At 37.6% G+C, this 70,290-nt stretch overlaps 8 protein-coding genes and 2 non-coding genes across 11 annotated transcripts; 3 read left to right on the plus strand and 7 right to left on the minus strand.

The window, feature by feature from the left end:
* Positions 1-13,598: 13,598 nt before the first annotated feature.
* LOC137732646 (DNA replication complex GINS protein SLD5-like) lies at positions 13,599-16,520 on the plus strand. Its single transcript, XM_068471946.1, has 6 exons — positions 13,599-14,132; positions 14,728-14,850; positions 15,037-15,079; positions 15,172-15,300; positions 15,905-15,998; positions 16,082-16,520. The coding sequence occupies exons 1-6, from the start codon at positions 13,962-13,964 to the stop codon at positions 16,194-16,196; spliced, it is 675 nt and encodes a 224-aa protein (XP_068328047.1). The 5' UTR covers positions 13,599-13,961; the 3' UTR covers positions 16,197-16,520.
* Positions 16,521-18,323: 1,803 nt separating this feature from the next.
* LOC137732284 (calcium-binding protein CP1-like) lies at positions 18,324-19,239 on the minus strand. The gene has a single exon (XM_068471590.1). It carries the CDS (start codon positions 19,100-19,102, stop codon positions 18,611-18,613), a length of 492 nt encoding a protein of 163 aa, XP_068327691.1. The 5' UTR covers positions 19,103-19,239; the 3' UTR covers positions 18,324-18,610.
* A 2,916-nt stretch (positions 19,240-22,155) lies between these two features.
* On the plus strand, positions 22,156-22,227 carry LOC137733064 (small nucleolar RNA R66). The gene has a single exon (XR_011068382.1). It is a non-coding gene; the product is annotated as a small nucleolar RNA R66 (small nucleolar RNA).
* Positions 22,228-22,280: 53 nt separating this feature from the next.
* LOC137733084 (small nucleolar RNA snoR118) lies at positions 22,281-22,358 on the plus strand. Its single transcript, XR_011068402.1, has one exon. It is a non-coding gene; the product is annotated as a small nucleolar RNA snoR118 (small nucleolar RNA).
* A 1,055-nt stretch (positions 22,359-23,413) lies between these two features.
* On the minus strand, positions 23,414-29,357 carry LOC137730924 (uncharacterized). Its single transcript, XM_068469932.1, has 16 exons — positions 28,999-29,357; positions 28,605-28,799; positions 28,349-28,423; positions 28,085-28,252; positions 27,730-27,893; positions 26,867-27,085; positions 26,532-26,658; positions 26,137-26,325; positions 25,860-25,946; positions 25,563-25,717; positions 25,047-25,166; positions 24,697-24,922; positions 24,472-24,531; positions 24,224-24,397; positions 24,031-24,140; positions 23,414-23,907 (listed from the first exon to the last, which is right to left on the minus strand). The coding sequence occupies exons 1-16, from the start codon at positions 29,194-29,196 to the stop codon at positions 23,742-23,744; spliced, it is 2,433 nt and encodes an 810-aa protein (XP_068326033.1). The 5' UTR covers positions 29,197-29,357; the 3' UTR covers positions 23,414-23,741.
* A 1,637-nt stretch (positions 29,358-30,994) lies between these two features.
* On the minus strand, positions 30,995-35,035 carry LOC137731339 (probable protein phosphatase 2C 42). 2 transcript variants are annotated; one of them, XM_068470443.1, is made up of 4 exons: positions 34,141-34,519; positions 33,336-33,706; positions 32,266-32,502; positions 30,995-31,640 (listed from the first exon to the last, which is right to left on the minus strand). In XM_068470443.1, the coding sequence occupies exons 1-4, from the start codon at positions 34,475-34,477 to the stop codon at positions 31,425-31,427; spliced, it is 1,161 nt and encodes a 386-aa protein (XP_068326544.1). In that variant the 5' UTR covers positions 34,478-34,519; the 3' UTR covers positions 30,995-31,424. The 2 variants fall into 2 exon arrangements, with proteins under 2 accessions (XP_068326544.1, XP_068326543.1); XM_068470442.1 differs by having other exon boundaries at positions 31,560-31,688; positions 34,141-35,035.
* A 7,321-nt stretch (positions 35,036-42,356) lies between these two features.
* LOC137732647 (putative ubiquitin-conjugating enzyme E2 38) lies at positions 42,357-43,341 on the minus strand. Its single transcript, XM_068471947.1, has 2 exons — positions 42,923-43,341; positions 42,357-42,873 (listed from the first exon to the last, which is right to left on the minus strand). Exons 1-2 carry the CDS (start codon positions 43,339-43,341, stop codon positions 42,357-42,359), a joined length of 936 nt encoding a protein of 311 aa, XP_068328048.1.
* Positions 43,342-47,730: 4,389 nt separating this feature from the next.
* On the minus strand, positions 47,731-49,161 carry LOC137732139 (putative ubiquitin-conjugating enzyme E2 38). The gene has a single exon (XM_068471439.1). It carries the CDS (start codon positions 48,979-48,981, stop codon positions 47,860-47,862), a length of 1,122 nt encoding a protein of 373 aa, XP_068327540.1. The 5' UTR covers positions 48,982-49,161; the 3' UTR covers positions 47,731-47,859.
* A 775-nt stretch (positions 49,162-49,936) lies between these two features.
* LOC137732140 (probable enoyl-CoA hydratase 1, peroxisomal) lies at positions 49,937-51,434 on the minus strand. The gene is made up of 3 exons (XM_068471440.1): positions 50,893-51,434; positions 50,505-50,787; positions 49,937-50,258 (listed from the first exon to the last, which is right to left on the minus strand). The coding sequence occupies exons 1-3, from the start codon at positions 51,306-51,308 to the stop codon at positions 50,154-50,156; spliced, it is 804 nt and encodes a 267-aa protein (XP_068327541.1). The 5' UTR covers positions 51,309-51,434; the 3' UTR covers positions 49,937-50,153.
* A 1,223-nt stretch (positions 51,435-52,657) lies between these two features.
* LOC137730559 (GDSL esterase/lipase At4g16230-like) lies at positions 52,658-54,501 on the minus strand. The gene is made up of 5 exons (XM_068469541.1): positions 54,034-54,501; positions 53,829-53,959; positions 53,485-53,730; positions 53,144-53,399; positions 52,658-53,040 (listed from the first exon to the last, which is right to left on the minus strand). Exons 1-5 carry the CDS (start codon positions 54,287-54,289, stop codon positions 52,817-52,819), a joined length of 1,113 nt encoding a protein of 370 aa, XP_068325642.1. The 5' UTR covers positions 54,290-54,501; the 3' UTR covers positions 52,658-52,816.
* Positions 54,502-70,290: the final 15,789 nt, after the last annotated feature.

Here is a 70,290-nt window from a genome sequence, read left to right on the forward strand (position 1 = left end):
ACACTAACTTTGGTAGGCCAAAGTCACCTATAAAAATGACACCTTTGATTGCCACTTCAGACATTAATCTCTTATAACAAAACGTGTTGGGTATCTTCCACAAACCCTAATTATTATTCTGTTTGTTTGTTATTTTTCTCAGGATTTTGTTTGTTTGTTATTCATGTCTTGTTAATTAATAACACTTTGATTAATTAGTAGCTAGTTAATTACTTAATTACTTGCAGTACTTACACGCACCTGTTTGTAATTTTACTTTCAGGGTTGAATTAGTTTAATCTCCATGAGGACCTTACTCGTAGCATGTGTTGCCTTTGCCTTGATCTTGCCATCTCTGGAAGCTGATGCTGACAGGCTCACTCTAAATGAACGTCACCCGCTGGCTTCACAAAAAAATGATCAACATCATGGTCGGGGGGGCTGTCGATGAGGGAGGTATGAATCCGAATAAACCTCAGTCTCAGGCCACAAACAACAGCAAGGCTAAACTTGACGAGGATGACGGTGATGCCAACGAGAGTCATGGTCCGTTCGGACATGGTTCTTCCGGAAGTGATTCCCACCGTTATTTTACCGGCGACCAATTTCACCCCCATTAAGTGTAGTTTGGGTTTGATCTAAAAGCTGGCCATAAGATTTTGAAATGAAGGTTCAATCCTTCACCAGCAATCAAGGTTGTGTAACGTAAAATATGTGTTTGGCTTTTAATTTGCTAATAAAGTGGAGTTCAATAAGACATGTCGCCATATATCTAAAAGATTCGTCTATGGTCGCAAGGCGCATGTTTGATTTCACCAGTCTAGACTCTGGTTAATCATGTCATGTGTTGTAATATTTTCGACTCATATAATAAAATGCCATGAATGTATGTGTGGTTAGTGTGGGGTTTTTGTTTATTTCAATACAAAAATGTCATTTTACACTCGCACAATCTGACTAAATAAATTTATGTTTACCCCATTAGTTTTGTGATTATTTGTAACCTCGCGCAACATTTTTAAAACAATAACATTAGGATGCTCATCTAAATTTTGTCGTTGTGCTGCTGCACTTGGAATTTCTTATTATATTTTCTTGGAAGTTCTAGTCTATTGTGAAGTGATTGGGCACCAAAAATTATGGAATATGTTTACTTCAATATATTTTCCCAATCTTTGGTGTGGTGGTACCAGATTTTAGTGGAAGTCCAAGCCAAAGAGAAATTCGATGCAAAGACGAGAAGACGAGAAGACGAGAAGGAGAAGAGAGGTAGGAGTAGTGCTGGAGTCGGTAGAGACCCACTTCATGAAAGGAAGATTGAAAGGAGGAAGGGGAAGTAGCTGTTGTCATCTTCAACCTAGAACCCAGCTGCAGTTCCCAGTCTCTGTTTCAGATTTTTTTTTTTTTTTTTTTTTTTTTTCAACAAATTTTTTCTTAAATTATTTTTAATCGCATGGCGCAAATTTGGTTTCCTAATCAGGAAAATGTGGGCTTTGCACTTGCCACATCTTCATTTAACCGCTAATTTTAACGGAATGATTAATGGTTGTACAAAATTAAAATGAAATTATAAGTAATATATGATATTGAAATGTTTTAAAGATATTATATGAGGTTGAAAATAACACAAATATGAGGATGCAAAATGTATTTTACCGCTAAAGTTTTTATCCCAAGAGCTTTATTTCGGTATATCAGATGGGCTTTGTTTTGGGCCATAAGTATACGCATGAAAGTAAATTGATCAACAACTAGGCTTTCTCTAGTACGCATGGTTAAATACGCATATGAGTTGCACACTTCTTTTCAACCATTGGATCAATCTCAAAGGTTAGTAGTACAACTTTACTTCACGCTACAATCAGGGTTTGTTTGTTTTTTTATTTTTTATTTATTTTTTATTTTTTATTTTTATTTGGTGAATAACGGAGAGTACAACCCAAAAAGAAAACTACAAAACAACAGCAAAACGAGTCTGAGGAACTCTAACAACATCATCAATGAAAGCTGGTCTAATTCAAATGGGAAACTCATTAAATACAAGAACGCCAATATCCATATTAAAACTCCAATTAACCAACTCATGTGCCACATTATTATTCTCTCTGTAAACGTGTTTCAACTCACACCTCCTTAATTGTCTCATCATTAATCTGCAGCTATGCATAATTGTGTCCAGAGGATGGAAATTATCAACTTGGGTTTGCTTCAACAACATAACAATAGCCTTAGAATCTTTCTCAATATGAAGATCAATAGCACCCTTATCAAAAGCAAGCTGTAAACCAAAGTATAACCTCCATAATTCAGCATCACAAACCTGCCCTTATTTCTGAATATTTCTCTTGACGAAGAAGAGGAAAACCCCCAAAATATTGCCCTTGACGAGGACCTATGCTGCAATTGTAGGCTTGCAGTGGTGCTTTCAGGCGTCCTGGAGAGGGAGAAAGAAAAAGCAATCAGTGAATTAGAGGAGAGAGGAATATGATTCTCTCCCCTCTTACTTTCATCCTCTTCATTTTCCTCCTGTCACATTTTGTTTTTTTTGTCATTTTATCTCTATAAAAAAATTAATATAAAATATTGATGCTGGAAATAATTCAAAGTAAATGTTCCAACATGGCCGGGTTTGTAATTTGGGTCTCTTTCACCCGATTGTAACTTAAAGAAAAGTCTTCACCTCCTTCATTTATTTTAAGGAAAACTAATAAAAAAGTCTTCAAAACTTTGAGTTTTAACCAAAAGTCATCATATAACTTTATTTAATGATAAGGACAAGATAATGAAAAGGAAAAAAAAAAAACTTAAGTAAAGTGTGTGCAATACTTCATCATCGCCTCATTATTCTTCATCTCCTTCTCCTCCAACAACTACTCTCCCTGACAACAACGCCTCTCCTCTTTCTCTCTAACAATTTTATATTTTCTAATATTTTCTTCACATATGTATTAGACTACTGCTAGTGCACGAATTTAGTCAAATCCGTCCCTTGTTGATTGTATACACAAAAGAAGGATTAAGAATTTTCTATTGTTTTACATATATATATATTATTATATAACTACATATATAATTAATCTTCATCTAGTATTAAGTTTCATAAATAGTGTAGTACTATTAAGTTTCATAAACAGTGTAGTGCCGTTAAGTTTTATAAACAGTGTAGTAAGTTTCATTAACAGTGTAGTACTATTAACTTTCATAAATAGTGTAGTACCGTTAAGTTTCATAAATAGTTTGTGTGAGGATGCGCGAGTCTGCGTGTCAGTTTGTTTTTTTTTTTTTTTTAAATATTAAAATTATGTCTTTTTCATTAAAGTTAAGTTCATTTGTCCTTTATATTAAAATTTAAAATTTTTTCAATAAAATTTAAATATTTTTCATTAAATAAATTTATAGCATGATTTTTTTTATTAAAATAAACTTAGTCTAAGTAATTTTCATAAAAGTTATCTTTATTTTAATCTCACGGTTACTATTCAAACGTAGTTGGCCGAAAAGTTTGCATTTTCGTGTAATGCATGTGCATTTTTGCATACTGCATTTCTCATTTGTCTTATGTTGGAGTGTGATTACTCTTTGAGTTAAAAGTTCGGACAAAATTCTTGTTCTCCAGTCATTCGTTCATGCTTGTTTGATCGATACCATATTTTTTGTCAAAGTATCAAAAGATATGTGTAGGGATTAGTTACATAATAGAACCTTAAATATCACAACATGGGTTATAAATCAGTTGATCATGACAATATGTTCACTTTCGTAAACCTAAGTTTGACTTTGCCTCTCCATAGATTAGAGTAGTTTGAAGTGTTGTACAAGACAAACACATATACATATAGCTAGTAAAAATAGTGTAGAACTTGCTATGGGTAATTTCCAAATGTTTCGGGTAAACCATTATCAGATACAAATTGTTGACAGTCCATGGATAAAACTACTCCAAAAAACCAAGAAAGGAAAAGGTACCAAGAGTTCTTAAACCACTCTTTTGCTATTTTTCTAATGCGAGACAATTGAGTCATTCACAGAGTTTCAACCAGAACATATGTCGCTTATTTATATCTCATTTAGATTATAGAAGATAACAACATTGCGACACCATATGATGGGTTTCACAAATTTGTGCAAAATCTAGCTAGAGGACTGTGACTGAGTTTTAAAAATTTTAGTTTATATTCACTTCCCTAAGTAATAACTTACAGAAAACTCAGTTTGAGCTTGTTGTGTGCTTAGTAGTCTCTCTCTTTAAGAGAGTTTTAGTTTTAGCCTTTTTTTTTTTTTTTTTTTGGTTAAATACGGATACGGCCACTTCATGATGTTATGAAGTCGAACTCTAAAAAGTCTGCACGTGCTCTAAAAGTGAGAAATATTAACTTGATTATCTCTTTATATTTTAACATGTAAAACCGATTATATATCATGTAACATTCAAGAACCACATAATAGTTTTTCATAGAAAATTACATCAGACACCATAATTCAGTTTTGAATGATAGAGTCAACAGTGCAGTTAATTAATTAAACGCCTTAATTATCATTCATCGTAATAATTGCTTCTTTGGTGGCCATTGGCTCTCGACAAATATGGTGCCACAGCAATATAATCCCCCACTGCGTAGTGCTAAGAGATTTTATTATCTTAATCACCCTTCAATTATCTAATTATCTACAACTGGAGAAAATACACTAACTTTGGTAGGCCAAAATAGCCTATATAAATGACACCTTTGAGCATCGATACTGTCATTGCCACTTCAAAGGTTAATCTCTTGTAGCAAAACTTGCTGGGTATCTTCCACAAACCCTAATTATTATTATGTTTGTTATTTTTCTCAGGATTTTGTTTGCTTGTTTGTTGATTCATGTCTTTTTAAGTAATAACACTTTCATTAAGTAGCTAGTTAATTACTTAATTACACGCACCTCTTTGTAATTTTAATTTCAGGGTTAAATTAGTTTATTCTCCATGAGGACCTTACCCGTAACATGTGTTGCCTTTGCCTTGATCTTGGCATCTCTTCAAGCTGATGCTAAAAGGCTCACTTTGAATGAACGTTACCTGCTGGCTTCACTTAAAAATGATCAAAATCAGGGTCGGAGCACGGCGTTTGTTGCTAACGGCGGTGCGAAGTATCAACCTCAGTCTCAGACCACAAACAACAACGAGGCTAAACTTGACCAGGATGACGGTGATGCCAACGAGAGTTATGGTCAGTTCGGACATGGTCCTTCCGGAAGTGATTCCCACCGTTATTTTACCGGCGATCAATTTCAACCCCATTAGCTAGGGTTTCTTCCAAGAGCTGCCCATGAACTTTTAAAAGGAAGGTTCAAGTTCGCCTTCATCAGCAATCAAGGTTGTGTAATATAAAATATGTGTTTAGCTTGTAATTGCTAATTAATAAAGTGGAATTCAATAACAAGTCGCCATATATCTAAAAGATATGTCTAATGTCGCAAGGCGCATGTTTGATTTCACCAGTCTAGGGCTAGTCATGTCGTATGCTGTAATATTTTCGACTCATATAATAAATTTGTCATGAATGTATGCATGGCTAGTGTGGGTTTTTTTTGTGTGTAATTTCAGTCCAAAAATGCTATCTTACACTCACACAATCAGATGAAATAAATTTTATGTTTCCATTAAATATGTGTCATTTTATCCCATGGCATGGCTAGTGTGGGTTTTTTCAGTTATTTTAGTTCAAAATGTCCTCTTACATTTCCTTCTTATACTCACATAATCTGACTAAATAAATTTTATGTTTCCATCTAAGGTTACTCGCACAATCTGACTAAATAAATTTTATGTTTCCATTAAACATCTATCATCTAAAGTTTTTATCCTATGAAAAATAGTATCAAACTATCAGGAATCTGAAACCCTAACAAACTTCAAGTATTGTTCTTACTGATTCATTATTGTCGAATGTGCATTGTTTTGGGCCATAAGTGTATGCATGAAAGTAAAATCGATCAACAACTGGGCTTTCTCCGGTAGCTAAATACATTGCACACTTTCCTGAGAATTTTAGGAATCTCGTGATCGTGACAGTTCATTGTACATTCAGAAATCATTTTCAAATTTAAAATTAAATATAAATAGTACCTAATGAAAACTGACTGCACGATGTACGATGAACGGTCATGATCACGGGATCTCTAGAAAAATGATCCGGCGAGGATCCTTTTCCTTCTTTTTTAACCTTTGGATCAATCTCAACTGTTACTTTTAGAATTTCAACAAGCAAATGAGTTTGCGAGCGATGCTACGGATTTTAAACAATGTTAAACGTGTAGAATATACTAAAATTTACTTACATTCATATTAAAATTTATTTGTATCTTTTTGTTGAAAAAGGAACAAAAATACGTGTTTGTACAATATATTACAAAGCAAAAGTTGAGAAGTGGTTCACATAGTTATAGAACAAATAGAAAATACTTTGTTTTTCCATGTCTTAACTTTTTTTATTGTTGTTAGTTCTTCACTCTTTGTTTTCTTTATTGCCAAAAAGATGTTCCTCTTGTACCATCTCGTTTAATCAACTATTCCTAACAACAGAATGAAAGCTGGGAAGAAAGAAAAGCGCATGCATGAATATAATTTTAAATTTTCAACCACCCTTAATATTGAACTTTTGACTTTCACTTGCTTATTGGTCAAGCATCTAGCTCAGAAAAAAATATTCTATGAGCTGAAAAAAGTTGTTCTAAATCATTCTACTGAAAGCATTAAAATAGTCATGTTTGTAATATGTTATTGTGTAAGTAATGTGATCCCCGTAGAAATTTAGCATCGGAAATCTAATGTGCAAATCTTCCAGATTGGATTACGTAGAGTTATTGACCCTACGTGATGTAGGCACTACAATAAGTATGGTCCCTATATTAAATATAGATGTTGGTGGCTTCTCATCTATCAAAGCCATGCTTTTATCTATTTTAGTTAGGTTGCATTGTAACTATAATATGTTATTAATTGTCTATCTTAACAATGTAAGGTACCCTCCTATTTAAAGGGCTCCATATGTAAGATTAAGGAGCCAATTAGTAAATTAAAATTAATCTAGAGAGTGATTTTTCTCCTTCTTAAACAAGTTTTTGTCTTGGTTGTGTGACTGAATCCAGGATTAGCAACGTCAAGTGATTCTATTGACCCTAGTTGAGTGATTTCCAGGTTCCTATCCCTCGTCTTCTCGAAACTCCCTTGGCTTTACTGCATCAAGTCGGATCAGAGCAGGTTTTCTGTTGCGGTTGAAGATCATGGCTATGATTATCAACCCATTTCAAGATCACATCATTGACGATTGAAATTTATCACCAATTTACGACAAGTATGATGATGAAGACGAGTATAGGCTCATCAAGAAGTTTATCTGTTGCTAGGAGATAAAGGCTTTGTGGATTGGGGTTATCCGCATAATGTAAGTACAATGGTGGAAATGTTTTATGTACAGCTTCAAAAAGAGGTAAAAACTTTGCATGAGCATAGTAATTGCGTTTGGAAAGATTTCATTACTCACAATCTTAAGAGGAATTTTTGAAGAAAAGAATCGGTGAAGATGATTGTGGTTCCTTAATATCTTTCCAACCTTACTCAACTCAAGAGACATTTTGGATTTATGATGTCAATTTCAATCAAGAAGAAGGAACTAGGGCCTACAACGCTTGGAATGTTAGGGAAGTGGAATTTGCATCTATTTTGCCTTGGAACAATTTGACCGCCTTGAACTTCATTTTGCTAGTGTGGTTGTTGTGGAAGAATTTGCAAAGTCATCCAAATGATTGAGGAAAACGAAATGAAACTCGAGGACGAGCTTTTTTTTGGAGAAGAGGAGTATGATGTAGGCACTACAACAAGTATAGCCCCTATATCAAATATGGATGTTGATGACTTCTTATCTATCAAAGCCATGGATTTATCTATTTTAATTAGGTTGCATTGTAACTATAATATGTTATTAATTGTCTATCCTACCAATGTAAGGCACCCTCCTATTTAAAGGGCTCCATATGTAAGATTAAGGAGCCAATTAGTAAATTAAAGTTAATCTAAGAAGAGAGTGAGTTTTCTCCTTCTTAAAATCAAGTGTGAGACTTGGTGGTGTCAAGTGAATCCTCGATTAGCGACTTCGAGTGAATCTGTTGCCCTTTATACATCTGTGTGACTAGATATTCGAAGTCATTGCAATACAAGTTGTTTTCTTGAGCTTAATAAAGTGATGAGCTACGATTAGCTTGATCTCTTTACATGATATGTAAACAGTCTAACTCGAAAGTTAAATACAACCATAAGTTTAATGAAAATTAAATGTGGTATTCATGTCTCAGAGTTCGGGACATGACTTATTGTGTTTCGGTCAAGGTACAGATTTTACTAGAATGACAAGAACAATGCTCCTTAAGGGAAGCAAGCTAGAGGTGTGAGGGGACTTTTATTACGAAAATGTCTTTTAAACAGGCTTAGCAAATTTGATTTCAGTTACGTTATGGGGAAAATCAAGTTTTATGAATTTTTATCAGACCTTCAATGTATAAACGTATGATTCCTTTTACACTAGCTATGGCTAGTGTATAATAATGACATTCAGCTTACACGTGTATGATATGTATTCAGTTTGTTCACATTATGAATATTACATTCAGCTTTCACACGTGTATGGTATATATTCAGCTTATCTATACTACGGACATGCCATTTAGCCTACACATGTATGATATATACTTAACTTGTCATTACATCAAAAGTACTACGTAATGACATGATCATATAGTTATACTCAGCTTGCCATTATTTCGAGATTATTCAGTAATGATATGATTATACAATCATGCCCTAAGTTTACCATTACTTTGAGACTACTCAGTAATAACATGATTATATTATCTAGCTTACACTGGCTACGACTAGTGTATGATATATTGATATTGTATGATATGTCATCGAAACTATGACACATTATTACCCTGGTAGTTTACCTATTCAGCTTTAAAAACAGAACTTGTATTTTGGCAAATGTGCTCTGAACATATTATTAGGCATGTAATAGAGGATCACAGACCTATTAGGTGTGGCCCTTCGGGGAAGTGGTACTTACAGGTGTTGCAATTTGGGCCAATCTTTATTTTAGAGGGAGTTTTGTCAAATTTTTAGTAGATTTATATAGATGACAACTTTAGTTATGTTTTCATGCATGTCATGATTTCGTCACATATTCGAATGATGGCCAACATATCTTTGTTTTAGTGATATTTGGGTCGGAGTGTTCAGTGCGTTTAGTAGTCTCTCTTTTAAGAGAGTTTTAGTTTTGTTTTTCATTAGGGAATTGTTATTGGCATTCCAAATTTCTCATTTTACACTCCAAACTTTCTATATTTAAAAAGAAAAATACACTTGTGAGAAGTGTAGAATAAGATTTTTGGAGTGCTAATAACACTTCCCCTTCAATATGGATATGTCTACTTTATGATATTATGAGGTCAAACCCTAAAAATTCCTCATGTGCTTTAAAAGTGAGAAATATCAAACCTCATTATCTATCATATTTTAACATATAAAACGGATTATACCACGTAACATTTAATTACCACATAATAATTTTTCCAAAGAAATTAGATCGCAGCCAATAATTCATTTTTGAACAATAAAAAGTCGGCAATGCAGTTAATTAATTAAACACCTTAATTATCATTCATCATCATAATTGCTTCTTTGGTGGCCATAGCCTGTCGACAAATATTGTGCCACAGTAATATTACCCCCCACTGCTTAGTGCTAAGAGATTTTATTATCTTAATTACCCTCCAATTATCTAATTATCTACAACAGGAGAAAATACACTAACTTTGGTAGGCCAAAATCGCCTATAAAAATGACAACTTGGAGCATCGATACTGTCATTGCCCACTTCAGAAATTACTCTCTTATAGCAAAACTTGCTGGGTATCTTCCACAAACCCTAATTATTCATATGTTTGTTTGTTATTTTTCTCAGGATTTTGTTTGCTTGGTTGTTGATTCATGTCTTGTTAATTAATAACACTTTGATTAAGTAGCTAGTCAATTACTTAATTACTTGCACTACTTACATGTACCTGTTTGTAATTTTAATTTCAGAGTTGAATTAGTTTAATCTCCATGAGGACCTTGCTCGTAACATGTGTTGCCTTTGCCTTGATCTTGGCATTTCTTCAAGCTGATGCTAAAAGGCTCACTCCAAATGCACGTCACCTGTTGGCTTCACTTAAAAATGATCAAAATCAGGGCCGGAGCACTGCCATTGTCGCTGATGGCAATGCGAAGAATCAACCTCAGTCTCAGACCACAAACAACAACGAGGCTAAACTTGACGAGGATGACGATGATGCCAATGAGAGTTATGGTCAGTATGGAAATGCTCCTACCGGAAATGATTCCCACCGTTATTTTCCCGACGATAAATTTCACCACCAATAAGTGTAGCTAGGGTTCGATCCAAGGGCTAGCCATAAGCTTTTAAAATTAAGCATTCATCAGGAATCAAGGTTGTGTAATGTAAATTATGTGTTTGGCTCGTAATTTGCCAATAAAGTGGAACTCAATAATAACATGTCGCCATATATCTAAAAGATGCGTCCAAGGTCGCAAGGCGCATGTTTGATTTCACCCGTCTAGGGCTGGTCATGTCGTGTGTTGTAATATTTTCAACTCATATATATAATAAAATGTCATGAATGTATGCATGGCTAGTGTGGCGTTTTTATGCAATTCAATCAGAAAATGTCATCTTACACTTTTTTCTTACAATCGCACAATTTAACTAAATAAATTTTATGTTTCTATTAAACATGTATCATCTAAAGGAAGTATGAAAATGACATTTTATAATTGTCCACGTAGAGCCACAATGCCACGTGGACACATAGTAATCATCCAATCAATGAGCCACGTCATCAGTTAACTAATCTCTTGAGTCTTGATGAAATAGCTAATGGAAGTATGAACGTGTCACACAATCCTAACTTTATGTGTGAAACTAGGATGACGAAAAGTGTATGAAAGTTTGAAAATCACAATACTTGAGAGTAGTATAGGAAAAATTATCCAAAATAGTATCGAACTATCGAGAATCCGAAACCGTTACAAACTTAAGGTGTTGTTTTCACTGTTTCGATGTTATCAGCTTTAGAGTTGGGCAAACGGGTCCTGGACCCGCGGGTTGGGGCGGGTAATGCCAATTCGGGGCGGGTACATATATTGTAAATTCAAAACGGGGCAGGTTCATTTAATTAGTGGGGCGGGACGAGTACAAATTTTAGAGCAAACGGGCCCTAGACCCGAACCTTTTCCACTATTCATTATAGGGAGATTAAATCTCCACCATTTATTTCTAACACTTAGGTTATGTCGAATTCTCCAGAGTCCTCTGACTCCTCTTAACCTCAATCTCGAACTCTCCCAGCTTCGTCCGTTCATTAACTGGCAGGCGTTCTTCTTCATTTCATCAACCATTTCCAACCTTTAGATCTGGTCAGTCGGTCTCCAAAATCTTCCTGAGTTGGTACTACACAACACAAGTACTACCTACCTTGGTACTACACATCACAAGTACTATGGATTAGGTTTCTCGCCGGATCCATTACATCTGGATCCTCTGGATCACCCATATCCTCATTCCCCTCTCCTCTGTAGCAATCACCATCACTGTTGCAAACAAACCTAAACGCGCCGCTGCAAACTGCAGTGGAGGTGAATGTGCAGCACGAGAACTACACGAAGGATGCAAGGGCTTTTGTCGCGTTGGTTGCAGTTGTTGATCTGAGGATTGACGCTTGCATGATTTTCTCGCAGCGGCTAAGGAAAGAGCTTGGATGGGGTGATGTCGATGTGCTTTGGTAATTGCAGAGGAGAGTGGGATACTAAAAATTGATCGATTTCATCACTCCAATTCTCTTATTTGTCTTCGATGACACCCTCTTTCTGTCCAAAAATTCGATTTTGAACTCGAATCTAAACTTGGTCGAGTGGAAATTTGTTTGGGAATCTAGGATACTGAAAATTAGAGAAAAGAAAATTGTACCCGTAGGAATCGGCCTGTTTTATACTGACCGGGTTAGGTCCAGCTTTCAGTTTTAAAATTGTAAAATCCGCCGTCCTGTTGTATTTTCAAGCGGGTCTTGTCCAGTCCCTCTTTGGGCCCGGCCCGTGCCCCACCCCAAATCAGCTTTGTTTTTTTTTTTTTTTTTTTTTTTTGAACACAAATCAGCTTTGTTTTGGGCCATAAGTGTATGCACGAAAGTGGATCGATCAACAACGTGGCATTGGCATTCTTTCCTAACCATCGGATCAATCTCAACGGTTAGTATTGAAACTTTAATTTATGCTAAAACTGGATTAATCTCAACGACCTATGCTGCAATTGCAGGCTTGCGGTGGTGCTTTCAGGCGTCCTGGGGAAGGAAGGCGAAAGAAAAGCAATCAGTGAAATAGATGAGAGAACCGGAGTGATTCGAAGTAAATGTTCTACCATGGGCGGGTTTCCAATTCGGGTCTTTTTTGACCCGGTTGTAACTTGAAGAAAAGCCTCATCTCCGATTATTTTAATCCAACGGTTGCTGTTTAAACGTATAAATTAGATGCAGATTTATTGATGTACACTAGAGCATAATTGCAACAACCATGTGCCTTGGGCTTGGCGGATTGTATACAAACATATTTATTATTTTCCTTTAAAAGGATCAGTTAAGGTTTCGACACTACAATTATTAGTCTACCACCGCTTTGTTTAAGAAACTATTGGCAGGCGGTTGTAAACAGACAGATTATGTGGAGCCGAAAAGTATACTTTTTTGTGTAACCAATGTCCATTTTTGCATACCTTGGCTTACCCAAATCGGCAATGTGCTCTCTTTTATGCATTTAAATTGAAATCGTCTTGCAAATTAAATAGATTTAATAAAGATTATACCATTGATTAAAGAAATATATATAATTTTTGGCATACTGTATAAATATAAGTGGACTCATTTTTTAAATTTCAAAGTAGAGTATGTTACAACAAAATAAAAGTCTTCCAATATAAAAGATATGAAAAAGATTTTAACGATTCGGTATCAATTTGTTCGTGGAGTCCACATCCCTAGTGGCTATTTAGGCACTTTCATGGTGATTAAGAACAAGGTTGAAAGAGAAAGCAAGTATAGTAGAGATGAGTGTTATTCTTGTACCACGATGTGGATGATGTGGGTTCAAACTTTGTCGACTCTCTATTCTAATATCTAATTTAATAAATTTATCGTTTCACAAAACAAATAAAAAATAAGGTTGAAAGAGAAATGCCAGAAAGATGATTTTAAAAGTAAGATTCTCCATTAACTCTCCACAACCTCATATTTTTAGCACGTGCCAACGAAAAACTTAAAACAAAATTTAATTTCTTCTGGACTCCAACACACGATATTTTTTCATATTTTTAAACATTTGATATTCCTTTTTTTTTTTTGGGTACACGTAAACATACAAGTGGTCTGTCCAAATCTGGAGGTGCGTGACGGTCGATCTCCTTCTCCCAACCCTCCTTCTATAAATGGCAATATTTTCCATCCCTTTTTCTTCACAGACCCCCATCGTCTCCCACCCTATCTGTTTATACCCATATCTCCCATTCTCCATCAGATCATATCAGATCAGACGGGGCACATCTCCAGTTTGTGCCTGAATCAAACCCCATCTCAGCTGTCCATCTGTCTGATGGCTAATCCAACGGTGTTAGATTCACGCACAAACTCGTGATCTGTCTCCTCTTCCAACACCCTATTCCCCTTTCCTTCTTCGCTTTTTATCTGAATTACTTTTCCTTCCAAAAATAAAAATTGATTTAACTTTTTGGCGCCAATTCCGATTCACATTTTCCCTCTCAATCAGTTTTTGTTTCCCTCCAGGCTCAGAAGAAGAAGAATTGGGGAGGGGAAGAATCTGAAATATTTGGGAATCGGATCGAATGGACTCGGGTTTGGGTTTGGATTCGGGTCTGGAATCAGGGTCAACGGAGGATTACGAGACGGACGTGGAGCTTCTGAAGAGGGCGTGGCGGCAGGAGAAGGCTGCTCCGGAGGTTCTTCAGTTCGAGAGTGCTTTGATTCGGAGAATCATTGAGCAGATCCAATTGATGGTAAACTTCGCTAAATATAAACAAACAAAACCCTAATTTCTATTTTTACTGTCATTATTTTGTTGTATTGAATTTGAGCCACAATAATTTAGTATCGGATATTAAATGAAGAAATTTGTTATTAGCATTTTAAAATTTTTATTCCACATTATCTACGAGTATTTTTCTTTTTAATTATAAAAATTAATTAGAAATAAAAGGCAACGCTAACATTTCTCCCATATTCACCTTGGCCTTGTAACTCAACTGGTTAAAAAGCGTTTACATACACCTGAGATGCTGTGTTCGATTCTTAAATATCATTTGTATCGATAAAAACTAAAATTGATCTGGTATTTATTTAAGGGGATTGTTATTGACACTAAAAAAATCTCATTTTGCATTCCAAATTTTTTTATAATTAGAAAGAAAAATTCACTTGTGGAGAGCGTAGAATGATATTTTTGAAGTACTAATACCAGTTGTCTTATTATTCTGAAATTTGAGAAAGGAAAAAGAAGTAATCTTACTGTTAGTTTAGTATGTTAATAGGGTTGAAATTTGTGCTAGTAATTTGTGTTATTTATAATCCCAATTGGATTCATATAACTAACAGGAAGAAACTGTGGAGGAGTTCACTGAGAGCGGTATTGATCCGCTTACCGTGTCACTGTACCAGATGGATTTGGACAGAACTCAGTTTTTGTTGAGATCTTATTACCGAATTCGTTTGCAGAAGGTTGCAATGCTTGCTGTTTGCTTCTTTGCTTGTTTTTAGGTGATAGAGAGACGAGCATTCACTTTGTTTCATGATAAGTTTATTAAAAGAAAGTTGAATCCTAGGTTGCTATAAGCACTTGGAAAGTTCATATATGCTACTAAACAAAGCTTTGTTATTCGTCTCTCAAGGAACTTCCTTTTGCAGATTGAGAAATACATGTTTCACATTCGGGATAATGCTGAAAGCCGTTTGTTGAACGGCGAGGGACTCCAACCATCTCATTTTTAGTTTGTGCTCATTCAGTGGAAGCACATGATTCAGATTTACTGTGATTTGGAGTTGACATGGTTAGTAGTTGCAGGTGCTGCGCTGATTTGCAGACGCATCTTGAAAAGAGCATTCTGTTGCAGTTGCCTTCTACTTATCAGTCTGTATTCCGTCAATCAAGTGAAAAGGAGACTGACATGGGTAAACATTCACATTATCCTTTCAGAATTTCGTGATGAATCTCTATTCTTCCCCCACCCCGTATGTGATGTGTATTATTATAGTAACAGTTCATTTACCCAAGATCAATTCCCCATGCTTAATGCCTAAAGTTTTAATTCCAATATATATAGTTATCGATGCCCTTTTCGACAATTTACCTAAGAGGCTTGCGTTTTCTGATATTGTTAGGCAGAATCGTATAACTTGTAAAACTTGTGATAAAGTTTGATGCGGTATTGTGCTAAGAAAAACTTGTAATAGCATTCAGTGAGGTATCCAATGACAAGCTAGTGCGGAACCAAGGTGGTTTTATTTTGTGTGTTTAATAACGAAGTTTTTATCAGAAACAATGCATTAGTTGAAATTCTTAGCTTCCCCCAAACCCCATCACCCACCCCCACCCCCCGCGCGGAGGGTAGTCTGATCTTTCCCCGGTTATTACTTATATTTCTTTAACCGCATAAAATTGCTTTAACTGCAGACTATTTTCTACTAAACAGATTTTTTGATTGATCATATGGTAGGCAGCTTGTAGATAGGCCTTCTAAACTCTAACAATGTTCTGTCTATGCTCGACTTTCAGTGCCGAGACACCAAATGGATACATTTGTTGTCTGCAAAACCAAGTACTATCTTGGACATATCCAGCTCGAGGACGATGGAGAATCAGATAGCAGGCAACTCATATATTCATACTTAATTACTCTTATAGAGACTTGTTTCTTGTTTAGCTTACTGGTTTCAATTCCCCTTATGACAGTGCGAGCCAGAGACCATTGGACGAGCCGTTTGAGATGGAGCCTAATGTGTTGTACTTTGTACGTTATAAAGCAGTGAAAAAATTTGTAGAGGAAGGGGAGATTGATTTATACTGAGCACAATCTTGCACCCTATTGCTTGACCGATTTGATCATGGAAGTGAGTTTCTGTGCAACATCCAGCGCTTCTACGTCGAATGTTGAAAATGATGAAATCCTCAAACCAAAGGTAACTTCGCGGTATCTCCACCTTATTGGTTTACAACATTTGCTTGGAAACTATCCACGTGCAAGTCAGGGGAGCGGTTTTCTCCCTCGCAGGATCTGTATGTACTAATCATTTATCATTGCTTAAGAATGGTCATTGTGTACGATTGGTATTCTTTTCGATGGATTTTCAGTGTGCCGGAAACATGATCAAAAGAAAATTTCTCGTTTTTATTAATGTCAATTTTTTTGGCAAACGTTTGGTTTTGAGATCGACTAAATCAGAAATCATATCTCAACTGATCAAAATCAAATCAAAATTTTATTGGAAATTGATTCATCGTTCATTGAGATTTGACAATTGGTTATCATGCTACCATTCATTTTCTTCCCTCTCTTTATGTCAATTCACACACAGAAATAAAAGGCCATTATGGTATAGTTTTCAAGTCCGTATTGATTCAAATGTGTCACACAATTTTAAAACCTACTTGCATGTTCACAATGTGTTGCGTATGCGGAGATGCTAGTTACACTAACATGAAAACAAAAACAAAAACAATGAGATCCAATCGAGAATTTATACCAATTTACTTTTCTTTACAAATTGGCTCCTTCTACAATTTCCTTCTTTTCTTGCCAAATGACATTTCAATTTCCGTTATCATAAAACAAATTTGAGTTTCTATGCTGGGGATTTTCAAGAATCGAATTTCTACCTTTAAGTGCATAAATACACGATCTTAACTATTTAAATTATAAATGATCAAATTTGTGGACTCATGCTTAAGATATGTAGTCGAATCACCTTCAATGGCCAAATGAGTGACATATGAACTTTGATTGAGTCGTGGTTGCCACGTGATGTTGCATATGGTTGTGTCGAGTGTGCCTTGTTTTGTCGCTGTGGAGATGAACCGACCCTGGTTTTCTTTTGGCTTAGTTGTTTTATACATGTTTATGCTACCTAGTGGTTTGTATGACCTTGCTTTTTAGCGATGGTTTTATGTGATTCTCGGTTTCGAATTTGTCACCACTAATCTATTGTGGCAAGATTTGCACCGTTGGTTCTTGTGTGTTCTTTGTTTATTGTGTTTGTCACATAAAGAATGTATTATGCTTGCTTGTTGCGAGCACTTATTCTTTCCACCACTAAAAAAAATGTACCCAACTATCACCTTCTTATAACCGTGTTATAATTGTGTTTCTATTATTAATGTATTATCGCTATCAAAAACTACGTACAGATCTCGTAAGCTCTAGAATTTCCCAATTGAGACATTTAGTTCATTGAGGTATGCAGTATCGGGTAATGTTAAGAAGATTAAATTTATATTAGTAAACTTTAGGCATGCAGTTTATTGTAGAACCTATACTTCCACTATATGCTAATATATGTGGACACCAAGTATTTTGAACCTACAACCAAAGAAAATTTCGAATAAAGTAATATTATTCATACGATATTTTTGTATGATATTTTCATACCACTTTATGTGACATTTGACGTGGATAGCCACATTATTTGAATTAATCAAAATTTTAAATTTAGTTCATTATTTAATAAACTAATAATTAAGAAAAACTAATTAATTAAATGATGATTGTGGTATACGATGAGTCTTTCTTCTTCATTTCCTTGGGTTTTGCAAATTATTCAAATGATGTGGCTATCCACATCAAATGCCACCTAAAGTGGTATGAAAATGTGATACAAAAACATGGTATGAATAGCATTACCATTTCGAATAGAGTAATGCTATTCATACCATGTTTTTATACCACATTTCTATACCACCTTAGGTGGCATCTGATGTGGACAGCCACATCATTTGAAAAATTTGCAAAACCCAAAGAAAGGAATAAGAAAAACTTATCGTATACCACAATCATCATTTAATTAACTAGTTTTTTTTTTTTTAATTATTAGTTCATTAAATAATGAACTAAATTTAAAAATATGATTAATTCAAATGATGTGAATGTCTATATCAAATGTCACCTAAACTGATATGAAAATGTGGTACAAAAACATGTTACGAATAATATTACCATTTCGAATATTATTGATTAAAAGATAAATACTTGGAAAAAGATTCTCTGCATGCTATAATATTAGCATGGAGCCAAACACTAACAAACAAATTTGGCAAACCCGACCAGAACGAAGCAGGGACACCTATCAGTTTTTCTTTGTCATCACATACAGATTCAAACGACACCGTAATTCTGTTTCCCACCACTTTCGTGGAGAATACAGAAAAATCTGGCTGGAGCACAATGAAGCCAAAAACTAAGACCTGGCGAGCAACGTGGTCAAGGGCTCAAGGCGCTTCGCCGACTTGATCAACGGCCAGGATTTTAAGCAAGCCAGCATACGTCACGCCTTGGTTCTCATCGCCGCCGCCCAGTTTAATCATGGCCTTGATATCTTCATCGGTGGCGACGAAGCCGGCGCTGCTCATGTAGCTCTTCAGGTCCTCGTGGCTGAGCTTTCCGTCGCCGTCCTTGTCCATCACCTTGAACACGTCCTCCATCACTCCCGAGCTTTTCGCGCCGTCGCCGCACGCCAAGACGCGCTCGAACTCCTCGTACTGGACGAACCCGTCGTTGTCGGAATCGGCGGCCGACATCATCGATCCGATTAGGTTTTCGTCGGCGGCGGAGCTGGAGAGGCCGGCGTAGAAGGCTCGGAGGTCGTCTTTGCTGATCTTGCCGTCGCGGTCGGCGTCCAGAACGTCAAATGCTGGACGGAAGTCAGAGGTGAGCGTAGTCGTCGCGGTCTCCACGCTGAGAGTTCGGCCGGAGGGACACATTGCGATGCGAACGGCGCTGTGTGTTAAACGACGTCGGGGTGAAGCTCCGGTAGAAGAAGTCGTGGAAGGAAAATTTATGTGACTTGAAGAGAGGCATTCGGGTATTTATAGAGGGAAGGGGTTTTGGGAAAAATTTTTAAGTGTGTCTAGTACACGGAATGATATATAATATGTTATTATTTAATATGAAATATATGTGTTTAAAAATTAATAACTTTAAAAATAAAATTTCTCATTACTTGTATAAAAAAAATAATGTCGCTCCGTATTCCGATTACAATGAAAATTTCTTGGATTTTGGACCTCGGAGTCCAAGAGTTTTGGGATGGAGGGCCCACAATAGCTTGGTTCACAAGATTCTGAGAGAGTAAACAGTGAATTGCCATGTGTAATGCGTATGGAGTGACGTCATGAGACTTGGACCGACAACGCCGGTGGGTCCAGAACCTGCCAAAACCACACCATATAATTCGGTTAATGATTCTTTGGGTTTGATTTTGGTTAAGTTTAAACCTCAAACTAGTAGCATAAACTAACATTAACAAAACAATTTTATTTCACCATTTTCTTTCCAATGTATGTTTGAGATTGTTTGGAAGTATTTTTAAAATGAATGAAAATATTTTTTATGAAATTTATAACTAATTTCTGGTAAAAAACGTAAATGAATCTTAAAAATATTTATTTGAAGAAACACATAACTATTATTTCTTTTAAAAAAAAAAATACTTCAAGTACTTTTGAAAACTTAAAAATATTTTTTTCAAAAACACTTTTAATTATTTAAAAAGTACTTTTAAACGAATCATTAAATACTCTGAGATACTCCCTGTTACCAATCTTGGCCGTCATTATTACAATTGCCTTTTTTATATATTTGATTTCCTAACAGTTAATTCCCCTATTTTTTTTCTCCTTGATTATCATTTACTTTTTATTTATTTATTGTAGTGTATAAACGCAATTACAATCTTCCAAAGAATCACAAATAAAATATGGATGCTTTTCAAATCAAAAGAACTCACGTCGAAAATATTAATAGGTTTTAATATCATATTATTACTCTGAAATTTTTTGATTAATACGTCTATTAACTGATGAGGTTGTGGGCACCATGTGTCAACCTGGCGCCACGTGGACGTTCAAAATAAAAATAATTATAAAATTGGGGATGGGTTGGCGTCTGGTGTTCTTCCTGACCCAAGACCAAAGAAATTATCACACCCTGTTTTCCCCCCAAGGGGCTTTTCAATTTCCTTCTTCCCGGCCTTCGAACTGAGCCGCATCTTCAACCTTCATCTTCAATCTCCACCACCATGTTATATCAGTCCCCACTCCTCCACCCACCGCTTCGACTTCCTCCTCCTGCCAACCCCAAAACCCTAACCTAATTTTTGGCCCGAATCCCTAAAAGGGGTATGTCGAGTTGGGCTTCATTCGGTCCCTGCAACCCAGAAACCATCCACAGCCATTTCTCATCTCAGTTCAGATCCGCCCAAGATGTTGTTTTCCAACCCCAAAATTGAAGGGACATCGATGATTTGCATGTAGGCCTTCATGTTGTCGACTACCACGATGGATGACGGTGACGAGGATGTGGAGAAGGAGTTGGATTTGACAATCCGCGATGTGACTGGGGAAGGAAAGGGAGGAGCGGAGGAAGAGAGGGTTGGCTGCCCAGGTGGATAACGCAGTGATGAATCCGGTCCAACGCTGATGCCGTCCACGTCCCCAGTTCCAGTTGGTTCTTGCCCATGGGACATAGTGGCAATGGTGAGGATTTTGAAAAGACAGCGGCGGTAGGAAGGGAAATGAAGAAATGGGGTTTTGGTGAAGATGGGTAGCTTGGGCGAAGGGGGAGAAGAGAAAGGGGAGAAGAGAAAGGAAATAGGGTTTTTAGTTTTATTATTTATTTAAGTTTTGAATATTCACGTAGACTCATATTGACACGTAGCGTCCAGTTATTGTTCATGTGAGCGCTACATCATCTGTTAATAGAGGTTTTGACGTCGTGAGCGCTACATCATCTGTTAACAGAGGTTTTAACGAAAAACTTAACAAAGGTATAAAAGTGCCTTAGAATTATGACTTTAGGTACCGGGGGGACGGGGATGGGGGTTTAAAATTTATGGTTTAGGAAAATTTTAAGTATAAAATGTTGAAAACCAATAAACTTTATAATAGTAAACTGAGATTAACTGAGATTAACCTATATTAATGTTATAAATAACACTGCGTATGTATGGTCCAATACGATTACCAAATGAGCCTCAAATATATTTACTGAATTTCAGTCATCAAGTAACGTGTGCATACAATTTAAATTTCACTTTCACGAGAATCGAATCTAAATCTAAGTAATCATGTAATTTTAGTGTGTAGGTAAAACGCAATCAAGCCTAGTAGCCTAAACGTTAGGATTTGTTATTCCTTTATTTTCTTTAGCCCCAATATCAGGCCCTGGACGTTTGGGTTTGCTTAATTGGGCTACTTGTGTTGGATCCAATCCAAGTGAGCCGAATGTAAATGTAATGGTTCCTTCGTAATATCACTAACATGAAGGGGCTTTCCATAGTATAAATCATAAACCCTAATCCTATAAATTCCAGTATTTAAACACAACCCTGCCTTGCCTTCCCCGCAAACGCGAAAACAGAGTAGCTCCCAGCCTCCTTCCCTCCGCCTTCTGCTCTTCCTCTCTGCTATTTTCTATTTTAATTTTTAAATTTTGGTTTTCGTGAAAAAAAATGGAGGAAAAGAATTGCGGTGATTGCTGTCGTGCGCCTCTTGATGAAGCCCGGATCCCATTAATTTGGATTTTAGGGTTTTATGTTCTTAATATAAAGAACGAGGAGGCAAATTTGGTGCAGGAATGTTGAGTCGCTTCGCCTTTGAATTCTTACCGGGCTCAGTGAATAACACCCTGCCAAATCCCCTCTTCTTTTTCTTTATTTTTTTTCATCCGTTTTGATTTTATTTTTTGTTTCGTTTTGCATCTGATAGTTTATAAAACGGATTTTATGGAAGAATTTTGATTTGCGTAGTGTGGGGGCTCCGATGATGGATTAAATCTTTGAGACCTGATCATCGAATGGATGACAACTATAAGCATGGTTTCTGAGGATCCCTTTTTAATTTTATGCATTTTATTTTAAATAAAATTATAGAATTTATGAGTATAAATGATGAAGTCAGCACTGGGCTCTGAGTACATTTGATGCACAAAAAATGCAGCCTAGAAAGCTATTTCTGATATAATATATATACACACACTTACTTTTCTCTTGTTCTAAATCTCTCAATTGTTTTTGTTCTTTTTCTTAGGCAACCCAAAAAAAAAAAAGAAAAATAAGTTGCAGACCCTGGTTATTTACAATCTGCTGGACAAAAGCAAAGATGTAGGGAATATTTAAAGGTAATTAAAAATAATCTGAAAAGGGTAAAGTAAATTGGATTGAAATGTTTTAGAACGAGAAAAACAGCAGAACGGTTAAAACATAAGAATGAGTATTCTTTCCGGATCCGGGAACTTTTCAATTTGTCAATCACATCCGTTCATCGTATATAGAGTGATCAGTTTTCGTCAGGTGCTGTTTATATATAACTTTAAATAAACAAATTACAATGATGTTTAACCGTACGATATACGATAAACGGAATAAACAGATGTGATTGGAGGATCCGAAGATCCTCACAAAGAGGATCCTCATTCAAAACATAAAACCCAAATGACCCGTTTATTGATCTGTAACAAAAGTGAGGGGAAACTGAATCAGAGGGCTTACAATTTCATGGGACGAATACATCACTACTATGTCGCCTAGTGTCAATAATGAAATAACCTGTGTAAAATTTTGTCTACATTACAAAGTACCAAATGTGCACAAGACTAAAGAAGTACATGTGTCATATAAGTTATTCTTGAAACAAAAATATTTTCCTTAATATAAAATTTGGAATCTAAATACAGAAATCGAAGAGTTTCGAATAACTTATCCACTACTTGTATTGTTTGACTGAAAATCAATATGGTGTGCAGTATAAAGATCACAAGTAAAAATTCCCCTGCCAAATTGAACCCACAATTCGAAAAGCGGCTTCTGACTAAAACTTGTCACTCATAATTCCAGGGTTGAAGCTTCATGCCGTAATCTATTGTAGTTAAAGACCCCATTTGGGCAATGGCGGAGCTAGTTAGAAATTTTTCACTAAGTGGGCTCGTTTAAAGATTTAAATATTTATAAACAAAGAAATTTGATAGTATATTTTTCACTTTTAAGTGTGGATATGGGTATCTGGCGTCGAATCGGACATTGAGAGAGAGATTGTGAAAACTTACCAAATACTTTTGAAACTATTTTTTATGCTGAAAGCGCTTTTACGAATACATTTTACAGAACACCTAATTGTTTCATTAAAAAGTTGATTCCTCTCATAACACAGCATAAACAATTTTTTTTAAAAGCATTAGAAAATACCAAACTTGCCCTAACTCAGTCCAGATGAAGTGGTGCAAAATTTTCAAGGTATCATTCTCCGCCTTGTGTTCCTTCTCCATTTTCCTGTTCCCGTGTGTCAGAGACATCTGTGCCTCAGGATTTGATTTGTGACCACTTTAGCATAAAGATTTGAACTAAACTCAGCGCACAGGATTTGAAAAGAAAATGACCACAAAATATACAATGAATCCGGCAATGAGAATCCCCCCGTAGATATAGGTTTGAGATGACTGCACAGGATACTTGTACTCAATGTCGCAGCACTTCATCTTTTCCCTCTCAGTCGCCAGAACATGGTCTACATACCTGCACCGCGCAAATGATTAAAATTTTGAGAAACCTGCTCCACAGATATACAGTTCAACAACCAGCTGATGATCTTTTCCTGCGTGGTAAACTTATAGTAAAATACCGAACATGGAAACTTACTGCTGAGTAAATATGGAACTCTGGAGAATCTCTGAACTGTTTAGATGTGCTTCTTGTAAGCGATGACCATATAGTGACGAAGACAAGTCTACAAGCTGTTCCTCGAGGTTCTGTTGTTTAGATGTCTTAGATGTGTTAATTATCTTCAAGATGTTTGCGAAACACATGAATTCTACACGTAGGAATGACTTACATCCAAGAAGTTCTCCAATCTCTCAACTAATTCATGCGGGAAGGGTTCGGGCAAGTTAGTTGTTTTTTTGTAAAACTTCTCCACCCACAGTTCAGTGGTTGATTTGTTCTTCTTGCCCTTCACTGGTTCACCAAGGGGAGTTTTCAGATACTCTGCGGCAAAAGTTTGTACAGTCTGCAGAGGATGATCGAAACCATATAAGCACAACATCATGCAACAAATAAACGGCTATAAAAGACCAAAATTACCTCTGATGTTTCGCGAATTTTACGGAGTGCAGAATCTACACGTGCATATATTGTGTTCCTCTGCCAAAAAGATAAACAAATACTTTAGATATCGCAATGCTAAAGAATATGCGCGTACATTTATATCTGTTCGCGTGTGCCACCTAGTGAAGAATATGTGCGTATATTTATATCTGAAGTATTATATATGATAGTGCACAATTTGGCATCGTAAACTAGCCTTACCAACGCAACATCCTGAAGAATTTGACTGACTTGAGAAGTATTAGAGAATGGTCCAAACGGATGACAACCAGCTGCCCAAAGCCAATTTACAACTGGCCTTTCATGTATATGAGAAGCCTTCTCATATGGTGCACTCAACCCACCAACAGCGGAGGCAAGCCCTGCCAATATATGGCGTTGTGCCTGAGAAGGAAAGTTGTGTCTTCTCTGTGTTTCTGAAACATAACTGCCCGCCAAGACATTTCAGCAACACAGTAAAAATGTGACTTCTTATGGAACATAGGGAGGTGAAAGGAGAATGCCATCAAAATCAATGCTGGAAGCCCGGGAATAATATATTGTTTCCTTACCTAAGAGGTATCTTCTCATTTTGGTGCTCAAGTACAATCACGACATCTTTGCTTGTCCATACAAGACTTTCGTCTTCCATCATAAGTTGTGAATCCACATCAGCCAATGATAGCACAAAGCTGTGGAAAAAGATATAAAACAAAAATTTACAGTAATCAATACTCAATGATTTTATGACTGATGCAGTAAAAAAAAAAGAGGTCATGACACAAAGCATTACTAACAAACTTCTAGCTACTGCAGCTAGGTGACCATATATGTCAAAAGCAAGCCCTAGAAGTTATATGCAACAGCTATCTGATGTAAATATTCTTAACTACAAGTTTCAATGATCGTATTTTTATGCTAAAATTCTGGGTGGCAGGCGATATGCATAAGAATGCGGGTGTAGTTAAGCAAGACGAACTCAAGAAAAGTAACTTCGATATAAATGTATGAAATAAGAATGAAGATGCACTATTATGAGAATAATACTAAAATTAAATACTGCAGGCAACTCAAGATGGCATGCTCACACAGGAATCACTCTTGTTCCATAAGTCCGGTAGATATCTCCTTGTTTCCTTACTACTTTCTTCTTTTTCTTGCCACGTTTTGAGTCATAAGTAGTCCAAAGAGGTTTATGCTTTAGTATAGAGTCACTTGAATTTTCAGTTTGATCTGCCCAATGCTGGCGGACAAAAAGTACAGATTAGGACATTGAAGAAGGAAAGAACTCAAATATACTTTAGAGCTTCCATAACAAAAGAAAAATGTCTCAGAAACAAAAAAGAGACACTAAACATGTACAACTGTAGTAGATTTAGACAAACCTGGCGGAGGAAAAATTTACTTGAAAGAGATGGGTCAGCCACTTCAAGCAAACCAGCAGCAAGCACATCAGCAGAACGTTCCATCTCCTGGAATGGGTATTTCCAAGTGGAAAAAAAAATTAGAATGTAGACATAACTTCACTTAAGTTCCATCTGATGTTAAGACGAGGAAAGAAGCATGACTTTTTAACTTTTAGACTAAAAATGATGACATCTATTATATACGGCCCTAAAGAAAAAGAAATGAAGAACAGTAGATAAATGAAGAAGTACCCACTTCTTTAAGAATAGCACCATCCAGATAAGTCTTGGTATGAACATGGAAGCGTCCATCGTTCCTAGTTTCTTGCAGCGAATGGCTTCGCATAGCTTTTGAAACAGCAATAGACAACTTCTCATGGCGATGCAATGAATGTGAACCCCCAACGATCACAACTTCTTGGCCAACATGAACCATTTTCTTCACCTGAAGAGGGGCAAATTAAACGATCAAACAAAAATGGAAGTGATTTTGGGTTTATGTATCTCAAAGCACAACAATGCAATTATGATAGGAGGAGAAGGAGAGGGTTGCTGTAACGGAACAATCCTAAAAGTGCCTCATTCTTTCTTCACATAGTCATCATAGGCAATCTAAAGATGTTTGAGTTATTCCAGAAAAAAATAACTCACCTCTGCCTCAATTGCTTCAATATTTATGCTGTAGTTGTGGCCTTTGTCTATTATATTGTACCGATTGTGATTTTGCAGGACAATTATTGGTAATAGCAGCCTTGTTGTCAAGTCAACAGTTTCAAATCTGAGTTAAGAGCATAAATAATAGTTAATGACCACTAATAAAAAATGTATGAAGTATTATAAAAAAAATAGCAAGCTTGTTGTCAAAGAAAAACCATAGTCCTGATTTAGTACGTTCTACATTGTGATGTACAAAAAGGTCAAAAAAATAAAGGAAAGAGTAAAATAATCCCAGTTCAAATCAACATGTCAAAAGATACACTTAGTACCTAACATCTGGAGCTATAACATGCTCAACTGTGGTGGACACTAAAGACGCAAGTTGTCCAACAAATACATCATGTGTAGGATGATCACTAGCTGCACCCAAACCTCTTGGAACCATCACATTGCGAAGTCGTGGCAGTGACCTAGAACTGACGGTTCCCTCTTCAGTTTCAATCTTTCCATATGTGCATGGGCCTGCTGAGAGATCGATCACAACAAATCTGACAGCATATGCAGGAAATTAGTCTTTTTTTTCAATAGAAAAAAATACCAGAGTCAGATATAAAGAGCATAAATTGGTAACAATACATAGTCCCAAAAAAAGCACAAAATTGATCATTCAATTTGATACTGTCAAAAGCTAGAGTACCTAGCAAAAACATGGATTAAAGGAATGTTTCTAACCACCATTAAACTGCAAAGCATAATGCCATTTTTATTCATATTCCATAACACCAAATAACAACTCTCCTACATATAAACTACTACCTCCTTCAAATAACTCCGCAACCCAAACAGATAACAAACGACGAAGTAACACACTAACCATAACTCAAAACAAGTCTAAAGACTTCAAGTTAACCTTTGTAACATACTACCCATAACCTCACACGTTCAAGTACACCAGTCCATGTATTTGAAGTATACTTGCTATATGTTCACATGTTCACTAATCCACGTTACTCCATGTACTTTCAGGGTAGGCTTCCCCCTCCTTGTGGTCTAACACAGAGCACACTGTATATGTTCGTAATAACTACATGGATAACTTACACCCCTAAATTAGTGTGTAACTTATTCTAGCATTTGCTCTTGGAAAACCAAGAGGAGGTTTAATCTACAAATAATACTTTGTTAACTGTACCTGCCAGAGCCAAGCCAAACTTGAGAGGCACCTCCTCCATTGTATCGATAGCGATAAATGTAGTCTCCCTCTTGGTTTTTCATATCTTCCTCAGTTAGCTGGCTAAGTTTTCCATACATTAAGCTGTCAAGATCAATGTCCTTATTCCTAGGATCCATCCTTACCTGTAAAACAAATATAAACACCCAAATATAACAAGTACAGTTGAGAGAGACTATTAACGACTGGTTCAAGAAATAGTGACAAGCACATTCCCTTCATGTATGCAAAATCATATGGTGAAGTAACATGCTTATTAAATGACTAATGTCGAATACAAACAGAGACTAAGAACTGTGCTGATTTCAGACCATACCTTATCAAAATTGACAATAAATATTGCACTCGGAATTTGCCGATCCATATTCGCAGCAGAATTAGCAGCATTCTCTATGTCAAATATGTAGGAATATAACTTCTGAAACATTGGCTCCACTACAGTTGCATCCACTTCATACAGAGGTACTTGCCTTCCAAAATCAGTCTAAAATATTGAAGAACGATTTAAACCTTAATTCAATGACAAAATGATACTTGCAACTTTCTCAAAAGACAATGTACAGCAGACAATGGAAGTCACCTCTCTTGTGTTTCCTGCAGCAACCATAGCTTCTTTCAGTGCCTTCTCAAGAGCTATTAGTTCTGGCTGCCCAGCCTGTAATTAGAACAAATACAAAATCCAATCACCGGACAAAAATGTAGCCATACATAATCAACTCAAACATCATCGACACCATTCACATACACACATGCACATATTATGTATATTGAATGCACACAATTCAAACAAGTAAGAATATCAAAAAGATAATGCTACGGTTGGATATGAAGCTTACCGGAAAGGCATTATAAACAATTTGATGCTCGATATCGAGAGGTTCTCCTGTCTCAAGGCAGGAAGGCCTATGCGATGGGAAGCTGATTTTCAGAAAATCTTCCAATTTGTGCGAATCGATGGAGTACCTATAGCCTCCATCGCCATTGAAGCCAATAAGAACCACATTCACTTCGAGAGGAACCTGAAACGGCACCTACACGCGCACACACAATCACTCCCAGTCACGATCACACTAAGTTTAAACCACATGTAAAAGAACAATTTCTCAAAAATTAAAACCTAATTTCGGAATTTTGTGATTTTTTTTCGTTTCTGGCTCAGGTTTCTCGGCAACCAAACGGAATTTCAATTACTTTTAACGAAGAAATGGACAAGGAGGAAAGTGAAATTACCTCGGCGCGAGAGTGGAGCATGCGGCGGACATCGGATCGGACGCTATCTCGAACGTCGTGGAAGGCGCCGTGGTGCCACTGAGGGTGACCGGGATCTCGCCGGAAAGCCTGAGGCGCGGACTCGGATTGAAATACTAGCAGGCTCAGTGCAAAAACAAAGGCATGTAATATTGGTGTTCGATTTGATTTGGCAGCCATGGCTGCAGCTCGTTGGGAGAATCAGGTAAACAAGAAAGAAATGGGAATTGGGGGCGAAGAGTGTGAGAATTACTACTTGTTGAACTTGGACTTGGGCATGGCCGGGTCAGCTCGGTGAGACTCGGAGCGAGACTCTCACACTAAGAGAAGCAAAGAGAAGAAAATGCTGAATTATGTTAATTTTTCAATATTGTCCCTGTATTTGAGCGTAATTGCTGTAGCGACTTGGGTCGGAGGAGCTAATACAAGTTCAGTCCATGCTACTGCCGATCCTGCGACACATGTCAAGCCCACCAAATTATAACTTATTCCAATTCTTCCAAGCCCATTGATGATTTTTCGTTCTAATAATACAACGATATATTATATATGTAAGTTCTTTTCTCACCTAGCATTGTATTTTTTGCAAGATACGCCGTGGTGATGGTATATACGTATTATGTAAATTGTTCTCGTTAGCAAAAGCACTATTATCTCTTTTCTTATAGAGTGCTGATTTGTTCATCCATCCTTTCTATTTTGGCCGAATCAAATAAATGATCCATGTGGTTATAAGGTTTTTGAAAGATAGCTCATGTGCTAAAAAAACTCGGATTTAAACCCATGTGATGTATTCCATTAACAAATTTAGTCTAAAAGTGATTTTTCTATTAACTATCTATTAATACATGAATAAAATTGTATTTTGACATGTACACTTTCTTCTTCCTCGTCTTAATATAATCGAAGCTACATTTTACGGGTCTACTCTCCGCCTAGGTAACGATGGCTTTTGCAGAGTCTGAGACCGAACCCATGATTAAGAAAACATTTTTCATAATTCATCGTACATACAAAGTTAACGAAATAACAAATATTAAGATACACAAATGGCAGTAATCATACAACTTACTTATTCATCTCAAAAATTATCAAATGGGCCATCGAACGTAAGAAAGGATTAACTTACGACAACCTCAGCATCTTTTGAGGTAAGAACAGCAAGAACAGCTCCAGGTATCACCTTCCTCTTGTCAGTTCTCAACTGATTAGCCCAAAGCCTGTTATTGAAACTCCCTCTAACCCTGTCCCCCAAAAACCCAGAACCACCATTACAGAAACCACTTGGTCTTCTCAAATGGGTGTTTTTCAAAGCCACACAGCAAGAATCCATTCCTGTTGCCTGCCAACTCTTAATAGAATTCTAACCGATCAGAAATTCAAAACTCAGATAGCAGTTAAACCAAAATCCCAGTAAAAATGTCAAAGTACAATTTTACCCATGTATTAACAGATAGTTATCGGAAAAATCACTTTTGAACTAAATTTGCTAATGGAGTACACCACAGGGGTTTAAATCCGAGTTTTTTTAGCACATGAGCTATCTTCCGAATACCTTATGACCACATGGATCATTTATCCGATTTGGCCTTCTATTTTTTGAATAGATACGATATTAAATATGCTGCTCTTTTTATAACGAGTCATTCATCCTGACCTGTAAATATGAATGATTCTAGTGCAACACGTTGTATATTTCCCTCTCTTTCATAGGTAACTAGGTCATTAGATAGAAAAAGAAGAATACACCATCGTATACACCCAGATTTTGCCCTAAACCAGGGAACGAAGAAGCTGGTGAAATTTGATAAAGAAACAGAACCAAAAACTAACTCGTAACATAAGAGGAAACAAAGCGAGTTCAAAAGACTCCAGCAGTATCATCAACGAGCGAGGATCCAATCCAAACAAGAGGCTTATCAAACACATGAACGCCGATATCCATATTAAAACTCCAGTTTACCAACTGATCCCCCACACAATTCTTCTCTCTAGTGAAATTTGTGGAGTATACGAAATCGTAGTTTATGAAACTGGTTTTGTTTACAAGCAGTCATGCTGTCACCAGAATTCCCTGGGAAGCTAATTCGATAAATAAACCGAAGGGGGGTGTAGCTGCAGTTGGGAGTTTTGAAGAAAAAATATATATATAAATAAACATGGCGGCTCTTGCATTCTGTATCTGGGACTGGGAGGCAACAAATTACAACATGCTTTTATATATGACATAACGGAGAATTATACGACTCTATGAATACAGTAATCTCATCTAACATTATAACTCTCAAAGCCTCTTCAAAATCAAGCATTATCTCCGGATCCGGGTGGTTTGTTATCGCGCAGTATGATCGTTCACGCATGTATCAAAATCAGCGGCAGGCAACCGAGACATGTTTGATGTCGTAAACTTATCCTTGGTCACGGGCACTTTTTATTGAGACTGGGGGCTCTTCCACTCTCCCTCTGGATATTAGGTCATGGTTTAAGAATAAAACAATGACAGTAATATCATCGTGAAAATGGCGTCGGACCTTCTTGTCAATTTTCCGAAGATCTGAATATCGCATCTCTCTTTTTCTTGCAGCTTCTTGGAGAGCCGTCTTAACAAGCCGCTTGGCACTCCCCTGCAACACGGGTACTAGTCAGCACCAGAGATCAAGAATAGAATCTCACTAAAAAGAGAGAAAATAAGCATCAGATACCAGAACATGTTTAAACCATTGGGTCAAAGTCAATGCTTCATTTTTCTTCCCTAAGTTGCAAATTAAAAGGCAGAGTATTTATCCTTAGATCTATATTTCCCTTGATGGGCAATGCTAGGGAGACCAACTTAGAGCAAATTTTGTACACCATATGACGTGGTTGTTGATGATTAGATTATTACTTAAGTGTTGATTAATGTGCTTTTATCCGATTGGCATCACATGGTTTGTAAATTCGGTCTAAAATGTTGGCTTACCTAGCATTACTATTCCCTCGATAGGTATTCAAAACTCAAGTCAGCACAATCACCCACAATCTCTTGTTATCAGATAAAAATGTGGCAGTGATGAATAAACATAAACATTATCAAGAATACTGAAACCTAAATGTTTCGTCCGGATATCCAGTCAAATATACTTCTTCAATTGCGATTGTTCTTTAGGGTCATTTGATCTACACCAAGGCAGGTAAGTAATTATGACACCAATGTGAATGCAAATAAGAGTTGCTAAACATGAATAAAAACTGAAAAGGTCAGAATCTTACCGCATGTGGATGATTGTGGACAATTTCAACAGCTTGTTCATTACTCAAGTGTTCCCATAGACCATCAGAAGCAAATATAAGAAAAGAATCGTTTGGATGGAGAGGATGAGAAAGAATGGTTGGTTCGGCAGACAAGATAGGCATGGTCATTGGTTCGGGAAGTCTGAACTTTGCACTAATCGGCTCCCTGTTAAACCTTGCATGTTTCATATATACGTCACCTATAGATTTAGATACCTACATCAAATATATTCAAGGTGTTATCGCAAGACATCAACTATTTAAGAATGAAAAAAGTATGAAAATTTATAGGGAAGCATTTCATATTACATCCCAAAAATCTCATTTAAGAAAATTTCTAGCAAAGATAAAAGGTTTATGCAGACCTACGAAAATGTGAAGTATTTATACATTTAACTTTCTTTATGAGCATCTAAAAAAAACTTGGTACCATGACAAATTTTAACTTGGGTCTTCTTTAAACAAATTAACAGCGTTTGAGTTCATCATCTATATCAAACAAACAACCAAAGAATACATGCAAGTCAGGGAAAAAGTTCACACTTCAAAAATAACCACAGCAACCATGATTTCATTTAGACCTTGCAAAACAGTCCATTTTCCTCGCAACTTGGTTTAATCAGGTAAAACCATAAAATCAAACTATTGAAGCTATTCCGAATCAGCGAGGGTATTATCTCAAGTTAACCCTTGTAAACAGAGCTAGAAGCTAGTGGATATATTAGACTTCTATCTTAGTTCAAAATACTTATCAAAGGGCCTTCTACACCTTCACAATTATAAGATTTCAGTAATTCTTATAGCTGGATCCTAAACGGTACGAGCATAAGATGCAATACAGCACTGCATATACATGACATACATAGGATAGAGATGCTCAGACTTTACACTACATGCAGAATACCGATAGGCTAGGACTAGGGTTCTAGCACCCTTTCGACAAATATTGGCTTCAGAAGCAACAGGTAGGAGAACAGAAACACCAATGACATAACTGTAGGTAGTTACAGATTAATGCACACCTTAATTAATGGGCTTTTAGATGATACCTGGATAATGCCTTTTACTCTCCAAACTCCATGCTTTAAAACGACAATTTGAGGATCATGTGGGTGCAAATCTTTCAGCTCATGCCTAACCTCCTCGAGATTTGCATTGTGTTCAGTGGATAACTGGATCGCAGCAACTTCTCCGGTGTTGCCCACTTTCTTTCCCAACACACAACGGGAATCTCCCAGGTTTGCCACAAATAGGGTCCCCTGACATATAACTCCAACCAGACAGCATGACCCAACAGTTGCTACTTGGGGTTTATTACCCCACAGCTCCGAAACAAGGGCGGTAAACCCTTCCTCTGTTCGGAGAAAAGCATTTTGAATGGTCTCCGCTGTCACAACACCTTCAGACTCCGCTGATATTGCTGCATAAACACAATGCCTAAGATAGCCAACATAAGAGCTGCTCATTCTTCAATAGTTAAACAGGAAAACCAACCCCAAAACCACCCAACTATAGTAAAATAAAAACGATAGGAAACGAAAACCGTGCATTACAACGAAGAACCCGGCCAGTGTCCCACTATTTTTAACTCGAAGCACGATTAGCAAATTATATGCACAGAGATGTATTCAATTTTCCGAGGTATCGTATGCAGAGATAATCCGTGATCCAAACTCAAAGACCAATCAAAATCAGAACTTTAACAAAAAGCTCACAGCTTTAACAAACATCACGATTAACAATTCCAATCCACATATTAACAATCACACATTCTACACCGAAACGTGGTGAATTCGAAACCACGCCATCCAAATCCAAAAAGCATATATATTAAGAGGGTTGGCGATCACGAACCTTGGAAATGTCTGAATAAATTGTCGCAAACGTATCGAGCGGTCTCCGGGCCGCCGTGTCCGTCGTATACGCCGACGAAGGTCCCAAAGGGTCCAGACTCGATCTGGCTCTGATCCTCGAGCACCTGATTGGCCTGGACCACCGCCATAGAGAAATCGCCCCACGCGTACTTTCCAAAATCTCGGAACCAAAGCAAGTTATCTTTGCCATCCCGTCCTCCTCCGCCGCCTCCGTTATTCGCAGCGCCGACGATTCCAACAGAGCTGAGTCCCTCACCGTCGCCGCGCCCAAATGGCCTCCAGCAAAGAGAGAGCAGATTCATCAATGCCTGAAGCATCCCACATCTCTCAAAAACCCTAACCCCAAAACCCAAAGACCCTTAAGGACTCCGAATTTGGGGGAAGAAGTCGGGAGAAGAAGCCTAGGCTTTAATGGAAATTGGGAGGGGAAGGTATAGGGGGAAGAAGATGTGCAGGATAAGGGGTGGGGCGTAGGTTAAGAGGGGAGGCGTAGGATGGAGAAAAGTAATGGGAGGGGCTTGTGTTCGGTGGTAGAGGAACACGGAAGGACTCGTCCTCGGCTGTCTTGTGGGCAGAAGATGGTGTGGGGAAGCATTTTGTTGGGTGTCACCCTTCAATGTCTTTGTCATTCTTTTCTTTCACTATTTTTTAAATTAATGTTATATTGGTTTTTCCACTGAGAAATTAGGTAATTGTTTGTAAATGTTTCTTTATTAGAGAAATTAGGTAAATGTTTCTGCCAAGTCTGAGAAGAAAACGTCATAAGTCAGTGACGGAGCTACAGAGGTGGCATTGAGTGCCCATTATAACAAGTAATATTTTGTAAAGGCCAAGTAATATTTTGTAAGTGGCCTTTAGAGCGTCTTTAAATAAGATGTCAAAAAGTCCATATTAGTAATTATAGTTAATAAAAAAAAAAAGATATCATTAGTGTTTTCCAACCGAAATGACAATTCTTATGTGGCATGACATGGAATGGCAGCAGATGAAATTATTGTCAAATTTGATAGCAGTTTCAAATCTAATTTTAGTAATTAATAAATGTTTTTCATAATTCTATTCTTATCTTTTGTTTTAAAAATACTAATTACAACTATAAAAAGTAAATCATGTAATAGATAATAATTTAAATTTGACATCTCGGTTGGAGAATAAAATTTAATAAAAGATCAATATCACACATAAGCCTTCAAATTTAAATTTTATGTTTAAAATTTGACATCTCATTTGAAGATATTCTTAGCATTGTTTGGTCACCCTATGCCACTCCAAGCTTATTTTATCTCCATAGTACTTAGCACAACAACTCGTTACTCTTATATCTTCTTCTTTCTCTCCTCTATACCTCTTCTTCTCGAACTTGAATTAAATCTCAATTAAACACAATACTTGAGCTAAATTTTATGATTTATCTTAGCGTGAACTTAGTCTCCTTTTGAACCTTGTAAGAACTAAGAAAGAACGTACAATATGCTACACTTTTATTTAAGGGGTATGTTAAAATAACTCTCCATCTTTGATAAATGATTTCCTGTGTTCTTCTTTGTTGTCTTAACTCTTAGTTTCTCTTAATTTGTCTTTTGATGTAATATGACGTTTCTAAAATATAAGAACACATCAGTAACAATACAAATGAAAGTATAATCAATTTTTAGGAGCTTATATTATGACCCATTATTACAAAATTCTGATTTTGCCACTATATTGATCAAAAAAAAAAAAAAAAAATGAATTGAACTTTTTTTTTTTTTTTTTTTTTTGCCTCAATTTTGGTTAAGGTGTTTTAAGGCTTGAGCTAAAAAAAAGTCATTCATTCATTTGAGACATGTTATACAAAGATAAAGTACAATTACGCATGTGATACTACTCAAACTATTAGAAGCACAAAATTTCATAGAGTTCTAATTCAAACGGTTCTAAATATCGCTGAAATGGTGTCATGCTTGCATAGTGACATTATTTTTGCCTAAAAATCATAAATTGAGTAATTCTACTATTTGAGTTACAAGCTCGTACAAAATGCACTCTAGTCATTTACGTTTGGTTTAATTTTCACATATTGGGCAACTTCTTTATATTTGTTGCTTTCTTTTTTAACAAAAGTATTTGTTCCTTTACACTTATTTTTTGTCCTCTCCTCTAAACTTTTGAGAATGTGGATTATTCCTAAGAGGCAAAAGTGTGTGTATTTTTCTTTGGAAGAGTATGTACCTATGCGATTTATGTACAACTTAAGTTCAATTTGTCTTTTCCTACAATGTTACGCCCAACCATAATGATATTCCACACAATACCAATAACATATTACGACCGAACATTTGTTATGTAATCAGGCTAGTCCTGTGTAAAAAAACGAAGAAATACTACACTAATAACTCGGGGGCTTGTCTTACACATTTTGCAAGTGGAAGAGTGTTTCCTATAGGAATGTTCATCAATTTCTTTCGCTTTCTGTCTAACTGTGGCTGAATAGGAGGAGACATGATAACCAATTGTAAGCTCCACCATGCATAATGCTCCAAAACCACCGTGCTATGTCCAAATTTCTCAACATTGCAAGTTGCAACAAAACACTGCATAGCGATGCGAAAACTGGGTCCGATTCGATGACGGTTAGGGTAGCAAAGTGTCAATCAGAGGCAAAATCTACATGGCTGATATGGTTCGAGGTTTCATACGGAATCCGTTGTGGCCGGACATATGTCTTTCGAGTGGCTCGGTATGTTTGTTGCTGGTCTGGTCAGTGGTAACCATGGGAGCCCCTACCTTCAAGCATGCATGTTAAGATATTACCAAATAATGAGACATTAGCTAGCCCCGCTTTCAACACTTGCAGAAGATTGTGTACCTGTAATTAATGTACTTGTGTCCACCTAAAAAAGTATAGAACTTATGTGGCACGCAGGCCGATCAACTATTGAGCTAACTGCATCATTTTTGTAAATGTGGGTGTGCCAACTCGCGACTGGGTTCGTTTGGATGAGTAGAATAGATATGGTGAGGGTGTCGAATACGCTGTTCACTTCTACACTTGAGCGACTGCGATTGAGGAAAGAACACGTCTCGGCCTTGGGTTTTAGAACCTGAAGAAAAGGTTGCTTAATTCATTGTGAAGTTTAGGATCTTGTGCACCTGATTTGGTTGCATCGACTGTATTCATGAGAATATAGGTGCGTCTAATTGGTTTCAGGCTGTAGTGGCAAAGGTATTCAAAGGAGATGAGTGTCTTTATGATGAATGTGGTTCGATCGTCTGAATACTGAACTATGAAGTGCAGATTAGAGTAACCAATCATAGAAAACTTAATGAAGTGACCTCTTTAGGTGAAAGAATTAAGAACTCTTGGATGGTTGAGACTTGAATAGATAAGCAATTGACCAAAAACGATGTTGTTTACTTGATTTTCTCATAAGCGTGAGAAGGTTTTTCCGTAGAACGAAAATTTTCGCATAGAGCATTTTGAGTTGTTTGCTAAGTTGAACAGGCTTTTCGTGTTGAAAAACCTCTTCTATTTATAGGGGTGGGACTCATGATAAACAGATTTGCCAAGATAGAGTCCTGATATAACTTTGCATATTCGACATTTACCTGAATATTTCCTCATTATCCATTCTTTAGCCACAACCCAATCTCTTTATGCACTTGATTCGTCCTCATTTGATCAAGCATGAATTCTGATTCTTAGAATAATTCGCATCTTATCAAAACTCATCATGATCATTGACAATTCTAACTCACTTAAGACTCGACTGAGCCACGCTCGAGCTTGATCCTTTCACAATCCTACCGCTACAGGGACTTGATCGGATTAGTGCTTTTTAGGAGGATGAAAAAAGCCCACTGGCCTGCGAATTACGGCTTTCCAACTTGGGTTACTCATCCTCAGCCCCAACCTTTATTTTAGACCCAAACAAATTGACCCAGTTATTTGTCACATATTTTAGTAACATTAACATGTTATTGCACATCAAGCATCTAGGCCGAAGCTTCGTTGATCTATGATCCTACAATGAAAAATCGTACAAGGCAAGAATGTTGATAAAGAAATCATATGATCTAAAACAATTATATAAATATACACATGTTTTTCTTGGGTTTAAGCCTATCGAGGTGCTGCATAATTCGGTCCCCTGAATGTTATATATCAAATGTTGATGATCACTTCTGATTTGATATGTTCCATTTCTTTTCTCCTACACAAATTTGCACGATCATAGATCAAATATTTGGTTTGAGGAAAACAATTTAGCTACATAATTCGGTCCGCTGAATGTTATATATCAAATGCAGGATCATAGATCAAACATCTAGCTGTCTAAAATACGAGCATGGAAGCAAGAACAATTTCACTATTTAAAAAGAGAATTGTTATTGGTACTTCAAAAATCTTATTATAACTCCAAACTTTTTATATTTGGAAAGAAAAGTACATTTATGAGGAGTGTAAAATGAGATTTTTGAAGTACCAATAATACTTCCCCTTAAAAAACAAATTATACACTAGCTTTTAATTGTAATAAAAAAAATAATCAGAGAATAAAATGGTCAATTTTTGAAACACGAACATATGCTAGGATTGTTTAATAGGAAAACTAATGAAAAGAGCTTGAAAATTTTGAGTTTTAACGATAAGGACAAAATAAAGGGTAAAGTGAATAGTATCAGGATTGACTTTTTAGTATAAAAACGTGGTTTTTCGTTAAAGTAAACAGTACTGGAAGCTTTACTAATCAGATCTTAAGATTCCTACTTTTTTTAGTGCATTGGACATCTGAGCTGAGTAGTTTTTTATTTTTTATTTTTAAAGTATTACATTTATCACAATTTTCATCATATTTTTTAAATTAATATTTATACCGTCTTTATAATACAGATATTATTCACGTCTATTGGTAGGCCGTATAAATATTAGAAAAGTGATACAAATATGATAAGTGTATGCCCCACCACTATCAGCTACCATCACCACCGCAATGGAGAAATTTCTAGACACCCACATCGATAAGCAATAAAATGGGGGTTACTGGTTAGGGTTGAGATTCATTTAAAACCCACGAGCAAATTCTGGGTTTCAGAAAATACAAATTAAAGAACATCAAGGTTTATTACCACAAGTAGATTTTGGGTCACTCACAACATTCCTTCTATATCACAACACAGAGATCGGGGTGTTTCATGGGTTTTGGTTGCTGGGTAGTATTTGGGGGGCATATAGACAGAGATTTGGAAAGGGATGTGGCGGTGGGTTTGGGTATCAGTGGAGGAGGAGATTGAGAGGTGGTGGTAGGCTGGTAGCTGATGGGTTGCGAGTTGCAAGTGACTGGAAGTGAGTCGTGGAGGAGTTGCCGGCGGTGGAGTTGGGTGGTTAGGACGTGGGGGAAGAAGAGAGGGGGGAGGAAGATGCGAAGTTGATAAGGCTAGAAGTTGATTTTTAGAAAACTGTAATGGAGACTAAAATTTTTAACTAATGACGGATCATCAAAAAAAATAAACAACTTAAATAATAATCTAATTATCAATAATCGTATTATTTGATTTGTAAATTTGATTTACATTATGATGTCACCAATAAGAAATTAGCATTATCTATCTTTTAGTAAAATTGATTCTAATTTATTTTATTTTTTGAACAAATATACACTAAGACATACTTCAACCCTTGGAGTAAAACTCAAAATTTAGGTTCTAAACTTATCCTAACTTGCTTCAACCCTTGGGGCAAATATGAGTTAAAATCCAAAATCATTTATGAGTTAAATTCATTGAATTCAACGACTAAAATCTAATTTAATCAAATTCAACAGTAAAAAAAAAAAATCTAAAGGTCCAAATTTAAATCCATCGGGTAAAGTAATTAAAAAATATATATATCTTATTTGTTTCATATTCTTTCGTAGTGTTATACGAGTTTCATAGTGCTAGTTTAGTGATTTTTTAATATTTATCGAAACCTAAATATTTTTATGATAAAATGTTAATAAAATTAAATTAGGATAATCCACATTTTTTTAAAGTTACTTTAAGAAAGAAAAAAAAATCCTAAATTCGTTCTTTAATAATCTCGGGATAAAAATTTAACCTAGAAGGGTTGGAGGCGAAAAACTGTTTATGAGTTAAAAACTTTAGGTTTTAACCCAGGGGTTGGAGATGGTCTAAGAGGTGGAGATTGGACTAAGTCATACAATTGGCTTGCGAGAAAAATGTGGTTGAACTTTGTCTTTGACGAGAATCGAACTTAAGATCTCTCACTACAACCATTTGATCGTTGTACTAAGTGACAAGTTGATTCTAATTATTAAAAGAATAAAAATACAAGAGTTGATCTTTTGGCATGTATATGTCACCTGTCACATTAAATAGCTTAAAGATTTTGTTCAAATAAGTTGGTTTTCGAGATTATGTCTTTAGTTTATATTTTGTAGGCTAAAGACGTGACGATTGATAATTGCATATCGTTTATAATAATTTAAATTAGGGTTTTTATCATAAATGGTCATTGAAATTGACTTACCTTATCAAGATAGTCTCTGAAATTGAAAATCAGTCAATATAGTCCATGAAAATGGGTGTCGAAGATCAATGTGGTCCTTCCGTCACAATTTTGTCAAAAACTTTGTTATGTGCTGATGTGGCGCATAACTGGGTCCCACAGTCTAATTAAATATTGTCCATGTGGATTTAAATATTAAAAAAATATTTTGTAAAATTAAAAACTTAGGAAAAAAAGGAAGATGATTGGAACTCGTTAATGTGCCTACTGATGTGAACAACGGCGATGGGGTTGTTGTTGTTGGTGCAGCTGCTCTCGGCTTAGCTTGGGGTGGCAAATGGGCGGCACTTGGCAGAGCTGTGTAGGGAGGAGTACCCGACGTGGGCGAGGATGGTGCTGTGGGTGATGGCGGAGCTAGCGTTGATTGGGGCTGATTTACATGAGGTGATTGGGAGTGCGATTGCTATCAAGTTTTTGAGTAATGGGGCTTTGCCGCCATAATCTAGAGTCATCATAACACCTTTGGATTTTGGAATTTACCCTTTGTGTTTTTGGACCGTTTTGATCTTTGGATTTTTTTGGTTTTTGAAATTATGTTTTCTTTAAATTTTTCTGGGCTTCAGTGGTCAAATTTTGTCTTTTCTTTCGAGAATTGAAATTTGTGGCTGTACACCAGCTTTGAAATCACGACTTGCAAAGCGACTGGTGTGTTTGGCTGCAAGTGGGAGGGGAAGAACTCCAAAGAAGCTGAACAGATGAAGCACATAGTTTTTAATTATTTTTTCTTTTTTAAGTTTTTAATTATATAGAAATAACAATTTTTTTTAATTCCAGATCAATTTCAGAGACCATTTATGATAAAAATCTTTTAAATTTAAATTATTATCAACTGTCATATTATATGATCTACTAAATATAAATCAACTTTATATATCCAAGACGTTGTATGAATTTAATTGAACTTTAGAGTTAATAAAGTCCTAAATCATAAGATCCTCTTGGAGCGTTAGGCAACCATCCCACCAACAAATAAACCAAATTAAAGAAGCATAAACCCAATCCTAATAAATTGAGTAAATTGTAGCAATGATTTATTAACTTTAACTTAATTGGAGCAATGGTTTTCAACTAAAAATTCATTACCATTGGTCCATTAACTCATCAAAACGTGCAACTATGGTCCCTCAACTAAAAATTCATTACCATTAGTCCCTCAACTTTAATCCAATCGGAGAAATTGTCCCTTAACTTTAACCTAATTAGAGTAATAGTCCCTCAACTTTAACCCAATTGTAGTAATGGTCATTTCAAACAAAATTTTGACGAAGTTGACGAAAAGAACCATATTTGCACTTTTTGATGAGTTGAGGGCCCCAACTATATCAATGGTCATTCTAACATAACTTATTTTGACAAAATTCTAACGAAGTTGACAAAAAGAACCATAGTTATACATTTTGATGAGTAGAGGGATCAATGGTAATGAATTTTTAATTGAGGGATCATTGCTCCAATTTGATTAAAATTGAGAGACCATTTCTACAATTTACCCTAATGAATTTCCATTACTTTTTATACACCCAAAATACCCCTAGAAACAAACAAAAATTTCGAATCTGCACTCCTCAATCCGCAGTAGCAGCCACTTCAGCATGGCGTTTGGAGCCACTCCCGGCCTATTTCTTGCTCGTCACTTTCTTCTTATTCTACGATCCACATCCCAAAATATTTTTCAATTTCTCAAAAATCCACCCGACAATGCCACTGTCGTTCCCCTCCTTCTGCACGGACAGCGGCGTTTTGGGCACCTCGACCTTCAGGTTCTCGGCCAAACCCTCCAAACAAGCCCCGTTGCTTCGAAAACCAACAAACAATTGCGGGTACAACAACTCCACCGACTTCCTGAATTTCTTCCTAACCTTCCTCACCGAACCGGCACCGTTCGCATGACCCTCCTTGTAATCACCCACTGCCACGCGCCCGCTCGCGTACGCGACGCACGCTCTCAGTATCACACTCGCTCTCTGCCGAAAGTGCTCGGCGACTAACGCCTCGAAATTTTTGGCGGCCTCCGCAGTAGCTGGTGCGTTGTTTTGTGAGTCAACGAACTTGTCCTCGTCGTACTCCTGCGCCACCTTGGCCCAGCGAATGTGGGCGCCGGGGGCCCGGGCCCCGGCCCATGCCGGGTTCGTTGAAATAGGGCCGTTCGTTGAGCACGAGACCCTGGATCGACACCAGGACCTGGAGGATTGTCGACTGAGACGGATCCCACTTCTCCCGCTTCTTGCCGTGCCAGGTGTTGAGCAGGCTCAGGCAGACGAAACCGCTATCGTAGAGATTCGGGTTGACCCGGTTCCCGAAAGAGTGGTAATAAGAGTGGGGAGGGCGGGTCGGGTAATTTGACGGGAATGCGATGTCGAATAAGAAACGTGCATCGTGGTAGGGAGTGCCAGTGGCGCCGATGATAATGACCCGGAGGAGGTCGATGCCGGTTTCGTAGACGCGCACGTAGATGGAGTCCGGGAGGTGCTTCTCGAGAATCTTCCACTCCCGCATTATCTTCTGGTGGACCTCGTTACCGAAGCAAACTCCGCCGCCGCTTTTTGAGACGACGTTGAAATGGTGGTCTGAGGGGTCTGAGACGACGTCGAATTGCTTGAACCCGTTGGGCTCTCCTCCGGCGCCCGCCATTGTTTTCTTTCGAGGGCTTTTTGGTTATTGGACGGACTGTGGGACTGTGTAAATATTGGCTTGTTAATGTTAAATACATCTATATACTTAATACATTTCATATTTACTTTTTCAATTAAAAATTATCTTAAAACACTTCACATAGTTCTTCATAATATCCTCGCACCCCATAATCTTAACATACATCTTATATTTTTTACATACACTTCACATTTTCTACCTCCGCTGTACACATTTTCTTTGAGTTCTTCAAGCAATCCTACACTGACGACAATTTCAAAATACTTAAGACAAGCATTAGCCTCTACAGGGAATGCTCTGAGTTACTGAGTGTCTCAGAACTCATTACAGAAGTTATACATATTTTAACAATCATTATGCAACTAAATTTTGCAACATGAATTAGTTAGCAGTTAGTAATTGACAAGCTCAAAACCCTCTCTGAGCAACTGAGATGATCTCAGAGCCAAGGAAGACCATTTCAAAGTCAAGTAATGACGATCCAACCAGGAGATGGAGCATCGTAAAATGGCGACCAGAGAAGGGAACAAAAAACTATCACTTACAATATTAATAACACAGGTATTTTGGGAAGCAAAAGTAGGCTTAAATAAATATCGATGTCGTTGAAATCACTAAAATAATGAAATATGAAGTCTTATTTCATGTGAAGCTTCTGAAACGTTGATCTTGTGTTTCAATCAACGTGTTTGTAGTTTCATTGGTTAGGATTTTGTTATACAATAGAGGTGAGAGTGGTTTGAGAGTTGAATAAGCTAAATAATACGTTAAAAGTAATTTGGTGTGTATTTAGATTTTTTTTAACTTATAAGGTCGAAATTGTCATTGCATAGTAGAGTACATAAGTTATTTAATTAAATTTTAATGTGAGATATATTCAACATTATATGGGGTGCTAATAAAAAAAAACCTAAATATTTATTTGTGGAGAGTATTAGAGTACATATAGATTTACAATAAATTAATCGCTACTTACAACTGAAAATTACATTTTTATAATTTGGATAATTGTCAAGAAGATTTAAATTAATTAATTTAAAGCTAACGCCTCCCCAAAATAAACGAGTTTGATCGAACAAGTTTGAAAGAACAACAGTTGAAAATTACATTTTTATATTTCTTATATGGAAAAAGAGTTGAGAGAATTCTCTAGAATCCCAACGAAGAAAAAGTTCTAAACCCCTAAACAGAGTCACACCCCCAATAAAATTCCAACCCTTGACTCCAAACACCACACGAAAAAAGAATTCATACATAAGATTTAGATATAGATAATAGAGTCGATTTTTATATGAAGTTTAATTTTTGCTAGGCCTGGATAGGTACATAAATTTTAGTGGTGATTTTAAATTAATCCTAAGATTTTAAATATCTTCATAAAGTTTTTTTAAAAATAAACATTTTTTAGGTTCACTAACATTAAGTAAGGACATTGACAAATATTAAAGCATGTTTTAACTCTCAAATCATCTATGGAGTTTTGAATTTTCAAATTGATGCATTTTAGCTAAAGAAAATTTATAGTTTAATTTGGGTAAATGGATCAATTTAGGGGATTAGAACTCCAAAAACGACGATCAGTGAAAACCATTCATTATCCACTTCATCATTTAATGTTAGTAACATCATCATTTAATATTGATAAAATCTTCATTTAACGCCCGTGACCTAATAAATGTCAATTTTTCAAAATATTAGGTAATTATTTGAATTATTTTAAAAAATTAAGTAGTTATCCGTATTTAACCCTCGATCATTTTTCCTTTCGTATTTGATAAAATAGAAAATTTGATTCACACCCACTTCATTAAAGCCAACTTTAGGTAAAACCCAAATATTCCTTTTTTCGATTTAGACCCTTTGATTGTTGTGCCACCTATAACAAATTTCCTTTTACGTGTGGTGTTAATAAATGTTTCTATTTTTCATTCCCAATTTGCTTATAAAGTTAAAAAGAAGGTTTAAACCATCTTCAAAGGAAATGTTAAATTTTAATCATAAAATTTGAATCAAATTAAACTATTATTTTATTACCCTATTTTTTTATGAGAATTTTTATTATTTATTTTATGTTACATATAAATAATTGATAAAAAGAAATTCATATTAAGTTATTAACCCAGCCCCTTCTTTCTGAACATCTCCTGATCTTTTTTCTCTCTTTTCTGAATTCAAATCGACGGGACTGCTCATGCGAATCCATCTTTTCATACTTCCCACAAACACTCGAAGGATCAGTAGCTCATTAGAGCTCGTTTTGTACACTCCCCACAAACACTCAGGTTCACATATTCCGATCCTTTCTCTCTCTCTCTCCCCGTTTCGCTTTGTGGTTTCACTCTAATCCATGGCTACTCAAGGTCAAGTCATCACTTGCAAAGCTCCTCTCTCTCTCTCTCTCTCTCTCTCCCCTCTCTAGATTTCTATATGTATATATGTGTATGTATCGTTTTGTGTATGTTTTTTTACAGTGAAATGGTTGGTTGTGATTGAGAATATGTTTTGTGGGTAATGGTTTTTTGGGTGAAATTGAAATTGGGAATGCGAAGCGGCGGTGGCCTGGGAACCCCATAAGCCGTTGGTGATCGAAGACGTGCAGGTGGCTCCGCCGCAGGCCGGAGAGGTCCGGGTCAAGATTCTTTACACCGCTCTCTGCCACACCGACGCTTACACCTAGGGCACGAGATAAAAATAATAAAAAAATATTTGAAGCTACTGTCAAATTTGACAGCAACCCGTTTCTGCCAATCCATGTCATCGTCATATAGAAATTGACATTTCGGTTGGATAATATTATTGTGATCTTTTTTTACTATTATAGCTTATGTGAACATTTTGACATCTTCTTAGCTACTTTGGTCTTTTTCTCACTCAATGAGGATTCTCTTCGGATTTTCTTTGTGAGGATTTCGAAAGTCCTTGAATCACATTTGTTCATCGTACATCGTGTAATCAGTTTTTATCAGACACTGTTTATATTTAATTTTAAATAAAAATATTTACAATGACTTCTAACCGTACGATATACGATGAACGAATATAATTGAAGGATCTCCTGGATCTCACAAAGAAGATCCGAAGAGAATTCTTTTTCGCTAACCTTTTACTGTGCTTTTATAAAACAATAAGAAGACTAGACGAATCAGTTTTGGAGTCCCGGTTAAGAGTTTGGACTCGCGTGTAGGGAGGGCAATTATAATTTGGACCTAGATGATAGAAAATACCGTATATAACCAACTTTGCTAAACTTATATCGACAAAGCCCATTGTTTGATTGCGAGGATTGTAATTAATGGACTAGCTAATTGATAAGTTTTTTCTTTTCATACCAAATCTGACAAGATAAGGTTATTAGGTACAATTTGTTTCGAACGCAATTTATGCTTGGGCTAGTGATTTGCGCTTAGTGACATGCCTTGTTTCATATTTTTGCATGTATTGACAATTGCTTGAAGTATTTGCTTACTTTCTACATTAATCTTTAGATTTTGAATTGAGCAAGATCAAGAAATACCACTTCGACATGTAACAAAGTGAGAAAGAGTAAAAATCTAGACTAGAGTTATAATTGATGCAATCAAAACTAATCGAAAGCTTAATTGAAAGATCGAAAGCTTAATTAAGAAGTATATAAGCTGATATGATACTTATAGTGGTGTAGCCAGGATTTCTAAATAATGGGGTCATAATATCAATAAAAAAACTTTATTTGGCCATTTCGTCTAGCACCTAGTAGGTAGGTGCCAATTTTTGCCAACATATGCATAAAACTTATACCAACCTATGTCGATAATTACTATTATTTGTAAAGACTTGTTCAGGGTAAATGCAGGATACTGCAGAGTAATGTTGAAAATTGTCAAAACTTATCAACTAAAGTATTTCATCGAGCACATAATGATCACAATAGAGTCGCACACAAGAAGAGATAAAAGAAAGACAAATTGAGAGAAGAAAATAAAAGAAGTAGGAGAATGAGATTATAATTTAGTTTGCCTTAGCTGTTTATAAGATCAAATACAATACACAAACAAATATACATGAAATTTTTTAAGTTGTTGAAGTCAAAGACAATCAACAACCTCATACTAACTTCGCCACTAGATACTTGCATTCGAAGACGAGTTTTTTGCCGGCAGAGGAATATGATTTTGAGTTCCTAAAGTTTACTTACTTGTAAAAGTACAGAGTATAAATATATAGATGCCCGTAAATATAATATAAAATAGTTTTGAATTTAGAAAAAAAAAAAATATAAGTTTTACGTTTTAAAGGTTTTCTATTTTATAAAAAGTATAGCGATATGGTTTTCACTAATTACGTAAAGAAAAAACAAATCATAACATCGTCTAGCGGTGTTACGTCACCATCGCACCAACAAATAATCCAAATTAAAAAAGAAAACCACTGATCCTAATCCTAATAAAATTCTAATTACCTTTATTTACCCAAAAATACCCCTATCAACAAATGAAAATCTCGAATCTACCCTCGGAATCAAAGGCCCAAATCCGCAGCGGCAGCAGCAGCAGCAGCAGCATTGCGCTTCGATTCACTCCCGCCTTTCTTGCCGATCTTATTTTTAGGTCCCAATCCCAAAACCTTTTTCAATTTCCGAAAAACCCTCCCAACGATACTACCACTGCTCCCCTCCTTTCTCGCAGACGGCGTCGTTTTGGCGGCTTCCACCTTCAGCAGCTCGGGCAAACCCACCAAAGAATCACCGTTCCATTTGAAATCCTTGTACAGTTCGGCGTACAACTTCTCCAACGGCTCCCTGAAACTTCGCCTTACCTTTATAACCGAAACGGCACCGTTTTGGTGACCCTCCTCCTCCTCCTCCTTGTACTCGCCCACCGCTACGAGCCCCTTCGCGTATGCAATGCACGCTCTCAGTATCACACCCGCTCTCTGCCGAAAGTGCTCCGCCACGAACGCCCTGAAATGTTTGGGCGGCCTCCGCAGCAGAATGTGCGTCGTTTTGTGAGTCAACAGGAACGCGTTCTCGCCGTAGGCTTGCGCCGTGTTCTCCAACCGACCCCGGCCGAATATTCCCGTGCCCGGTTCGTTGAAATAGGGTTTCTCGTTGAGCACGAGACCCTGGATCGAGACCAGGACCTGGAGGATCGTCGACTGAGACGGGTTCCACTTCTGCCCCTTGCTGCCGGACCACGTGTTGAGCAGGCTCAGGCAGACGTAGCCGGTCGCGTAGAGGTTCGGGTTGACCCGGTTCCCGAAAGAGTGGTAGTAGACCTGGGGCGGGCGGGTCGGGTAATCGTTCGGGAACGCGATGTCGAAGAAGAAGAGCGCGTCGTGGTAGGGCGTGCCGGCAGCGCCGACGATGACGGCCTGGAGGAGGTCGATGCGGGTGTCGTAGACGCGCACATAGATGGAGTCCGGGAGGTGCTTCTCGAGAATCTTCCACTCGTGCATGATCTTCTTGTGGACCTTGCTGCCGCCACTAGTGAAGCAACCTTGGCCGGCGGTATTCTTCGGGAGGTTGGATCTGTAGAAGTGGTGGTCCGAGGGGTCCGAAACGACGTCGAATCGCTTGAACAGGTCGGGCTGACTTTCTGCAGCGTCGTTTTCCGGCGTCTTTGGGGTCAGAGAAGGAGCCATCTTCTATGGAGGACTTATTGGTGATGGGGCGGAGTGTGTGAGACTGACGGGGGGGGACTGCTAATATAATATGATTTGGAGTCTTTGATCCAAGCCTTTCCTCTCAGGATCGCATTTTCAATATGACTAGCTAACTTATTAGTGTTTTTCGTCCGTTCACGTGGATTAATCTAACAAGGTTAATTATTTTTTAATTTTAAACCAAATTTAATAGGAAGTTTTAACGAAAAACCTACGTTACTGTTTATTTTAACGAAAAACCATATTTTTACACTAAAAAATCAAACCTAGTACTATTCATTTTATCATTTATTTTGTCCTTATCGTTAAAACTCAAAGTTTTCAAACCATTTTTATTAGTTTTCCTAGTTTAATAAAGTTAGGCTAGGTACAATACTACAATTTATGTTGAATGCAATTTATACTTGTGCGGATTAAATGATCCGCAATCTTTTTAGCCATCTCTTGTGCGGATTAAAGGCGCGGACATTCCGTGTGGACCTTATCTAACGGCTGTGACTGCCTAAGTGTAGTGATGGAACCGGACTTAAAGAAGAAGGGGAAGGGAGCTGGCGGAAGTTGAACGGCGAGTAACGAATGACTGGATTTGAGGGACAAGTGGTAGATCAGCAGCACCAAAGTGATGCACAGATACAATCTCCAATGGCTTCGAGGGAAGACACGGCTTCGTGTGTAATGGCGTTGGAGGCAGCTTTGCTTCCATGCTTGCATGCTCTGTGTGGTTCAAGCGATTGACCGCTCTCCCCACCCGTCTCATCAGAGTTAGTACCGGAACGAAAGAGATGAGAGGAGACCGAGGCAGGATGGTAGTCCTGAAAAAGATCCTTCTGCCAACTGCTTTGCGGGTGGACGTGGATATATTTTCATGTAATGTAATACTTGATTTAGTTTGGTTCGTATTTTAGCAAATGCTTCAAGTAATGGCACTCCCGCATTAAAAAAATAATTGGAATACCAATAACAGCTCCCGTAAACAATCTGTAAGTGTAACTTGAACGAAGGAAAATATGTTATTACGTGCCCAAATACATTAATTAAACAAGTGTCATGAGGAATGGTGTCTACTTGAAGGGAAAGATGGAAGTCATTCCCACCAATTTGACAGCCCAACTTTCTTACGCTTACCGTGGAAGGGAAGCGGTATGCAAATTCTACAACTTGGAAGAAGGCTTTTTCGAACTCCGACCTGCTATGAACTCTTGCATCTTCTTAAACTGGGCTTTGGTCATTCCCTTGTAATACTCATGACCCCTCTCCTGAAATTAAACAATCAAAACATGTCCATACATTGTCATGAATAAGAACAAACACACGCTAAAACAACATTCGTAGCGTTACATACTAGAACTTGAGTGCAGAATTTGAGCTAAGTCACGCAATCTATCGACCATAATAATTAAATTCCCAACTCCCCGATCATAAGACCTATCACTTACGAGCGCAGACCGACAAATCTAAACCAACATTGTTAGTAAAAGGTATGTTAGTGGTAAAATGGGCACCTTTTCAAGCGTAAGGGCGTCGGCCAGGTCCAGCTTAAGCCCGTCATTGATAACAGCCTTGTATCTCAACACCATGTCATGGTTATTTTTCGCAATGGCCTCACCTACTTCACGAGCTTTCTTCAGCAACTCACTCTCTTCCACAACGTGGTTCACGAACCCCAACTTTTCGCCCACCTCCGCTGTCAACGGCGTCGCCGCCAGCGACACTTCGCGCGCTTTGTTGGGCCCTATGATCCTCGAAAGCTTCTGGGACAAACCCCACGACGGAAATATCCCAAATCTATTTTCAAACCAAACAAGCAGAAACGGTTAGAGATATTGCGTACCAATTCGGACTTCGATTCTAGATCCAAAATCTGAAACTAAAGAAGGGATTGATACGGACCTAGCGTGAGTGTCCATGAATTTAGCTCCTTTCGTCGCGATGATGATATCGCAGGCGAGCGCGATCTCGAACCCGGCGGTGACCGCGAACCCGTTAATTGCTCCGATGATGGGCTTTCGGCACCGCTCCATCTGGGAAACGGGGTCGGACTCCACGTCCTTCACATCGCCTTTGAAAACGTCCTCGGCGGAGGTGAGATCGACGCCGGAACAAAACGCGCGACCGGACCCAGACAGAACGATGACCCGGACCGATTCGTCTTGATCTAGGGCCTTGAAGGCCTGGGCAAGGTCCGTCATCATGGGCCGGGTCAGCGAGTTGAGCGACTTGGGACGGTTGATCGTCACGAACGCGATTCCGGTCGCTTCGCGGTTTACAAGTATGAGATTTTCCGGCGACGATTGGTGGCGGGCCATATTGGTAGGTAATACGGCGGCGTTTAGGGAGAAATGGATTTGGTTTTTGGGTTGGATTGGATTGGCGCGGAATCGGTTGAACTCGGATTGGAATGCGTGTGGATGGTGTCGTTTTTGCTTTGGAATGCGTGGAAGAGTTATCGTGACGATTTGTTTTAGTTGACACTGGACGCTACGATGAAACTGACAGTTGAGTGTTGCGCGGGCCCGCCAAATAATGGCCATGGGCTTCACGGGCCTCAACTACAGGCCTGAAGAAATAAATAAATAAATGGGTCCGAATACACATTGAAAGCCCAACCCAATTTCGCTTTTATTTGGAACATTCATTTTTATGCAAGCGATACTAGACAAGAAAAGAACAAGGCGAGAGTGGAGAAGTTGTATTGTATCCTCAAAAGTCAAATTATTTTTGTGGAAAGCCATTCATCAGCTTCTCACCTCTCGTGGCAAAGAGCTTTTATGACGTGAGATCACTAATGAAGGCATCATGTCTTCTATGTGGACATGGACATCCATATGACCGTCTACAAGATGAAACAGTGACAATGAATCCGTTGCACAAAAGTTTACTATCATCACAGCGAGGAATGACTCGGGAGATTTAATAGATTCTTGGGGTCTTTTGATATGGGTCCAAAGTAACTAAAAATTAGACCTATTTCAAAAGTCAAAAGTCACTAAAAATTGGACCTATTTCAAAAGGTGACTTATAAAATTGGACCTATTTCAAATTTTCCCTAGATTCTTTGATTTGCCCATGTGTTGGACTTCTATCGTCCAAAGTGACATAAGTAGTGATAGTTACTGATGGGTCATGTGGTAAAGAGAGTTAAACATCGTAGCCAATGATAGTAATTTAGTAAATCTATTGTATGGAAGTTATTTTCGTCGTGACGAAGAAAGAAACAGGAGAATTAACTATTTTTTGGGCTTGCCCATGTGCTGGATGTTTCTAGCCGAAGGTGACGGAAATGGCGGTTAGTGAATTCTAACACATGATGGGGAGTGCTAGGTTTTATATGGTACCCCTATTGATGACACCAAGCGTTTAGACTTTAGCAACTCAATTGTCATTCATTTCGTCCAATCCTAGAAATGGTAGCAAGGTTGGCCAGCTACTATAAGCTATGTAAAAATTCAAAATGAATCAAGTTTAAACTCAGAACGCAATAAATTAAAAAATAAAAGGTCATATTCACTGAGACAATCTACCGCGTATCTCTTATTTATTCTTCATGAAGCTTATTACAACGATATTATATAATCAAGAAGCTCTTCTGGGCACATTCTTTTTACACTCTTTCTCTTCTATGATTTTTTTTTTTTTTTTTTTTTTTTTTTTTTTTTTTTTTTGGCAACGATGCTGGCAATTACTACCCGATGAAACAATGAGATTTATATATTAAGAACCCAAAAGAAGAAGAAAAAAGGATAATAATTACTAAATTCTCTGTAGAATAATTAGCATTATTCATTTAACTGCACTTTTGTTCCAGCCAACAGATTTAAGACTGAATGAGTTGCAGAACATTGATGGGTGAAATGTCATTGGAGTCTCCATACAAGAGACGTCTTGCTATGATTACATTAGCAGCATCAGAAGGATGGTAGGGATCCCAGAACACGTACTTTGATCTCTCCCTGCAAACTTTGGACGGAGGACCGCACGGAATCAGACCCCCGAAGCGCCCCGCCACATGACAGCATGCAGAATTTGCATTCACAAAACCTGCATTTAACATAACCAAAAACACTCAGCACTGCATCGCTTTGATTCGTAAGAAAAAATTGTTATAAAAAATTAAATTTCTCATATGCCTTCTCGTTCTCACCAAATGATATGTAGTTCTGAGTAATGTCATTTAGAATGCCATAAACATCTGCATAAACAAATTTGGACCCCTCAAGGTTGGCGTTGAGCTCCGTGAGAAGGCTCTTCAACTCGGGGTTGAACAATCGCGCTAACTGATTTGGTTTTTCGACACAGGAATCTCCTGCACCAAGATTTGTATCCCTCTCATAGGGTATGCACCCAATTGGTCCTACATTTGTCACAAGAATCTTCCTTGCTCCCAAATTGTACAGTCTCTGCAAGGGTAACGCGTCTATCAACTAAACCTGTAATGGCGAATATTCATATGTACAAACTAAGGGAAAACGAAAGTAAATTTACAGTGAGTTGTAGCCTGTATCTTGAAATCATAATTCCCACAAATGTTTCCGGAGGTATCAATTTTTGCTCAGGAGCTGAGATCACCGGCGTCAAGTAGTTGTTAATGAAATCGTTCGAGCCCATTGTTACGGAGAAGAGAGCCTTGCTTAATAGCTGCAGAGCTGCAGGAAGGCCAATGCTGGAGATAATGTCTTGTCTGGTATTAGCAAAGAAATCTAGCTGTTCATCCATGTTTAATCGACCTCCCTATCAAATTACACGAGGTTTTTACGTCACATCAAAGCAGCGTATGTACAAATAAGTAAAAACTCCAAACATTGAGTATATATCACAGGAAGCCTTACAAAAATCTTTCCTGTGTGATTAAGAATTCCACCTCCACCTGAAGCATAATTTACACCCTGCAGAACTTTCGGCCCGGCAGTTGCTGGAGACAAGTAAGGAGGACTGAAACCTTTGAAGCCAAGTTGCTGACCTGTTAAACCTAAAATCAATTAAAAACAATGAAGAAAACCAGAAACAAAATAAATAAAAAAATGGAGAACTTGCCTATGATGTCAATAGTTGTTCTTCCATTTGTGTATCTTCCAGTTGGCTTTCCGAAATCGATTCCATTAGGAAGATAGTTGGCCTTGGAGAGTGACACAAAGTAGTTGTTATTTCCTGCATCGACCAGAGAATCCCCAAACACAAAATTTGCAGGAACATATTTTGCCAAGCATATTCTCCAAAAAAACACAAAAATTGTTGAAATTTGGAAGAAAATGCCAGGCTTAGTGACTGTTCTATTTGATAGGCCACCCATTGCAAAGGATGTGAAGAAGGTTAATACAAAAGTTTCACACTTAAAAGGAGTCAATATCAGCAGCTATTCATACATGAAAATTGAAAATATATAATGAGACGAAATTTGATTAGTTGCAGGCTGCTAATTTGGAGTGCTTTGACCAGCTTTCAATTTTAAGGCAAAAGCGTATCTCCAAGTACCAAAATTATAACTAACTAAAATGAAGACAAACTCATAAGCTTCAAAGGAAGAAGTCGCAGAAGTTTCATCATAAAATTAATTGACAACTCTACTCTTTATTAACATATATAAGATTTGATAAACTTCCGATGCAAGACATTTCTTCACATCCTCATATTTGATAAAATCCAAAATATGTCACACCATTTACAATTTACAAAAGAAGATTTATTAAATCCACTTTTAAGTATGATAATAAAGATCATGAATCATGATGACTAAGGATTATGTAAGCTTTGCGTGGAGTAAAACACAAAAGTAAAAAAAAAAAAATGTCAAATTTGTTTGTAAAGGAAATGCTATGATTAATCGTGCACACGTGCACATGCTAATACATAAAGTTTGAACGGTCATGATCAACTTTGCGCACAACTGATCCTAATGAAAATATTTTTGTTCATCACTTTTAAGTGACGGTGATATTCATCGTCCTATTTATTACTGTTAGATGCGTTTAAATTTCAAAAGTTGTGTGGAGAATAGACACAAATCTCAAACTTCAAACGTATCTAATGATGATAAATAAAGTGATGATCATTATCACCACTTAAGAATTGTGACGTAAATGCACCCGATCCTAACACTCCTCTTGTTTGTAATCATTGATTGCCCTGCAAAATTAGCAGCAACCACCCGTGGTGACAATGCTGATGTACAGTTTCAACGCCACAAGAAGTACATATTCAAGTGACTAAAGATCCACTTGCATATATCAGACCAAAAACATAAAAAAAAGGTGGCCAAAGTTGGAACCCTAGTGTGTAGTCCCCGCACTAATTATTTCTCTCAACTACTCAAAGTTTGAATATGTCCTTTAGCTTCATACAAATTTGCAACGACTCAAAGTCTAAACCAAGGCTTTTATAGGAAGAGTAGTTTAGGCAATACCTATAAACCAGTCGGCATTTATAAGCTGCGTGACTGGCCGGTGCCTAATGTTGGAATTTTTTGGATCACCGGGCCCGCCTCACTCTAACGATACCGATACTATTCCCAACTTAACCACCTGTCCAATCCGTCAGGTGTAAAATTTTACCACAAAAGGTCTCGGTATTAGTTAGAGTGAGGTAATCATATTTAAACCCATTGGGTTTCTTTGAACCCACCGATGTGGGACTTTAACACTCCCCCTCATGTGTAACCCCATTTAGTGGTTCACACGTGGAGAGCTTGCACCGTGGGCTCTGATACCATGTTGGAATATTTTGGATCGCCGGGCCCGCCCCACTCTAACGACACCAATATTGTTTCCAACTTAACCACCTCCCCAATCCGTCATGTGCGAGATTTTACCACAAAAAGCTTCAGTATTAGTTAGAATGAGGTAATCATATTTAAACCCATTGGGTTTCTTTGAACCCACCGACGTGGGACTTTAACACCTAATGGGGCCATGAGAGAGTTACCAGCAACGGGATACAAATGCCATAGAGATAAAAGATTGTCCTAGGTTCGATTTATGTATATTGCTACTTTAATACATTCTATAATGGCTACTATATATAAGAATTTCCTCTACATGATGTTTCTGTATCAACCCGTGGGCTAATAATCTCTTTTGCAGTTCCTTGCCACTATTTCCCAACATTCATAATCATGGCTCTCACTCTCACAGATGGTCTCAAAACTGCCTTGCAAAGGTATTATAGGAATATTTGTGTTGAAATAGAATCCAAATTGGTTGTCGAAAGAGAATCCAAATTGTTATTCTTTGCATACTTGAAAGATGATGACTGAAGCTATTAGCTTTTTAGGAAGCTTGGATCCAGCATCCAAGTTTAATATTATTTCTTGGCGACATGTTTTCTGGAAGCGAAATTTGGAAAAAGCAAATTTTGTACTATAACCATGGGCATTATTTGTTATGTTTTTGATCATACATATTCTTATTGCAATACATTTATAGCTCAAGTGGTTAAGAGTAGTAGCGAAGGGAGGGTGAGTGCATTGGGTGTTATTGACCCCAATAACTTGCTTTTCCACCAAGTTCTAAACAACAAGAAAATTAAAGGAATCATGTTTCATTTTATATATTTCCAGATAATTAGAAGTCTCCACTAAACCATTATGTGCTTAATTTTGAGCATTTGATATTTATACAGTAAAAACGTATAAATAGCGGTGTTGTGGCTAAATAATAACCAGCCATGGTGACATGTCTACACTTGTACTCCCCATTTAATTGATTGATCACCAACTCTGAATCACCAAACACCTCAACTTTAGTTGCCCCCAACTCTATCAAGATTTCCAGGCCAATTATCAGTGCCCTGTACTCTGCTCGATTGTTGGTAATATCTTGATAATCCAGAAGAAATGAATAACAGTGTTGAACACCCTTGGGATCAATGATGACAATCCCGGCCCCAACAACATGTTGAGTGCAAGATCCATCAAAATACAGCTTCCAATGAGTGATCCAGATGCTGGTTATTCTCTTTACTTCTTGCTAAATCCATTTGTCCTTGCCTGATAAGGCTTTGCTTGGTGGGATCTAGAGGCTGGCCATTTCTAGAGTCCCTGGGATATTGATAAGTTCATCCTCTGATTCTTGGTGCTCGGCCAAGAAGTTTGCAATTGCTTGCCCCCTTTTATTGCTCTTTGAGGCATATATTGAAAATTGAATTTTAATAGTGCTAGAATCCATTTTCCAATTCTTCAAGTTAGCATTGGTTTTGACAACAGATATTTGATTACGTATATCTTAGCAATAATGTGAATGTGGCAAGGCAACATGTAATGCCTTAACTTGCAGGCAGTGAAGTACATGGTTAAACACAACTTATCCACTGGGGTATATCTTGTTTCTATCTCAGTAAGGATTCTACTAAGATAATATATTGCTTCCTTTTTCCCACCTTCATTGTTTTAGGCCAACAGGCTCCCTTTTGACTTTTTAGAGGCAGAAATATAAAGCTTTAAAGACTTCCCTCTCTAAGGGGGCATGAACACTGGTGGGGAGGCTAAGTAAGCCTTTATCCTGTCAAAGGCCTCTTGGTGTGGTGATGCGAGATTTATATGCGCACAAATTAAACCCTCGTTTGACAATTGTAGTAGAATGGATAAGTGAGGGATCGTTCTAGACCGGGGATTAGGAGGGATTGCTAATCTAATGAAAAATGACTCAAAGATGTAAAAATATACTTCAAAACACGTAAACAAAATCAAAAGACTCTTAACTAAACTTGTATGACTCAAAACAAACTTAAAAGACTCAAAACAACTCAAAACAATAAAAAAGACTCAATTTAGACTCTAGGACTTGACTTGGACGAAAATAGAATTGGTTTTGACTCAAAAACACTCAAACTCACAATTAGGACAGATTTGACACAACTAAATAAAGGGGATTAGGTTTTTGACGAATTTAAAAGAAAAACAAGTAACTAAAAGACTTAAGTAAACTTTGGACGAATTTGGGGATATGGATGGGTGATTAGCTAGCTAGAGGGTCCTTCTCCACACATGACACACTTGCATACAAATTGATTTCCAGTTGCTTTTCGATAAACCATGAACCTCAACACCCTAGATTAACCGTGACATCACTAATTAACCCTCAGATTTTCCTTAAGTTATTGGATTGGATGACATCATACGACAACCCAAAGCATTCTTCAAAAGTCCCCTACATGACATCATAATAGAGATACAATCAAAGATCATTACGTTCTATGAAAATCATAAGTATTGACAAAGCACTTGTAACTATGACATCATGATACTCATGCTAGGAATTTACTTAACATGATTGTGAAAACAACCTTAACTACTTGTGAATATAAGTTTGTAACGATTATGTGAAACTCCCTTATATTCTAGCCCCAAATTCATGCATGCAAACTAAGTGTGCACCCTTAATCAACAAACAAGAATAAGTTATCCATCAAACGGTTAAGTAAATTGCATTCACAATTTATGAAATCACAACTGGAATTAATCAATTCATATTGCAAATATAATCATGGTTTCAAAGTCTCCCCTAGCTAAAACAAGTTTAGCTCCTCATGTTTACAACAAAACAAAGAGAATATAAATTAAACATTGAAAACAAAGATTGAATACACCTAGAAACGCTCCAACAATCCAAGCTTGAATAGCCAAAACGTCCAAGGCTTCTCCTCTCTTCTTTCTCCTTCTTTGTTGCGGCACAATAGCATAAGGTCTAGGGATAATTGGTTTGGGGGATGGAAGTGTGGAATGGAAAAATGGTGTTTGGATTATAAGGGGAGAGATGGGAAGCTCACGGCTAGGGAAGGGAGAATGTGTTTGTAATGTGTTGTGTATGAAAATGAGATGTTCCATGAATGAATGAATGCAAGGGTATTTATAGGAGTAGTGGAGGGAACATATGGCTATGTCATTTGTAGGTGAAGTAGGTGGATGTTGTAGGTGAAGTGGATGTTGTAGGTGAAGTAGGTGGATGTTGTAGGTGAAGTAGGTGGATGTTGTAGGTGAAGTGGATGTTGTAGGTGAAGTAGGTGGATGTTGTAGGTGAAGTAGGTGGATGTTGTAGGTGAAGTAGGTGGATGATATGTTAAGTGATAAGTGATAAGTGATATGATATGTGGTTATGATATGATAAGTGGTTAAGTGGTGATGATAAGTGATAAGTGATTAAGTGATATGATATGTGGTGATGATAAGTGATAAGTGCATGTGGGTTAACTAATGAAGGAAATGCATGTGCAATGACAATGTGTTAGAATGGATGTGTGTTATGCATGGCATGATTGGGATTAGGAAAGGTTTAAATGTCCTAAAACTAAAGAGAACAAGGTTCCAACACTTTGGCTCCAATTAGGTCTTCAATTTCGTCCAACACTTTGGCTTCAAGCATAAGCTATCCGTCCTTAGCCCAAAAGTGCTCCAAAAGTCTCCAAAATGCATCTTTTTGCTCCTTTAGCCCTTTGGACCTACAAACACACGAAAATAGCTTAAAGTACCAAAATAACTAAAGAAACATAACGTAAATGTACGAGAACAAGCCATTTAAGTCGCATAAATATGCTCCTATCAAATACCCCCACACTTAGCTTTTGCTAGTCCTCGAGCAAAACAGAAAAACAAAACAAAAAGAACAAAACACAACCTACACCTTCCAACAATCGTCTCAGGGATTTCCAAAGCACATGACAAGTTAAAAATCATTATTCCCACAGATTTTAGCCATTTTTACACTTAAGTACATTCTTACTCATAGTCACCACATACTAGTTCACAATTAAGCATTTAAAACCATGTTTTGAATGTAGTAACATGCCTTAGAGAATTCCCTCAATTCCTTACTAGAATGCACTCTATTTTCACATAGATTTTCTGACTACACACCCTACACTAGTTATATGTGAGAAGATTGATGTAAACATGTAGACGAACACTCACATATGTTATAACAAGGAAAGCATTTTCTGAATTTACGATAACGACATGAATATGATCTCATGAATGGAATGCTACTACTTAGAATGAGAACCAGTGATTCCATAAGCTCATATCAATTCCAAACTCCACATTATTAAACACATAACGATCAAGATAGAAGTCAAAGGGGTGTAACGGGGCTAAAGGTGTTTGGCTAAAGAAGGTATATGGAAAACAAAGGTTCTCAAAGAAATAGCGAGCAAAGCATTTGAATTAACGTAGAAATCACTTTTGAATGAAAACTCAACTTTTGATCAAGGGGGAACAAGTTCTTTTTCCTTTCTTTCTTTTCTTTTCTGTTTTTCTTTTACATATATTTTTCACAATTTTTTTTTTTTTTTTTTTTTTTTTTTTTTTTTTTTTTTCAAAACATACATAAACGCTTAAGAACAAAACATTCTCTCCCCCACACTCATTTTCTTTCATAATGTACTCAAAAGGAATTCATTTAAGTCATGCTCACTATCTTTTAAGAACAAGGGTACGGATGGTCCTAATCTAGGCTAGGTAAGGGTTGATGTGGTTAGCAAAGAAAATAGGTTAAACGAGGCTCAACGGGGTTAAGACTTACAATATATACGAAATATGGGAAGTAAGGCTATTTGGCTATGGTGGCAACTACACAACTTCATCTTGATATATGTTATGCAATCAATATCATGCTTTGAATGAAACGGATATAAGTTCTAGCATTTAGTTCTATCATGATACAATTGCATTCTAAGTAGCAACCAAGCAAGGAATAATGAGATCATGCAACAACTTTAGAAAACAAAGAATCACAGAAAATAACTCTCCAAAGAAAGTAATGGCTCGAGTCTCACAGGGTTGTAGCGTTTGTTTGAGTTCCTTCCTTCAAGCATGTTACAAAAACGAATTTTTCTTTTATGATTGCATGTGAAGTCATACATTATAACCATAACCAAACATATACCAAGAGTAAATCAAACTTTCATCCATGTTTATAATTCTCTTTAACAGTCATGCAATTACAAACCAAATCCTCATCATTGTGTTGGAAGGTACCCTAAGACACAAACACACAAAAACGACTCAAAACACTCTTTTTAGGTTTTTCAAAACATGTTTTTCAAATTTTTATGTGATTTTCGGATTTATAAAAACAAAACATACTAAAACACTCTAAAACATCTTAAAAACACCTTAAAACAGTAAGGAACAACCTTTAAAGTTATGGGCGATAAAATCCCACGAATTTGCATTAACAACATTAGTTACCCCCACACTTAAATCAAACATTGTCCTCAATGTTTTAAGCTTAAAATCATACAAAGCATAAGTAAACACACAAAAAGCATTTAAACATACTAAACATGGCAGAATGTAAATAACAAAGAGAAGAGTTTAGAGACGCAAATCTGGTTGTGGAATGTAAATTCCATCTTCTCCTTGTTGATTTCATTGAGGCTTGATGTTGTTGATTCCACAGGGGCTCCTCCCATCGTTGATTTTCCTTTGTGCTACTCATGAACTGGGCAGCAGGATTCTTTTGGTCTCCCCCGAAGGTCTGAGCTTACTCCTTTGGTCTGTTTCTTTGTTCAATCTTTCCAATTCGTATTGAAAAGGGTTGGAGGATAACTCAGCCTATGTTTGTCTCCACATGCTTCAATGTATCATTTTCACTTGCCTTACTCGCTCCCCTTTGCAGAAGTGGTCCCTTCTCCGGAAGTGTATCAACCGTTGAAGATGACTACTCGAGAGCAACGCTAGGTAAGCAATCAGGAATAGATTCCAGGCAGTTGGCTCCAGATCGGAAGACTGACTCCAAGTGCCGGCTGATTGCTTCTTTTACTTTGCCATGCGAGTAAGAACAAGGACAAAGAAAAAGACAGGGAAAGAGCATGATATGAGATACTTTTGCTTTTGACCTTGATGATATGAGATACCTTTGCTTTTGAAGAAGCGGTGAATGAATCAGCACATGTATTTATTGTGCTGCTTCCTCCTGGGTCATATGTACTCCAGGCATCTGGTATCATCTTTGGGGAAGAAGAAAGAATTGAGTATTTCGAAAGGCTTTGCTGGGAGTGCGCCCTCAGAGGTGAGGGAGAGTTGGGCATTTTCTTCAGGTTTGCCCTGCCATAAAAGACGAAGGTCGACATATATAGAGATAATATCAAGTGGTGGTACTTTTTACCTTTGTCGACAAACGTTTTGATCCCGCAAATCCGGCTTTTTGAAATAATGGCGCCTCTTCGATCTCTGAACACGCCTCTTCGATTTCTGAGCAGGCGCCCCTTCGATTTCTGAACGACGCCCCTTCGCTTTCTGAACGACGCCCCTTCGCTTTCTGAACGACACGTGGTAGTGCAGATGCGGCTCCTTTTGACAAAGCTGCACGCGTCTTCTGAAAAGCTGAGAAAGCGTCGCCGAACTTTGCGCTTGTCGGCTAAAGATGTGTAGTTGCGATGATGGCCTCCACGTGTTGTCTGAAAAGAAGAAATCTTTTGACAAAGTTGAACGCGCCTTCTGAAAAGCCGAGAAAGCGTCGCCTAAATTATGCTGGAAATTCTGGCTTTTTGAATTGGTGGACGCGTCGCCTTGGCTTTTTTATTGAGCTATCGATCACCACAACAAACACACTCTGAAGATTTCCCATTCTTGAAAATTGACTCCGGCCTTTTGAAATTTAACTCCATCCCTTCTCTTTGAACACTTTTGAAAAATGGCAAACTCATCGAACCTTAGCTTGGAATTGAGCCTTAGCAGTGATACGGGCGCGCCGCGTCAAGGTAACGTATGGCGCCCTTCTTTCTTATCTTCTAACGGTCCTCTTTCAGGTGAAGACTCTGTGATGCAGGACGCCACAACAGCTACAATAGTAGCTAGGAACCTCCTCACACCAAAAGATAGTAGGCTGCTGTCAGGACGGTCCGATGAGTTGGCCGTTCAAGAGTCCCTTGCACTTAGTGTTCAGTGTGCGAGTTCTGTGTCCAACATGGGCCAACGCCTGCTTGCCCGCTCCCGTCAGGTGGAATCATTGATGGCAGAGGTGGAAAGTCTCAAGCAGGAGATCAAACTGCTTAAGCATGAGAATAGAAGTTTGCACGTACTTGCCAACAACTATTCGACGGGCATGAAGAGGAAGCTTGATGAGCTGCAAGAATCTGAGGGTCGAATTCACAATGACCGTCAAAGGCTTGCGTCTTATCTCCAGAGGCACCTTTTTCCTGGGTCATCCAGCGCTTGGCCAAGTATTGAGGCCTGGAATGCTCTAGCTCCGATGCCTCCCGCTCCGATGGCTTCCGCTCCGATGGCTTCCGCTTCTATGCCTCCCGCTTCTGCGCCTTCCGCTTCTGCGCCTCGTAGTGGGGCTTCACGTAAACAACCTTTGTGAAGCTCCACCTTTCTCCATGTTTAGTATCTTTTTTTTTTTTTTTTTTTTTTTTTTTTTTTTTTACACATAAATAAAATCAAACGGCATGGAATTTATCTTTGAATGGGCGGTGATACTTGAAATGATCCGATAATAGTTTAAATTCCAGATTGGGTGCCTGAATCATTAACCACATGTTAGTATAAAAGAAAATTGAAATTCGGGGAGGCGGCTTACCTGTGTGCTCCAAAATGAACTCCAGAATAAACACCCCTTCGAAAGTTATGACTTGTCCTGTGTCATAAAATCCAACTTCCTTGGGAATTGTGGTTTCAAATATGTCCTCTTTGATGCCTTCTACATCTTTTCCAGCCACTACCTTCTCTTGAATCATTCTTCTTGGTGTACAAAGTCCTTTGAAGAATTCAACACCATCTAAAACTTGCTGTGTTGCACCAAGAATTTGAATAGCATTTTGCTCCTTTGGGAAGGCTTCCACGATGTCCTTTTTACTCTCTTCTTGGTTGGGAATCAAAAACCTGCTAGGAAAAGGGACATTGGGTGGAATAACATCAGAATAACATGGAATTGGGACGTCCTTACTGGTGGTGGGTGGTTTAGAGGGCTTAGGGGGCTGCGGCAAGGGTTGTTCTACCCTTGCCGTGTGCATGTCTTCTTTCTCCTCCTCAATTAACAGCTGTTCATCCACTTCTAGGCTATGTTTGGACATTTTTAGGTCAGCTCCAACCTCCATAGCACTTCCCAAAGTGATAGCATTATGGATTTCAAAATCTTCCTTCGAGTTTTCAATAGTTGAGTTGGAAAGTTCACTTTGTTCTTGAATTTGTTTCATGAACTCCATAATCTGCCCAAATTGCTCGTCCAATTTACCCAACTTCTTGTCTTGATTTTGTTCGTCCTGCGTCAAAGAGGTTAGTAATTGAAAATTTTTATCATTATCCATGGACATACTTGAACTTGATTGGAATTGTTGTGGGGGAGGTTGTGGTGGCTGCATAGGTGTTGTATTGAAGTCCTCATATGGTTGCCAATATGCTTCTTGTTGAGCCTCCTTGGCTTGATTTTGTGACCCCTGCGCCAAAGAATTTATTTCATTAAGAATTTGAATATAATCTATTGGCGAATTTGAATTTAATTGAGCATATTGCATATGAAGTTGTGGTGGCTGCATAGGTCTTGAATAGAACTCCTCATATGGTTGCCAATATGCTTCACGTTGAACTTGTTGATCTTCCCACCATATAGAGTTTGAATGATCCCTCCCATCTCTTTGTGGACATTGATTGGCTTGAAATCCTTGCCTATATGAAGCACCAAATGTAGGGACACTCTGCATTGTGGTCCTTTCGGCATATGGCAACAATTTAGAAGTAAGATTTGCCAATTGAGCTTGAATGCTAGCAAAATCCATATCTTACTTCTCTAGTACCTAAAATCAAAGAAAGAGAACTAAATCAAATATCAAAAGTAACAACAAACAAAGAAAACAACACTAAGTTAGAAACTAAAACGAAAACAACTAAACCAAAAAAAAAAAAAGAAAAGAACCAAGGGATTAGCAAAGTTGCTAATCCCCGGCAACGGCGCCAAAATTTGATGCGAGATTTATATGCGCACAAATTAAACCCTCGTTTGACAATTGTAGTAGAATGGATAAGTGAGGGATCGTTCTAGACCGGGGATTAGGAGGGATTGCTAATCTAATGAAAAATGACTCAAAGATGTAAAAATATACTTCAAAACACGTAAACAAAATCAAAAGACTCTTAACTAAACTTGTATGACTCAAAACAAACTTAAAAGACTCAAAACAACTCAAAACAATAAAAAAGACTCAATTTAGACTCTAGGACTTGACTTGGACGAAAATAGAATTGGTTTTGACTCAAAAACACTCAAACTCACAATTAGGACAGATTTGACACAACTAAATAAAGGGGATTAGGTTTTTGACGAATTTAAAAGAAAAACAAGTAACTAAAAGACTTAAGTAAACTTTGGACGAATTTGGGGATATGGATGGGTGATTAGCTAGCTAGAGGGTCCTTCTCCACACATGACACACTTGCATACAAATTGATTTCCAGTTGCTTTTCGATAAACCATGAACCTCAACACCCTAGATTAACCGTGACATCACTAATTAACCCTCAGATTTTCCTTAAGTTATTGGATTGGATGACATCATACGACAACCCAAAGCATTCTTCAAAAGTCCCCTACATGACATCATAATAGAGATACAATCAAAGATCATTACGTTCTATGAAAATCATAAGTATTGACAAAGCACTTGTAACTATGACATCATGATACTCATGCTAGGAATTTACTTAACATGATTGTGAAAACAACCTTAACTACTTGTGAATATAAGTTTGTAACGATTATGTGAAACTCCCTTATATTCTAGCCCCAAATTCATGCATGCAAACTAAGTGTGCACCCTTAATCAACAAACAAGAATAAGTTATCCATCAAACGGTTAAGTAAATTGCATTCACAATTTATGAAATCACAACTGGAATTAATCAATTCATATTGCAAATATAATCATGGTTTCAAAGTCTCCCCTAGCTAAAACAAGTTTAGCTCCTCATGTTTACAACAAAACAAAGAGAATATAAATTAAACATTGAAAACAAAGATTGAATACACCTAGAAACGCTCCAACAATCCAAGCTTGAATAGCCAAAACGTCCAAGGCTTCTCCTCTCTTCTTTCTCCTTCTTTGTTGCGGCACAATAGCATAAGGTCTAGGGATAATTGGTTTGGGGGATGGAAGTGTGGAATGGAAAAATGGTGTTTGGATTATAAGGGGAGAGATGGGAAGCTCACGGCTAGGGAAGGGAGAATGTGTTTGTAATGTGTTGTGTATGAAAATGAGATGTTCCATGAATGAATGAATGCAAGGGTATTTATAGGAGTAGTGGAGGGAACATATGGCTATGTCATTTGTAGGTGAAGTAGGTGGATGTTGTAGGTGAAGTGGATGTTGTAGGTGAAGTAGGTGGATGTTGTAGGTGAAGTAGGTGGATGTTGTAGGTGAAGTGGATGTTGTAGGTGAAGTAGGTGGATGTTGTAGGTGAAGTAGGTGGATGTTGTAGGTGAAGTAGGTGGATGATATGTTAAGTGATAAGTGATAAGTGATATGATATGTGGTTATGATATGATAAGTGGTTAAGTGGTGATGATAAGTGATAAGTGATTAAGTGATATGATATGTGGTGATGATAAGTGATAAGTGCATGTGGGTTAACTAATGAAGGAAATGCATGTGCAATGACAATGTGTTAGAATGGATGTGTGTTATGCATGGCATGATTGGGATTAGGAAAGGTTTAAATGTCCTAAAACTAAAGAGAACAAGGTTCCAACACTTTGGCTCCAATTAGGTCTTCAATTTCGTCCAACACTTTGGCTTCAAGCATAAGCTATCCGTCCTTAGCCCAAAAGTGCTCCAAAAGTCTCCAAAATGCATCTTTTTGCTCCTTTAGCCCTTTGGACCTACAAACACACGAAAATAGCTTAAAGTACCAAAATAACTAAAGAAACATAACGTAAATGTACGAGAACAAGCCATTTAAGTCGCATAAATATGCTCCTATCATGTGGTGGGCCACACTCGAACTTTTTTTTATCTTTTAATCTTAGCAAAGGAGTCAACGACTGAATCTTGCCCGCCAAGTTAGCAATAAATCTCCTTAGGAAGTTGATTTCCCCCAGCAGCTTTTGCAGTTGTACTTTATTGGTGGAAAGAGATGATTCTATTATTGCCCGAGCTTTGTTTTTGTTTACCTCTACCCCTCTCTATTAAGTGTTATTCCTCAATTTTGGATTTCACCACAATTTCATCAATGTATACTTCCATGTTATGGTCTATTAAGTCATGAAAAATGATGTTCATTACTCTCTGATAAGTTGCACCAGCGTTTTTGAGTCCAAATGGCATAACTACATACTCATATGCTCCAACATGCCTTGGGCATCTAAAAGCTATCTTATGTATATCTTCTTTATCCATTTTCATCTAATTATAACCAACATTCCCATTTATGAAAGATAGAATTTTGTGTTTTGCAATTGCATCTATGGATAGGTCAGCCATGGGCATGGGGTATTCATTTTTAGGCATGGCTCCATTAATGTTTCTATAGTCAACACAACATCGAACTGCATTAGTTATAGCTTTTAATACATGTACAATGTTGGCCAACTACTCAACATACTTGGCAAGCCTAATAAATCCAACATTTACCAGCCTTTCGATCTCTTCTTTGACTTTTTCTTCGATCTCTTTAGACATTCTTCGTGGTGCTTGCTTTACAGGTTTATATCCCTCATTAATAGGCATTTTGTGTTCTACTAAGGTTGAATCTAAACCTGTCATTTCAGTGTAATGCTAAGCAAAACAATCTTTAAACTCGTGCAGAAGGCTAACTATCCTTGCCCAATCCTTAGCTTCCAACAAGCCACTGATCTATATAGGCCTTGGATCTTCCTCAGTTCCTAAGTCAATGGTTTTTAAGGGGTCCTGTACCTCTGGTGCTGGCTTGTTAGATTCTGTACACAAAAATTCAATTGACTCTAGGCCCTCAGGCATATCATTGGGCCAATACAAGTCATAATACACTCAACCATATTTATGGTGGCCTCTATCTTCTTCTCAAAACACTCTCTTCTTCTCTGTCCTGGCTGCTTGAAGCCTTTTTCCTCCATTTTTCTTCTTCATTGGCCGAGCTTTCCCTTTCTTACTTTCTCTCTCGTTCTCATACACCAACTACTTAATTAAAGACCTGACTGCAACTACTTGGTCATTTCTTTTTTGTTCTGACATTTATTGGTGTTAGGGAGCTGGAAAGATATGGGGCCTATCCCATTCTTCCCTAGTGAGAAACAATCCTTGCTCTAGAAGCTTTTGGGCCGTCACCTTAGTCGGGCAACCATTTTCATCAACTCCTAGGCACTGCAGAATCCCAACACTGGGATTGTAAAAACTGGCTTCTGTAATGTTGGCTGTAGTGAAAAATGGCCATGACTCAGCCTCTACCATTTCCCAAAATCCTGGTTCCATGGCCCCGACATCGTGGTAAACAGCTATTTGTTGATGCAGGGTAGAAGGCACAAAGAGACTCTGGTGAATCCAATCTATGCCCAGCAAAGCTCCATTAGTGGAACTATTGTCCACCACGAAGAATGTTGGCATGATTTATTTGGATCCCAAGTCAACTTCCAAGGGCAATATCCCATGCGTTCTGGTAATGGCTCCAGAAAAGTTAGAAACTGTTAAATCAGTAGGAATAAGTTCTTCCTTACTTCTTCCTAACTTCTTCATCTGTTTCAGCGATATTACATTAACCGCAACTTCTCTATCAATCAAAACCCTCTTGAAGGGTCTCTCTAGATGAGCAGTTACATATACAGGTTTGAGAGGGTTAGCTAAGGCCATACTTGGGCGACTAAAGACCATTATGTCTGAATACACTCTTTCGAGCTCCTTCCTTGAGAGTTCGGGCAAACCTATCTGGTTGGATTCTTTTTTTCCTACTTCCTCAACACTAACATTGCCATCATAGGTTCAGTTGCCAAGTAATCACCTTACATTGTGGCAGGCTAATCAGGATCGGCACAAAACATGTTAGATAGAACATAGATCATGTTTATGTGGAAGTTACTAGATCCATGTAAATCTTCTTTCTTGCCTCTAATATGGTCCATGAACTTATCTAACCAGGCATGTGCTTCTTTTGGTAACATTAGTTCGGGCAATTCTTCCTCCCTAGTTATACCAAAGTTTGACACTTGCCCTGGGATCTCACAAATAGTATCAAACAACAAAGGTGAAGGTATTTATCTCTCAGGTGAAATAGTTTCAAAACATATTGGTTGCGGGCTTCATCTTGGGGTTGGCATCATTATCATATCCTCTTAAGCTCTCCTGAAGATTCTGTACTTTCCAGGATAAAGGTTTTGTGGCACATGATCTCCTTCTCCTTCAGTCTTGTTATTGACCCTTTCCACCTCATTTTTGCTTCTCTATTGAAGTTAATTTCTTCCCCAATGAGGCACTTTTTCAAACTTCACATTCTCAGAGGTTTCTGATGTAGCAGAGACTTTTAATGAGTTCATATGGGCTTTGTGTTGCCTCTGGACTCTCCTGATCATAGAAGCTCCTATTTCCTTTACTGGTTTTCCATCATTCCTTACTACATACCATTTTCGTCCGAGTCGAGCTCATTCTTGGTGACTGGGGATACTGGGTTCTTTGTTCTTCCTTTCATTCTGACATCATTATAACTTGGATGGGGAGGCCTTACATTCATCCATTTTGGCATCTCTATCCTTCATTTCTTCTGAGGCTTTATAGTTTCTGAATACCTCAGACAAGCCTTTTAGTTCATAGTACTCTCCCAATCTTTGGAAGACATTTCTGGAGGTGTCTTTTTCAGCTGCCCGCATGATGCTCTTGCGAGCTTCATGATTTTCCTTCTCTCTTCTTCTGATTAACTCTTGATCAATGATAGCTCATGATGCTGGCACTTCTAGCTCACATTCACATTGGCACTTGCTACACAACACCACCCCTTTAACTATGGCTGTTTTGGGTCTCTTGGGTAACATGATAGCTCATTCTGTAGGTCTGTTAACTTGCCTATTTTCTGCTTTCACTTCCCACATGGTTTTTCCCTTCCCTTTCTCAGCCCAAGTCAGGTTGATCATGTTTATTAGGGCCTCTGGGAAGGGATCTGTGTCAATCATCATATTGGCCTGGGGTTTCTCCAACAACAATTTTCCTTTGACTATGAGGTCTTGTATCCAGTCCCTTGATTGGACACAGTTGGTTATGAAGTGGTTAAAAGTGTAGTGCAGTTTACAATACTTATTTTCTCTTAATTCTTCTGGTTTAGGCATCTTTTTGGTGTTATCGGGCACAATCACTCTTACCCACACCAATTGTTCTAGATCTCCACGACTTTGGTTAAATTAAAAGAGTAAC

This window comes from Pyrus communis, chromosome 4 (genome assembly GCF_963583255.1).
Source record: "Pyrus communis chromosome 4, drPyrComm1.1, whole genome shotgun sequence".
NCBI classification, from domain to species: Eukaryota; Viridiplantae; Streptophyta; class Magnoliopsida; order Rosales; family Rosaceae; genus Pyrus; species Pyrus communis.

Excerpts from the sequence above, each read along its gene's own strand:
- LOC137732646 (XM_068471946.1), top strand. The coding sequence starts at position 13,962 with ATGGACTCGGGTTTGGGTTTGGATTCGGGTCTGGAATCAGGGTCAACG. Across the intron at positions 15,080-15,171 it reads TCGGGATAATGCTGAAAGCC|TTGACATGGTTAGTAGTTGC; the intron begins GTTTGTTGAACG and ends TGTGATTTGGAG. Across the intron at positions 15,301-15,904 it reads TGAAAAGGAGACTGACATGG|TGCCGAGACACCAAATGGAT; the intron begins GTAAACATTCAC and ends CTCGACTTTCAG.
- LOC137732284 (XM_068471590.1), bottom strand. The coding sequence starts at position 19,102 with ATGTGTCCCTCCGGCCGAACTCTCAGCGTGGAGACCGCGACGACTACG.
- LOC137730924 (XM_068469932.1), bottom strand. The coding sequence starts at position 29,196 with ATGGCTGCCAAATCAAATCGAACACCAATATTACATGCCTTTGTTTTT. Across the intron at positions 27,894-28,084 it reads TTATTGTCAATTTTGATAAG|GTAAGGATGGATCCTAGGAA; the intron begins GTATGGTCTGAA and ends TTTGTTTTACAG. Across the intron at positions 26,326-26,531 it reads TTGAAGCAATTGAGGCAGAG|GTGAAGAAAATGGTTCATGT; the intron begins GTGAGTTATTTT and ends GCCCCTCTTCAG.
- LOC137731339 (XM_068470443.1), bottom strand. The coding sequence starts at position 34,477 with ATGCTTCAGGCATTGATGAATCTGCTCTCTCTTTGCTGGAGGCCATTT. Across the intron at positions 33,707-34,140 it reads TTTATTCAGACATTTCCAAG|CAATATCAGCGGAGTCTGAA; the intron begins GTTCGTGATCGC and ends GTGTTTATGCAG. Across the intron at positions 32,503-33,335 it reads GAGTAAAAGGCATTATCCAG|GTATCTAAATCTATAGGTGA; the intron begins GTATCATCTAAA and ends TATTTGATGTAG.
- LOC137732647 (XM_068471947.1), bottom strand. The coding sequence starts at position 43,341 with ATGGCGGGCGCCGGAGGAGAGCCCAACGGGTTCAAGCAATTCGACGTC. Across the intron at positions 42,874-42,922 it reads CACGGCAAGAAGCGGGAGAA|GGTCTCGTGCTCAACGAACG; the intron begins GTGGGATCCGTC and ends GTGTCGATCCAG.
- LOC137732139 (XM_068471439.1), bottom strand. The coding sequence starts at position 48,981 with ATGGCTCCTTCTCTGACCCCAAAGACGCCGGAAAACGACGCTGCAGAA.
- LOC137732140 (XM_068471440.1), bottom strand. The coding sequence starts at position 51,308 with ATGGCCCGCCACCAATCGTCGCCGGAAAATCTCATACTTGTAAACCGC. Across the intron at positions 50,788-50,892 it reads TTCATGGACACTCACGCTAG|ATTTGGGATATTTCCGTCGT; the intron begins GTCCGTATCAAT and ends GTTTGAAAATAG. Across the intron at positions 50,259-50,504 it reads ACGCCCTTACGCTTGAAAAG|GAGAGGGGTCATGAGTATTA; the intron begins GTGCCCATTTTA and ends GTTTAATTTCAG.
- LOC137730559 (XM_068469541.1), bottom strand. The coding sequence starts at position 54,289 with ATGGGTGGCCTATCAAATAGAACAGTCACTAAGCCTGGCATTTTCTTC. Across the intron at positions 53,960-54,033 it reads AACAACTATTGACATCATAG|GTCAGCAACTTGGCTTCAAA; the intron begins GCAAGTTCTCCA and ends TAGGTTTAACAG. Across the intron at positions 53,041-53,143 it reads TCAGAACTACATATCATTTG|GTTTTGTGAATGCAAATTCT; the intron begins GTGAGAACGAGA and ends TGTTAAATGCAG.